Source organism: Grus americana, chromosome Z (genome assembly GCF_028858705.1).
Source record: "Grus americana isolate bGruAme1 chromosome Z, bGruAme1.mat, whole genome shotgun sequence".
NCBI classification, from domain to species: Eukaryota; Metazoa; Chordata; class Aves; order Gruiformes; family Gruidae; genus Grus; species Grus americana.
Genome location: NC_072891.1, coordinates 86,525,334 through 86,596,661, shown reverse-complemented (window position 1 = coordinate 86,596,661; position 71,328 = coordinate 86,525,334). Strand labels below are relative to the sequence as shown.

Genomic DNA, 71,328 nt, shown 5'->3' with positions numbered 1-71,328 from the left:
GCTTTTTTTCCAAACTTTGTTTAAAAAAAAGTTAGTATTTCCCCTCAAGAAAACTGTTTTGATGGAAAAGTTTCAATCAGACCTCCTCTGAGGATAAAATTTCTCTTTAGACATCTAATTCTAGCTTCCAACTAAAAAACTAACACCCCAGCTGAAGAAAATAGTTTGCACCACTAAAAAACCGTGCATAACCCTAACAGATTCAGAGAAACTTTCCTACCTCCTTCTCACTGAGGAAATGCAAAACTGCTGAAGACAGGAATCCACAGGCAGAGAGTAACCCTGACCCTTAGCGCACAAACAAATGTCAAGGAAAAGCACGTCTCCCAGGCAGGAATAATGCTGGTGAAGGAACATGTTTCCCAGGCACTAGAAACCAGTGGTTCCCAAGAACTTCAGCTTTTGTGGTTGTGACTTTTCTCCTCTAGCACATGTTCAAACTGCTTGAGGGTCCTTCCCCTTCCTCATAACTAGAAACATTATTTCAAAATAGACTTTTTTTTTTTTTTTTAAATTAATACTTTTCTAGTACTGCACTTGTACAAGACCAAGACCATCTTGGTCCACAGAAGGTCCACGAGGAACCACATTCTCATCCTCCCTTCACCTTCACTCCTAGAGGAAGATGGACAGGTCAAAGCATCATCTTTAAGGCTTTTGCCAACGTTACACTTCATAGTAATACACTTTAGGCTCTAAACTTGCAGACAGATGCAGACCAATTAATTTCCCAATTCCCTATTAAGTCAGCTAGGTCTGACAGTAAAACACTAAGAAATAAAACTGAGGAGCAGGGGAGAGCAGGAAGTTCTTCAGATAGCTGAAAAACATCCATCAGAGCATCCTGGGTCACAGACCTTTGACTTTATTAGATCATAAAAATATGCAACATACGACAGAGCAAGTAATTAAATACTGTGTTCAAGCTTGATTGAACTTTCCACATCTGTACTAGGGGCCCTTATTCCAGGAAATGAGCATCAGCTGAGTGCTTAATAAAGTACTGTATGAAATTAATCCAGCCATGTCATATTAAAAACCAACCAATACTGTAAAAGACTAGTCAAATACCTAATATTCCAAATGTGTGTTCAGTATATAATTTAGCTGTAACAGAAGTACAGCACAGCTAAGATCATTACCCAGCTGGATGTGATGACTCGCTTTGTCCAGATTATTTTTCCCCATGCAGATTGCTTTATCAAGGCACACAGAAATGCAAAAATGGACAAACACAAGTTTCTGTTGCTAAAAAAATCTTGCTAATTCCTGCTGAAGTCTTGCCACCTGATGCATAAACCTGTTCTTCTACCTCGCGGTCTGCAAGGAGCGGTACAGCCTGCCCACACAGGAAGGACAAACAGCTCTTGGAAACCCCCTGCCAGGCTTTGTGATGGGAAAGTTTTTCCATAAATAAGAGCACTCTAAGTCAAAGACACCTGGGCTTCTAATGCGGTGAAGACAGGTGAGCATCTGCCTCATTTTTGAATAAGGCAGCAGGCACCTCATGCATTAAAGAAAAAATAACATGTTTTGGACTCCGCTTTGCCTGTTAAAACTCAGAAATAAGAGCTGGCTGGCAGGGCTGAGTGTGCAGGCACAACCCACCTCTGAGGCTGTGGTGGTCACTCATGTCTGCAGGTCTGTAGGCCAAGACAAAAAGATGTGCTTAATGTAACCTGGACTCTAAGCATGCTTGATAATCAGTAAAAAAAAAAAAAAAAAAAAAAGGCAACCATATAAAGCAACATTTCAGTTTTATACTGTGGAAGGGCTAGCTGGGAAGAAACAAAAACCTCTTAAAAAAAATGATCAGCTTTTTTATCATGTTTAGAAACTCTGCTCACCAACTGTGTACCTGCCAGTCATCTCAGAAGCAGCAGGACAGGGTTGAACCTGGAGAACATCCCCAGCGATGGTTAACAGAAATTGGTTAGCTCAAAGGAAGACTTTCAGTTGCTGTTTTAATCCCACCCTTTCTTTCCAGCACATATTAAACCTCAGTGCCTAACGAATTACTTGGAGAAAAAGTGCGAGAGAGAAACGAGCAAAAAAAGCTAACAATAATACCTATTTTTTCTCAGAAGCCCACACGGTCTCTGCAGTGCGGGTGTGGAAGCCCCCGGGCAGGTCTCTGGCGTTCCCCTCCCCTCGACGCCCAGGTCCCTCAGCAATGGCAGGCAGGACTAACATCAGCAACCTTTCTTCAGAGATTTTAGATCAAACGTAGGCCTGCAGGAAGTGTTTCAAAGACGTATGCAACACTGAAAAGAGAAGCATAGAGGCCTTTCATTCACAAGGGGCCTTGGGAGGACAAAATTATAGTTTGTGCAGCAGCGAGACTCCTGGAAAAGGGAACTTTGGCCTTCCGGGCCTGGTCCGTGCTGGGAGAAAGCTGCACTGTTCAACATGCTGGCACGGGCAATGGAGAACATCACCACGAGCTGACCCAGGTCTCCCAACGGGAAAGGGGATGACGCTTGTGACCCCCCCACCCCAAGCGGCATGGAGATCAGGAGGCTTCACCACTGACGCTCGTACCCGCCGGGGCTGAGGGCTCCTCCACATGCTTTTAAGCAGGGCTGCTCCTTCAGTCCCACCGCAACGCCTCGGAGGTGCCAGGGTTTCGGACGCCTGCAAACCCTATGTCTCTCCTGTCACGTACGCAGAGTTTTACCGTCCCGACCGCCCTCGTCTCCTCTGCGGTGATGCCCGCAGCTGCCTCCGTTGTCCAAAACCACTTTTCCCCTGGCAGAGGGGTCGGAAGAGGCTGCGTGGAGCAGGGCAGTGGTGAGGGGCTGCTGGTGCCCACAGCAGGAGACCCCCATCTCACCGCCCGCCTGCTCTGCAGCCCAGCAAGAACCAGAGCCAGAAGATGTCACGGGAAGGCTTCATCCCCTTGCACCAGGGTACCTTCTCCATCCAAAGACAGTACTGTATTGATGGGGGGTGGTGAGCTTTTGGTGCAACCTCAGCCCCTCTTCAGCTGATGCAGACACTCTTACTGCCACCAGGATACGCACACAGGTTCAAACACGGGTCTTGGTAACACGGGACAAACCCACCCTTGCCATTTTCAAGCTTTTCGTCAAGATGGCTGACAACACCTACTTTTGTTCTAAAAAACGTTTTTATAACAGTTGTTATGTTGTTTGTTAAGGTTTCGTGTTCATTAAGAGTGCAATCTCACAGGATGCCCACCAGGACCCATAGGTGCTCCTGCCGGTGCCTGTCCTTCTCCCAACTTGGTCACACGCAAAATAAATAAGCAAGCTTTCAGAAAATTTGGCATGAGTGTTTACATTTGGGTTCTGCTAAGAAGCAAAAAAAGGACATAAAAGACTAACAAACATTTTAAGTTAAATCTCTCTAGCTTAAGCCATGGATCCATCTCACTTTGTCCAGCTCTGCCCTCCTGCACCCCCAGCTTTGCTCTTAAAGTCCACATTTCTGTGTTGTCACTCCTCTTCCCAACATCTCCATGTCTCTGCTCCAGCTGCGGCAATGAGCCACCTGCAGCTACTGAAGCCATATAAATTACAGCCTATCCTAAAATCAATAAACACATTAGTCTGAAAAATACATCAGCTCAGCTGCTGCTCTCTGCTGCTGCTCAACCAACCCTCCAGCAATCGAGTGGGAGACACTTAAGTTCTCTTAAAGGAAGGTGCCCTCACCCATGAATCAGAGTCCTAAGAGTGTCAGGGGGAAAAAAAAAAAAAAGACTGAAAAAAGGTCTTTTTATTTCTCAGTGTGAAGTAAAAAGAAAAATAATATGCTTTTAGCTGGTTTCTTGTCTGAATACAGGGAATTACGAAGGTAGAAACACCACCGCAGAGCGATCCACATAAGCTGCCACAAGACAAATGACCACATGACAACAAAGCAACAACTGGATGAATTAAATATGAACCAAAAGAATGACCTTTCAATTAGCCAAGTCAAGTGCTATGCACTGTAATGCTTTCGTATTTACTTCTAGTGTACAAACTGCCCCAAATCCTTCATTTAAAATGTCCCGTAAGGTGTTGGTGAAACACTGACGTTTCTGGGGGATTCCAGCTCCATCACTGCACTGACGCTGCAGATGCCGCACACAGGTAAGCAGGGAACTCACTCATCCTTGATCCTTGGCTGCTGTAAATTCTCAGGCTGGTATTTAGCAGTGACCAAACAGCATCTATCTGCTATATTTTCTCAGCTGGCAAGCCAGCACAGTGAGCTGACACCAGCCCAAGACGAGCCCCACGTTCCACTTGACACGATCAGCAGGAAGCCTGGCTTTGGTCTTTATGATGTGTTGTTCTGCTAGACAATGGGATATGCCCTAACAGCACAATTTGTCTGAAATATCAAAATTTGGTTTGAATAGCTTATGTTGTATTCGGAAGGCAAACGTAAATTCCTCTGGCAACTTCTGCCAGTTTCAGCAATACTGTCAAAAAATAAAATGGGGTGTAAATGAATATAAACAGAAGATCAGTTCATTTGCATAGAGTGTGAAGCATAGCAATTTTTTTTATTATTTATTGTTCTTTCTCTTCTCAGATACATATCATTATTGCCAATTACTGCTCCCATTCCCTCACTGTCTCCCAGAGCTCTCCCACAAACAAGTTAGCTCTCCCCAGCCTGGGGGGATGCAGGACCGCCACGGCTACACCCTGTTTCCACCACGGAAGAGCATTTTCAGAGAATCAATCCTGACACACTTCCCTGTGCTGCAGACATCCAGCTCACACACAGCCCACGAATGGCCCAGTCACAAATTACTACTTAGCTGTGCAAAGATCCTGGGAAAAAACTACCACCACAAACATCTCAGCAAACCCATCACCGTTTGTCTTGCTGAAAGGAATAAAAACACGAATAAATTTGTTTAAGCTTATATTTAGCAATGATTTTTTTTTTTTTCCAGCGTGCTGCTGTCTGGTTGCTCACCAGGCTGCAATACAGCTGCTACTTATCTCCTGTGCACGTCATGGCACAAACTGAATGAGGATTTCTGAAGCGTTTGTTTTAAGAGCCACCACGTATAATGCAATCCAAACCCTCATGAGCAGCTGGAATAAATTAGTCTACACAGCATGTTTTAAAAAGATGATGTGCGAAATGGTTTAAAGCAACACGAGCCTTTAAAAAGCTAATAAAAAGTTTAACGTAGCAAGGAGGCTATCCAAATTAATATTTTACACTTCTTCCAAATGAACCATAAATCATGTGTATCACAAGGGATCAGACTAGCACGAGGGAAATATTTCCGAAAGCCATAGTATGCCATCGAAAGCACAACCAGCCAAGAAGTTTGAGTTTTCTCCTTTTTCTTTCCGTTTCCGTTTCTGTTTGTTTCTGTTTCCCTTTTCCTTTCCCTTTTCCTTTGCCTTTCTTTCAGTAAAAGGCTGAAATCCCATCCCTAGCTCTGTGTCTGTAATCACTGCAGCATGAAGTATGTGCTATGTGAGATTGCCCACTGTTTGGAGACTACTGAAAATCTCTACCCAAACCGGAATTAGTTAAGATTAACTCTCTGTTTCCTGGCTGTTGTTGTTCTAGATTAATCCAATGAGGTTGTTTTAGCAAACCTTTTGCATACATTTTCTTTCTTTTTTCTTCAATTTTGATTTTAAAATCCATTCTAGACCAACATTGCCGATGGATAAGCTCTAAAGTGCTGTTTATCCCTGAAATACAGTTTTCTTGTATGTGTAACTTTTCTGTCCCCCAAAACCTGTCAATTAAACTGGTTTTCTGTGCTATCTGCCCTTCTAAATGCTACTTCTACTCTCAAAGCGCTGCATGTACCAGTACAGACCCCACTCCTTCCAACCGCTACTCACACATTCACAGCTCACTCAACTCACGATGTGCAGAGGAGACACAGCCCATACACACACCTTAGACACCGGCTTGTAAATCAGAGGAGTATGTTGTGGTACATGACATATGTGCTTACATACGTACGGTACATACGTGTGGTACATATGGAGCTTTGCCTTGGCATTTCAAGGGGACGGGAGGGAACGGCGGCGGCGAAGTGCAAAGACTTTTACTGATTGGCAGGTGAGGAGGCACCGTGCCGGAGCAGGAGGCGTTGGCGGAGGGCTGGGAGCAGCAGGGAGTCAGGGATGCTCTACCCTGCATCCCGCCCACCCAGAGCAGCGCACCCAAGCACCGGCTGCATCGCACAGCCCCCTGCCCGGGCTGCATCGCCCGCCCAGCCGCTCTCCCGCTGCCCCTCCTCGGCAAGACAGACATCCCGCAGCACCGGCCCTGCGCTGTGAGCCGGGTAGGGTGGCTGGGCAGCCCTGTCCCTGTCCCCGCACCCCTGCAGCCCTCCCGTGCCTCCAAGCGCCCCAGAGCCGCTGCGCCGGGATGGAGAGATGTGCGAGCCAGTGGCATTGTCACTGATGGAAAAAGTCCTTCGCTCTTGGACTGGGGAGTTTTAGCCACAGGGAAAATTTTAACTATGGAGGTTTGACACGCTGGTTAGATCAGGAGGCCTCACCTTCGTGCATAACCTGACCAACCCTCGGTCACGCTGATCTCTGTCACCTAGCAGAGAAAGACGGAGATGTGTGTGTGGAGTGAACTTACCCCCCTGGGCTGGATCCCACAACGCCATCCCGCACGATAAAGCAGGTCGGAGCTGGGCGGGCTGGGGGAGCTGGCTGGGGACCAGCCCATGCCTGGGCTGAAGGGGTGAAGAAATTGCTTATTTTCTAAGCAGAGCTTACGTCGTGGGAGATGTAGCAGCACGTTTGCAAAATAATCTATCATCCTTCCCAATTTAAAAAAAAAATATTGAAAGTAATTTATTGTATCTTGTGTTTAGAGTGCAAAAACTGTGGGCTATTACCTGTTGGCACAGTGCTAGCTCAATAATCCCTCAGCCCGGAGCTGCTAATACAATAGCCCTCAGCTGTCCCCACCAGCAAGCCGTAACAATTCTCCCATACCTCAAACCAAGCCGGAATAATGTGACACGTTACTGGACCGGTGGCTGGGAAAACGGCCTTTGTCTGCCAGCTCCGCCCTGGATATTTGGGCAACTTTCCTCTGGAAGCCCTTCGCCTCCAGCGCCCGAGTCCGTCCCTGACGGCACCGTGGATTGAAGCACTGTTGTCTTTTCATCTGGCAATCCAGCAGATTGAAACAACAGCCACAAATCGTGCGGGTTTCTCCCATACATGGGATTTAAGCTCTGAAGTCTAATCACGACTGATTAATTGGCAATAATGTTAACCGTTTCACAGCTCGACTTTCATTCCAGAGCCAGCCTGCATTTCTTTGGGCTGGACACACCTGAGTAAATCATGATGCTCCTGTCATTTGAAAAGGTACAAATGCATGTCCACGGCTTTTAGTACAGGTTATAGGGAAAACAAAGAGGAAAGGTTGTAAATGGAGGCATCGGCTGCTCATCCCTGCGCGGAGGGTGGGGAATTCAGATTCAAGACGTGTGGGCATCGTGGGACACGGCGGGTTTGCGTACACGTGGGTTGCTCTTCTCCTGCTCAGAGCCACCGAGCAGAGGAGCTGTGCTCTAACTCACACCAGGAGACACGACATTCCCTACGACGCGTCTCCATTCAGAGGGCAGCTCTATTTGTCACCTCAATGTGCTGTTCAACACCTCTGTTACCTGATGTGTAACCTGGATTTATTTAAAGCATTGAGAAATTATTGCCTTTTAGCTTTCAACACACTAACTGGAATACCACCAGCTGGTCTGTAATTTGCTATCAAAGTAACCTGTAATCTACAGGCCAAAACTAGAAGAAAGATTTGTTCTAATGCTCAGATGTTTTCACACCCAGACAAAGGCTGTGCCTATAAATAGTCAGGCTGGAGTTTTGTTGTGATACAGGTACTGTAAGCTCTACGAAGGAGCATCCACAAAGGAGTGTGGAACCTTTTGCAGATTTCCAAGGAACAGCTATTTTGGCTTCACTCAGCTACGGTTACGCACCGGATCCCGAAAGGAGGACTTTACAGTTGCAAGGTTCATACTTGTGCTTGCATTATTTCCTGTATTTGCAAACAATGCCCATCTCTTTAATTAAACCTATATTTATATTTATTATTAGCATGGGATCACAATGTTCTGAATGCTCCCTACTGCTAATGGAGGGAAGATTTCATAATTCCAAAAAGGATTTAGTTGTTAAAAATGCTAATAAATAGCTAGCTGTTTTGAGAGTCTGAGCATCCAGATGATTGAATTTTCTAGAGAAAGACCACTGTCCTTATTAAAAATATTGCCAAGTTTTGCTGAATCACTCTTACACTTCAGCCTTCTCCTGAAAGAATTCCACTGCAATTAATCTTACAAAGACTAAGCCAAAAGACAGACGTTTCCTACAGCCACGAAACCCGTGCCACATCAATAGAAACCATCTGACACTATTGCAATCCATCAAATGGTGGTGGGCTAGCAAGAATGTGACGTTATCGTCACTGTAACTGCATTCCGGTTGGTATTCCCTGGAAGAGGTGCAGAGGTGATTCCAGGGGTTTGCCTAGAAACTTAGAAGTCAACAGTGTGGTGCCCTGGCAGGTTCCTGAGCTACATGGAGCTCATTAGCAGTTCAGAGGGGGTCATGCCAAGAGATCAGCGGGGACTGCTGGGTGAAGGGCACCCCAGCTGTGGGGAGAAGCTCCATTCAACATCGACGGCGTACCCGGGAGACCCCGGTGCACAGTCGGCACAGTCCCATCCCAGCATGGAGTAAGAACCAATTTTGTCTGCTTGCGAGCTGCTCCCAAAGTGTCTTCTATGTGGTCTCAACCCTATGCAAAGACCCTAGGAAAACCATAAGGACGGCATTCCAAAGCCACGGTCACTCTTTGGCTACAGCCAGCCTTCTGGCAGAATGTCTCGTACAACCTCTGAAACTGGTTGCACCAGATGTTTCACAGGGGATCTTGCACAAGCGATCAGCTGAAAAGATAACCAGTGTCTACCAGCTTTGTGCCAAATGCCTGCTTCTGGGTAGCAATACTAAATTTTGGGATGTTCTCTTCTGTTAACCTAATCCCTATTGATGCAATTGTCAGTGAATAGCTGGACGCAAGCTTGCCAGAGCGTCAGAAAGGGCTTTGGCTCGTAAGTCACTCTGGTTTGGCAAGCGTATTGCACCCAGACTTGGTGCTCTCCACAAGCAATGTAGGACCTACGTGGTGTTGTCTCCACCACGTCTCTTGCCGTAAGCCCCTCATGCAAGTGCAGCTCCCTGAAGCCAGTGTGCCTGCCCAAAGTTTGTGTGTCTGCTCAGGCCAATCTGTATTTTTAGAGTTGCATTATGCTCCCACAGACACTCAGGTTAGTTCTTTCATACACAAAGATCCAGAGGGCTCTGCAAAAGCTCTTATGTTGGACTGCAAATGCATTAAGCCTGGAAGTTCATGTTTTGTGATATGGAGTAAAACACAAGGAAGAGAAAGTGAAGTGACATGACAGGAAAAAATACAAATGTTCAACTTCATTTACTCAATACTGCTTTCATATCAAGTGTTGTAGCTATTGTTCTTAGCTGCTCCTTTCTATGGCTGAGATTTGTCCGTTACCTCAGCACAACCCAAATAAGAGCTTTTGGTAAAAGGGCTGGATGCATTTTTCTGCCCAGCCTCCAGCTGTAAATTTCACCCCTTCTGCCTGTGATTGCATTAGCAATCTTTTACCCATGCAGCCACCCAACTCAGCTTCCTGACCTAAGTGAAACCTAGCACTTTTGGAAAAGCAAGTTTTCAGCAGGGTTGTGGAGCTGGATGACCGGGCAGTCGGGGCATCACTGAGGCACAGGCTGTTCGAGGCGGGGGGGGATCAACACGTCCGCGGCTGAACAAACCACGAGAACTTTGTTTGTGTCTCCCTCGGAGGAACCAGACCTAAGTGGCTAGAGAACAGCTGGTAACTGATAATTCATGTTTCCACCCGCCATGTTTTTCAGGTCAAAATTAATTAGGTATATGTGTATGTATGTATCTGCTCTTGTCATAAACAGCATTAGTAACAGGACGTTGTGCTTTGCAGCTTAACATGCTTCGTCCTTCTGGCTGGGCAGGGGACAGAGCCAATGCTTCCAACTGTCGGAGCCAGGACGGGAAAACCGCACCTCTCCAGTGACAGGACAGCGCTCCGTGAATCCCTGACCCACGCAGAAAGTCACAACAGCGTTTGCACGTCTGTTGTGCACTCAGCAGAAATGCACGGCTCGGCAGGGCTCGTTGCAAGCATGCCTGAAACGTTGGGGCAGCTCTCCTTGCATCCTACCACCATGGAAAAATCAAATCTCAGAAGCTGGCAAGAAGATGTAGCGTTTGGTTGGCAAAGGGTGACTTTTCTCCAGCAATGTGGACATCACCGAGCTGTTTCAGAGCAGTCCAGGCCAGGACAAACCTGGTAGCTGCGTATCCTGGCAGGGCTCGCCCCATGGCAGAATTTCTAGGAGCAGCTGAATGGTATCCAGAAAGGAAAAAATTATAGGGAGATTATGTAGTGCTAGAAGTGATATAATGCTACTCAGAAATAAAACTTGCACCAAACCCCCCCCCAAACTTTAGAAAAGAGCCGTTTCTGGCGTTTGAACCCCTGCCTCCTCTGAAGGATGAGCTGGAAGGAGATTTGTCACACATCTGCTCGCACGGGTGGGACGGTTGAGCAACACGTAAATAGACTGGAGAGTCTGTCTGTTCCACACAGAAAAGCTTCAAATTGAGAAATCAGGCCATGTGTGCCCAGAGGAGACACCGAGAGTGCCAGGAGGATCCCCCCCTGGATTTGGGCTCCCTGCAAGCATTCCCTCGGGCCAGCGCCTGGCAGCGTTTGCGTCCCCTGCACGCCAGGTGCCCTTGAAAGGTGAGGACATTAATTTTATCTTGTCACTGAAGTCTTTGGTCCAGAGAAAGAGCTACAGGGCCCTTCTGGTTAACACCAAGAAGCTAATTAGATTTGCTCCTAACTTAATGAAATCCTGAGCAAAGTCATTAAGGGTTTTGATGACAGTAAGTGACTTAGAAAGATGCTAATGAGATGCCACAGGGACCTACTATGCAACCAAAGCTGCAAGATTTATTCCACAGGTGAACTGGAAATAGAACTCATATATATATATATATATGTGCATGTGTGTGTGTGTGTATATATATATATATAGTGGCACTTAAACGGGAGCCTGCAAGCATGACATTTCTATACAAGGCCCTTCCAAGGAAGTGGTCCAGCATAGTTCTGGGGACTATGTCAGTCCCATAGTCTGACGGAGAGCTTGCCTCAGGATACTAAACAAGGGCTAGCAGATAGGATGACTCAGTGGCAGACCCTTATTAATTTTTCTACTCTGTTCGTTTTGGCAATTCCCCAAGAAATTGCTTTTTAGTCCCTACAGCGCCACAGCAGTGACATCCAGCAGTGTAGGCTGCAGAGTGGCCTAAAAGGGATGTCTGACATCTTCACAGAAAACGGCTCACGCGTTTTCCTTTCTTGGAATTATTTGCAAAAACAAAACCTCAGGCCACTTGTGAACGTAACGGGTCCTTCCCCATGAAACAGCCCTCCCCGTGCCCAGCGCACACACCACCCGGGCAACACACGTCACTCAGGAATGATGTTATTGCCACAAAGTCCCTTTCTGAAGGCTGCCATTTCCTCACGGCCATCTCGCATTATCTGCAGAACTAATTAATCCCAGTGTGGGCTTCACATTGGGTGGCTTTCCAGCCACAAAACTACTCCCAGAAAATATAAGTCACATGTGAAAAGGTTTTCAGGATTAAAGATAAATTAATTATTGTAAGGCACAAGAATACAGTTAATCCTAACTTCTTGTTCTCCTGTGTATCTTTGTAGTAAGGCAGACGTTTTATAGTAATTGTGTTTTTGCATTTACAGAATTACTCTATTTACAGAATTACTCTATTTCCATTAGAGTAATTCAAGACACTGCAAAGGTAGGTAAATCAGTGTTCTGTGCCAAGAAATTATGTTCCTTGCAAGTCACTCCCAGGAGCAAGAACAAATCCCCACTTTTCTCGCTATTACATACTTGTATAATTGTAGCATCTACCAGCTCCTAATCACAAGCCAGTTTTCTTTCCCACTAAGCATCACTGAAATCCTACTCCCAAATTTGGTATTTTTATTTTGTTTGCTTTTGTCATGAAACTAAACTGCCTTTGCCTCTGCTTCAGTCTGAGCCAGAAAGCATATTTTTTCAGTGGGTCAGGGGTGGGAGGAGAAAGGATCAGAGTGAAGAGAGCTGGTTTTATTCTCTTTCGACATGTCCTTACGGTCCCTAAGGATGAAACCTGCATTCCTCTGCAGTTAATGGCAGCTTTTCCAACAGTTTAAGTGGAATCAGAACTTCAGCCCAACAGCAAATGATAGCGATATTGGTATATGGCACCTTTTCCTTTCTTTTGTGTTTTTGAGTGTGGTCATTTATTTATGTTTTATTTATAGAGTACGGTGTAATCAACTGTCTAATGCAGTGGATCACAAGGAGTACCTGATTTTTCCATGAAAACTCATGTCTTCATTTCAAATGCATGACAGAAATTTAAAGACTGGAAACTAATGTGGAAGGCAAACATTCCAAGTCATACTTAACTGTTCGGGATGAATGAATAAGCTTTACACAGCAAATGTAAACCAAAACCAACTGAACATAAATAAGCCGGTTTCAGCAGTTCCAGCCTACGTCTAAATTTAAACTTCCCTTCAACAAAGTAGGAAAAACTCCAAGCTTACAATTAAAAGAAGAAAAAAAAAAAAACCAAAAAACAAACCAAAACAAAAAAACCCAAATCCAACTAGTGTAAAATGCAAGAAAAAAGAAACATTTTAAACAGTACAATGTAAAATAGGGAGGAGTGACTCTCTAACAATTAGCTGATAGTATAAACAATAGCAAAGTGGGATGCACAATTCTAATTGTCAGAATTACGGTAACTGTGGTATTTTGACAAAGCTGAAGGCGTCTGAATGGTGACTGCGACTATTTCTAGCAAATAGGGTAAACGAATGTTATTACTACAGCAGTTAACAGTGCTGTTTTGTAAAGAAACCCCGTGCTGCACGTCCCTATTTCAAGAGCTGTATCTAAACATCTGGGACAATTTTATGTTTAAGAATGGTGCAGGGAAAGAGAAGAAAAAAACCCAAATGTCTTACTGCATACTAAGTTACATATAAATTACAGGTTGCAAGTCTCAAAGAAATTATAGTCAGGAAAAACATGTTTCTAATTGGTTTAATGATTCTCCAGCATAACAGAGGCATATGAGACATGTATTATATTGCAAAGAGGCTGTATTTCTATTTATAGAATAAAATTACAATAAGGACTGAAACTACAATAAGGACTCAACCATATATTTTAGCAAGGAGCCAGTTTAGCAGCTGAACTCTTCCATAAGAAAGCATGTCAAGGGTGGTGTGCTTCAACCTATGCAAAAGTCGTGCAGAGTGAAAAATCCTTCCTATTCCTAATTGTCTATACTTTATTCAAGCAACGAAACAAAAGATGCTTGATATGAAGTATGATAAAAAGTGATATAAAAGAAACTTCAAGCAATCTGGAAGATTTTACTGAGTCTGGAACTTTAAAATAAAGAGAGAAAATTGGAAATCAGGTGTCATTCTCCTAAGGAATAAAGTTTTACTTCTTAGAGTTTGCTATCACAGTCCTGTTTTCCCTGTTTTCGGAAAATTATGCAACTATAGTCCCTTTGCATCTCTAAAGCCAAAAGCAGGGAGAGAAAGCAAAAGTCATGTTTATTTTCTTCTAATAACATTTGCCTTGTACTTGGTTATTTACAGAAAGTATAATCACAAAGAGTTCATTCATGAGAGAAACCAAGAATATTACAGATTACTACTCTTATTTTTAAAGTGAACAGAAACCAAAGTTTAGGTCTGTCCTCTCTACTGCTTTTCACGAAATAACAAGACTGCTTCTGATTTAATTTTATGCCTATTTTTAAGTCTGGAAATACTAGGCAGGATCCAGAGACACTGGGAAGATGATCAGAGCTGTTTGCAAGAGCGCGGATGCGAAGAGGCTGCGGGGTGAGCTCCTCTCCGCTCGGTGGGAATCTCGGCGGCAGGTAGCGTGCCCAATGCCTCTGCACTCCCCCGCCGCCAAGCCTGTGCACTCGTGGACGAGCCCACCCTATTGACGTGGTCTGGGTGAAGCAGAAATACAGTCAAGGAAACACAAAACCAGTATTTGCAGCATTCTCGCCGCTCAGCCTGGAGCAGCGCTATCCCGCTGCTATCCCGGTGCTATCCCTTCTATCTAATATTAAGCAATAACATTGTTAAAAATCACTAGATAATTACAGAGCGCAGGACAGTTTGTGTTCAGCAATTTGTGTTGTTCACTTTTCCTCCCTGTGCAAGTGCTGGCAGCGCCGTACGGACAGACGGCCAGCAGACACCGCACCGGGCTGGTGCTGGCTCTGCGCTGGCTGCTGGACACCTGTGCTGGCTGTCCTACGGAAAGAAAACACAATTTTCCTACAGGGTTTCCAGATTTGGTTTCCCTCAAGTCATCACAGAGACTCTAGGCTTAGTTTTAGTGCGTTTTACCAGGGAGGCAAAGTGGTTTTGGTCCAGTGTGAGGCTTCCTGGGGTTGATGTAGTATCACACAGAGCCACGGGCTAGGGATGAATTCAGCTGAACTGGTGCAAACCTCTAGGACTGGCATACGCCAGTTTAAATTACATTTATTCTGACAGTGATTAATGTACTAAATGAGATGAATTTTCATTACAAACGCACAAGGTTTCTAAACAACAGAGTGTGGCATACGCACTCTTCTTCCCGTTGCAGCTGTGTGGAGTGAGAGCCATCTCCTAGACGGCCGTCTGCTCTGAAGTGATGCTCCAGTCCTCCTCAAACAACACCGCGCCTGAAAAGTGGGGAGGGACACAAAGGACTGACCTCCTTCTCTTTGAGAAACAGGGGAAAATGACCCCAGCTCAAGCAGGACTGAATTCTGGGGAAAACTCATGCTTTCCAGAGAGGAACGGAGGGACAAAAGACAGCGCTTTGCAACTCGCGGTTAACGAGCCAGGCTGAATTCAGGCGTGGGAAACCAATAACAGCTTTGGTTCCAGGCGCTGACCTGCTGATGCTGATGCTACGGCTGCTCAGAGCCCCTGGTGCCACCGGCAGGTCCCTCCACGGCACCCGAGGGGGTCCCACGGGGGCTCCGCATGGGGACGAGACACTCAGACAACAGCATGAAGGGCAACCGGCTCCTGTGACGGTGTCTGAAGCATCTGCCGTGGCTTTGGACCACTTCTTTGACCATGAAGAAAAAACCGTGGCTATTGTACCCAGTAAAAACACCTTAACCCTCTGTACCCCAGCCAGGGGAACAAGTTTCATGCCTTCATCACTGACCAAGACAATGAATGAGACTTGGAGAGAAACAGCATATTAGCATTACGAACACCACATTAATTAAACTAAATTCTCACGGCAAAGAGCAAATACTTGATAGCACTTCTGCCTTAGACGTACATGATTTTAGTTTACTTTTCATCCTGCAAATACTTATGTGTATACTGAACTTTCAGCAGAAATGGTCTTTTGGGATCATGGTTTAAAATATCAAAAACAGAGCAGCACCACCACCAACAAAAAAATCTTACGGGTCTTTCTGTGAACCACTCTGTCATTCTATTAACATCAGTAGTTTCTTCCTACCTCAGCTGTATACAGAATAAATTAGTCCAGTGTTATGCCTTCTATGTAATAATAATAATAATAACTTAGTTAAAAATCATGAAACAATTTCAGAGAAGCATTTGCATTCATCCTTTCGCATCTGAAGTTAGTCCTTAGCAAAAGTACAGCAGAAATGTCAGATTGTCAAGACATGATTTTGTTTGTGCATAACTGATTACAGGAGAAGATAATGTCCTTTGGCCAAGCCTATTACTGATTGCTTCTCCTACTTCTTCATCCAAATCTCAGTTACCTTAGCAACTTCACATTATCCAGGGGAATTTAAAACACACTGCAGCCATGCAACTTCTGCTAAAACAAAGGCATCGTGCCATGCTGCACATGGTGAGTGCTTTTGAGCAGCTACCTCGGCTGCAGTGCATGTCGCAGACAGTTCTTTGCCTACGGTATTTTATTTTTATTTAAGCAGGATAAAGAAAGGATTGTATTTAATGGCAAGAAAGATCACAGGAGTCAAGAATAACCGCAGTAGACATTGTGTAGGGTGTTGGGGGACGAGAAGCTCAACATGAGCCATCAGTGTGCACTGGCAGCCCAGAAAGCCACCCATGTCCTGGGCTGCGTGTCCAGCAGCGTGACCAGCAGGTTGAGGGAGGGGATTCTGCCCCTCTGCTCCGCTCTGCTGAGACCCCCCTGCAGTGCTGCGTCCAGCTCGGGGGTCCCCAGCACAAGAAGGACATGGAGCTGTTGGGGCGAGTGCAGAGGAGGCCACGGAGATGAGGCGAGGGCTGGAGCACCTCTGCTCTGGAGACCTCAGGCTGAGAGAGTTGGGCTGGTTCAGCCTGGAGAAGAGAAGGCTGCGTGGAGACCTTAGAGCCCCTTCCAGTCCCTGCAGGGGCTCCAGGAAAGCTGGAGAGGGGCTGGTGCCAAGGGCAGGGAGTGCCAGGCCAAGGGGAATGGCCTGAAGCTGCAGGAGGGGAGATGGAGATGGGATGTGAGGCAGAAATCCTTCCCTGTGAGGGTGCTGAGGCCCTGGCACAGGGTGCCCAGAGAAGCTGTGGCTGCCCCTGGCTCCCTGGCAGTGTTCAAGGCCAGGTTGGATGGGGCTTTGGGCAAGCTGGGCTAGTGGAGGGTGTCCCTGCCCATGGCAGGGGTGGCACTGGGTGGGCTGGGAGGTCCCTTCACACCCAAACCAGTCTGGGATTCTGGGATTTCCATTTCACAATTCTGCTGAATTTCAGGGAAAAAGTAACAGTCATGACCAGCAGGTTTAAGTTATCACAAAACATTTTTCTGTTCTTGTATATTTTCCACCATCTTTTGAAATCAGAAATCTTGCCTATGCTTTGATATATGTACCAGAGAAATAAATACCATATATATATATACAAACACACACAGGCACAAACACAGCTTTAGAAGTGATGGAAAACACCCATTAGTTTAAAACTGCATAGAGGTTAAATAAAATAATTCTGCTGTCCCGTATGGAGGAATAATGCCTTAATAATCTGTTTGGGCAGTCTGAAAATGATATGCCTCTCAGTCTCACACAGTCAGTGAGCACTAGTAAAAAAAAAATCTACAAACCAGAAATTATGTGAGCCCAACCTTGGCACTATGCAGATGTAGAATTCAGCTGGACAAAGCATTAGGACTGCACAGGAATTACGCATTTGGACCCTATGCGATAGCCATTCTGAGGTTCAGGAGAAGGGACAGGAAGGTTTCGCTTTTTGCTACAGTGATGAACAATTCCATGTAGAACAGGGATTGTATTCCCTGCTGAAACCAGGACAGGGGATTACAGTGATAGCTATAAAAACAGAGACTGTATAATATGTAACTCAGCATGGCTTGTATGATAGATACTGACATTTTATGAATGCAGTTCAAGAACCACATAAGTGGTTAAGTAGATTAAAAAGTCAATACTGCACTGAATTTTAAAGCGACGTTTTTGACATTCTTGTAACTAATTTACTGTTGACAACTACCAAACCCTAAGTACAATCATTTCTTAGGTATACTTAAAGATTTTGTTTCCATTATCTTTGGAAGTATCTTTTTAACCTGTACAATGAGGAAATGGAGATTTTTCACGGCAGATGACAAAATATGCCCACATCATTCACCACTTCTCCACCAGCATGAATTATGACTGCAGCCTCCATTGCTCCATAAACTACAAATGGCTCACAGTGCATTAAAGAAGGAATAAATAATGCAGTTGGCTGCTTTGCATCAGTAATTGGCTGTTTCTCCCCAAACGCTGGCTACTTGATTTTTATTTAGGTACGTTCGTTAGTGGAAGTGCTAGCCATAAGAACTTGAGGGGTCCTGTTTACCCAAGCTGGCCACAGGTTTCAGTGGGTTTGATTCTGCACCACAATAAAAGCATGCAGGACTGAAGCCATCTGAACTTTGACTGTAGTACCATCAATTATCAAGCATAAAAAAAGAAAACCCCAAAACCCCACAAGCTGGGTCACCTGCAAGATCCGACCCTAGTGAACAGGAGCGTGTGGATGTTCTGCCATTGACCTTAGTGAGAGGAAGATCACACCAAACACGTGTAGTTGTGAAAGTCCTTTGCAATTAGTTGCCTTCATCAGGCACCTACCAGCCCGTGCTGTGTCCCCGGTGTTCCGCTCCCTTGCGGCAGTGGTGCTTGAGGGGTGCTGAGCCGCCGTCTGCTCGCCAGCGCGGGGCTCCGGAGGAACTCTTCCCAGAAACGAAGGGTTTCCAAAGCATCGCTATCTCCTTCCTCCCTTCCTGAAGGCAGAGCAAAGCAAGGCTGATTGTTGGCAATGGCATCACGGGAACGACAGCCCAATTCCTACCACCTGTCAGTTAAACCGTGTACCGTAGTAGCACACAAGCTAACACGCCATATGCCTTAAAATTGTTGCTAACGCTTGCTCTTTGATTTTGTGCGTGCGTATAAACGCGCTACAGTGTTGAAAAACTGCAAAGCGTTTTTGCCCATTTCAGTATGGAATGAAATACAGGAAAAGCAGTAGGAGGAATGAAAATAGTCTGCTTGTATCTGACATTTCCCTTTAGCTGTTGTATATTCTACGAGCAGAACTGTGCACCTCCGAACCACATCTGTTTTTTGCCACGTGCACCCCCTGCTTCCCTCCTTTAGGCACACAGGCTGCTCTCACACCTCAATAGGCAACAGATGAATGAGGTCGCTGCCAGGCTACCAAGCTTCTTATTTTACACCTCCTTTCTCCAAGCAGCTCTTCTAGGGCAAAGTAGACTATGGAAAAGAAGAAATCGTATAGAAAACTCGCAGTACAGCTTGCTCCTTTCCTTCACACACTCTCCTTTTCCACTTCAGACAACCCCCCACCCCCTCCCCCAAACCTTAACTAGACTCTGTGTAGAGAAAGTAACTATCAGAAGAAAGCAATAGTTTAAGCTTTTTAAGGCAAAATTAGATTTCTCACCTTGACACTGCAGAATGCTGTTTGAAAAAACTCTAATTATCAGAAGATCTAGAAACTGCACAAATATTAAAGCTCATCAGGGCATGGAATTTGCATTTTAAACAAGTGGGGGAAAAAAAACCTTCTTCCATTTCTACTTGTGCTGGTGGAAGAAAGTATTTCACTTATCATTCGCCATTAAAGCAGTTTGTGTCAACATTTCTTAATTCGCTTTTGCAAGATAAGCTTAAACAATTTACTGTGAAAGAAACCTCTGTCGTTAGCCTAAAGGTGCCCAACTACAAAGCTGCACCAGTTTAAGGAGCTCAGCATGCAATCACACCTTTAATTAAAAAGGTGCAACTTCATACATTGGCAAGACCACAGCTTCTTCCCTATATAGGCAAGCCCTAAAGACCCAAAAATCTGCATCCTGGAGAAGGCAAGGCTGTTGACTCCCATGGGACGGACCCAGGGTTTTCTTCTGGGGGCTCTTTTTGGGAAGAGGGTCTACGAACTCACTTTGTAAAGTCAACCTGGTAAGCAGTCCATTATTTTTTTGCAAGTCTCATATTGTATCGTTGTTCACTTTGATCCCGATAATAGCAGGAGCTGGACCAGATCCTAAGTTAACTGAATGACCAGAAATGTTTCATTTCCTACAAAAGATTATTTACACTCTGCATGTTCTTACATACGAAAACTAACAGCAGAAAAAAAAAAAAATCTGCAATCGGGTCAAATGAGCATAAATTTGGCTTTGCTTTTGCAATTGCTGAAGGTGTTTATTTTTCCACTATAAACCTTTGGCTTGTTTTACTACAGCTCCTAGCTGTGTGTCTTGCAGACGAGGTTCTCTCTGGGTTTTCCTGGGGCTGTTGGCAGGGGAGAGGATCTGCCACCTTCTGATGTGCTTGGAAGCTTACTAAAGGGGAAATGGGTGGAAAAGTCTCGAAGTCAGAGATGAAGCAGACTGCTCTATTCTGGTTTTTGTTCACCTGATATCAGAAAATACAGAGGAAATTATTATATATAGCACACGACACAAAAACCAAACAAACAGGAGGAAAGTAAAAAGCAAAAAACCCTCTAAAGAGCTGAGCAATGGCAGAATGTGCTAAGGGAACAGAGAGCTGAGGAGGAGGAGGATGCTGAATGCACTGGTTTACTAAGAGCATGAACTTGCTTCAAGGTGTTCATGGAAACATTTTTCCTTCTACTTTCTTGTCTTTATTTTTGTACAGACTCTGCATTACCACTTGCTGCATGTGTTATGATCTGGTGAAAACTTCAAGATGCATCAAAGCATTTTGAAGAAACAGAACCCCAGACTGGTTTGGGTGTGCAGGAACCTCCCAGCCCACCCAGTGCCACCCCTGCCACGGGCAGGGACACCCTCCACTAGCCCAGCTTGCCCAAAGCCCCATCCAACCTGGCCTTGAACACTGCCAGGGAGCCAGGGGCAGCCACAGCTTCTCTGGGCACCCTGTGCCAGGGCCTCAGCACCCTCACAGGGAAGGATTTCTGCCTCACATCCCATCTCCATCTCCCCTCCTGCAGCTTCAGGCCATTCCCCTTGGCCTGGCACTCCCTGCCCTTGGCACCAGCCCCTCTCCAGCTTTCCTGGAGCCCCTGCAGGGACTGGAAGGGGCTCAAAGGTCTCCCCGCAGCCTTCTCTTCTCCAGGCTGAACCAGCCCAACTCTCTCAGCCTGAGGTCTCCAGAGCAGAGGTGCTCCAGCCCTCGCAGCATCTCCGTGGCCTCCTCTGCACTCGCTCCAACAGCTCCATGTCCTTCTTGTGCTGGGGACCCCCGAGCTGGACGCAGCACTGCAGGGGGGTCTCAGCAGAGCGGAGCAGAGGGGCAGAATCCCCTCCCTTGACCTGCTGCTCACGAATCACTGACATCAGACATCAAATCACTGATAGCTGCTTTCCATACCCTATTGGTCCTTGAGATATTACTATTCGTATAATAGTCATGTTAAGAAAGATTCACATTCCAGAGAACCAGTCTTGCAAAGAAACATATACAGGCGACCTTGATTGCAACAGAGCACTGCGTAGACACACCTATAGGTATAACACAGGACTTAATGAAGCCTTCTCTAAATAAGAAATGGCACAGTATGGATAGAATTAAGCGTTATATGACCAAGAGATTGTAACCAACTCTCGTTATATATTTTATTTGCTTAATTTGGCCAGGAAACAACCATCACAAAAAAAAGTGAAGCTGAGCAGGTACATAGTGAGAAATGATCTGAAGAAAGGGGGTTGTATGAGGGCGTATATATGTACACATATATACGTGTAGATATACGTATAAGGGTGTATACATACATATGTGTGTGTATATATATCAGAAAGATATTTTGGTCTAGGGCAGTATAGAAGAAAGAGCAACAATTAACAGAGAAAAATAACAAAACTGGTGATGAAAACCGAAACAGTAAATTATCATCTGAGCGTGGCAGCCCGGAGACCAGGCCAGGGCAGATACGGACGTGGTCTTGAGGGTAAAGACAAGGTTTTAATGTGTGACATGAACAATGTGCTTTTGAAGATAACCGTCAACGTATTTCAAATAGCGTGCTTTTAAACCCTAACCCTGTAAAGACGGGACAAGTTTGTTTTTTTTCTGGTGCCAGCTGACTGAGATGAATCGTAGAGCAGGAGTAAGATTGGGTATGGGCAAAATGAAAGTAAAACTATTTTAAGCTGCCTATACAATATTTTCCCTGGATGTAAGTAACTTAAATGGCAACCCACAGTGAGCAGAACTATCAGCCTGTAATTTCGGCCGGCGCTAACCCCGTCGCTCTCCCATGCCGGCTCCTCCCGCAGAGCACACGGAGCCTTTGGGTGCTGCGGGCTTCTCTCTCTTTGGGGAGCTGCGGGGTGGCGGTGGGGGGGGTTCACCAGAGGGATGAGGCTTGCACGGCCCCCCCGGACACCCGCTCTGCTCCTGGCAGGCCCAGCGTAACCCCGCTGCGGGTCGGGCAGCCGCATTCAGCTGCTCCGCCAGGTACGACACAGAGCAGTTTTCTACAGAAAGCGCTCCATTATCCCTCATTCACAGTCAGAATGGCCCGCGTGCTCCCTTTTTTAGGCTAAAAAGAGCGATCGCTAGCCGCAGCGCTGCAGCAGGCGACGCTGGCAAAGCGGCCCCGGGCGTACCAACACCCCGAGCCGGCGGCGTGCCCGAGGCGTGCGGGACCGCGCGTTTCCCAGGCCGGGGCCGGCGCTGCCCGTGCCCAGGTCCCCGTCCGCCGCCTCGGGGGGCGCAGCCAGCGGGGGCCCGTGGGCCGCCCGGGTACCCGGGGGGGGGGGGGGCGCCCCGCTGAGACCCAAGCGCCGTAGTCCCACTGAGGGGCCGCCCGGGTGTGTGTGTGTGTGTGGGGGGGTGGGTGGGTGTCTGTGTCTGTGTGTCCGTGTGTGTGTCCGTGTGTGTCTCTGTGTCTGTGCGCCTCTGTGTGTGTGTCCGCCCCCCCGCCACTCCTGAGGCACCGCCGGCCCTGAGGCGCCGCCCCGCGCTGCCGTTGCCGTTCAGCGTCCCATAGTGACGTCGCGCGCCGTCCCCGCCCCTCACCGGGGCTCCGCCCCGCTGGGCCAATGGGTGCGACGCGGCTGCGCGCGGCGGGGCCGGTGGCGGCGGGATGGCCGTAGCGGCCGGCAGCGGTGGCGGCGGCGGCTGAGGGGCGCGTAAGATGGCGGAGCTGCGGGAAGGGGAGCGGTACGGCGTGTCCTGCGGCAAAGGGGCGCCGAACGTCACGGTGCTGCACGTCAAGCTGACCGAGACCGCGCTGCGGGCGCTGGAGAGCTACCAGAGCTGCAAGGTGAGGGGCGGGGGGCGCGGCCGGCGGCTGGGCTCGGCAGGTTGGCACCGGGCGGGGGGGGGTGCGGGCGGGCGGGCGGGGGTGTTTACCGCGTCCTCGCTGCGCGCATCCCCGGGCAGCCTCGGCCGCCCCCCCCCCCCCCCCGGCCCCCCCCCCCCCACCCGCGGGGTCCCTCCCGCGATCCCCGCGGCGGTGGGTGTGCAGGTGCCGCGGACATCTCCCCCCCCCCCCGCCTCCCGGGGACCCGGTGGGCACGGCTGGGCGCCCACCCGCGCTCCGTGGGCTTCTCTGCACGTAGCCGTCCCGGTGGCAGGCGGCCCGCGGAGGACGGGTGCGAAGCGCCCGGTGAAAGTTGGGGGTTGTTTCACGTTCTCCGCGCTGTGACACTTGGTAAACTTTGGGCAGCGGTTCGGCGTGCCTCTTGGCCGAAATTAATGCGTTTGTCGTCAAACGTTATCGAGGCAAGCGTTCGCCAAGCGTTTGCTGCGCTGTCACGGCGGGTGAAGCAGCCCCGCGAGTGGGCAATGGCAGGGACCGGCCGGGCTGCCGGAGGCTTGGAGGCAGCACACGTCCCCGCCGTCCTTAAAAGTGACTCAGGTATTTGATATTTGCAGTTGCAGCCGCGTTTCGTGGTGCCGGGATCCTTACGGCTAATTTAAAGTCATTAATTCAGGACAAACGAGTTCTGTGCTCTGGAGAAAGGATGCCTTCCCGCAGCCGGTGGGATGCAGGTGGGACACGCTTCTCGGACCAGAGCGCTTCCCTTGTGATGGGAGCCGAGCGTTGAGGAGCCCGACTCCTCACCTTGGGTGTTTCCTGCGGTAGCTGGGAGCAGAGATTCCCAAAAGGTTGCGCGCACGTGGTGGAAGTGCGATACGTGATGTTACAGTTTGAAATCAGACGCTTTTGCCTGTTTGAACACATGACAAGTTGGAAACTGTGCTGACTAATAAAACTGCTTTCTTTACTGCAGGTGAATACGTCTTGGAAGAGGTTTAATTATTTCTAATTTATGAAACGACTTGGGTAAATTATTTACCTGTGGTTTTTTTCCCTAAACTAGGATCAATTTCCAAGCTAATGTAATTTTGCATGAAAAATGAGTAATACATACCTAATCATCGGGATATTGCCAACTGAATAAAGAGCTATTTGTGGTCATTATGATCAAGAAGATAATTGAAATTCTTTTCTCTCTTTCACTATTTTTTCATCTCCCTAACTGTAAAGGAGGATCCAACTCTTCCTGCAGGTCCGCTTTCCATAATCTGGTCTCGCTGGAGTTTGGATGGGCCATTTGGGCAGTGGCAAGTGGGGGAATAATGGAACATAAAAACTTGAAGCTCTGTTATTCTAGCCTCTGGAATTTCTGGGTTTAAAAAGGGTAATCTTTTCAGCTACTTAACCAAATCACACATTTCTGACTCTTGCATTGGCAGGAAAACCTCCTGTGACACTTGTCAGGAAGTGATCCTCGGAGTTGTCTTATTGGAGGTGCTTTTTGGTTTGTGTTATTAATCTTTGACAAGGATATCACCATTGGGGTGCGGACCAAGGGAGGGAGGAGAAACTGTCCCTTTCTGAGGTCTCCATTTTAAATAGGTCCAGCCGTGATCCGCTAGCTCACACGTCTGTGCGGTGCCGGAGGAGGACAGGATTGATGGCTGGTAGCTGGTGATACCTTCCTTCTCTCTAGTTCAATGGTCAGCTGCTTTGCTGACCCACTTCAGTTCTGACTGCGCCACTGAAAAATTTGCAACAAAGGCTTAAAATCAGCATTACCGAGAAGCGGGGATACGGGGAAGGTAACCTACAGCTCTGCCATTGCCTCTGTGCTGGAGATCTTTTCTGCGTAACACAAGTAGTATTTTGAAAAGCTCGTAGAGGTGATAAGTCTGGACAACCCTCCAATGACCTACTTATCCATCACCTGTAGAACCTAGGCAGCATGTAATCAAGCTCTGTATACCTGATTTTTTAACGTTCAAATTTAAACAGTCTGCATAAAGAATGAACCACTCGCTCCTTGTTACCTCCGCTAAGGATTTTCCTAACTGGTGTAACAGTTAAAAAAAACTCTAAAGACTCTGAAACTCTTACATTAAAGACATCCAACTTTGACTCCATATTCAGCAACACAGATCAGATTGTTTCTCTTCATTCAGCAGGCCTGATCTCTGCAGCTTGGTGTAGGTGGGGACAAATCTGATACCTCACTCGCTTTATGCACTCCGTCATCATGGCCTGGGGTAGACTGGATTCAGATGGTGGAGGACGTTCTTCTTGCCTAGATTTTCTTTGACAATATTAAGCAGCATGCTTTAAGATCCTTGGGCATCATCTGTAGCAGTATTAATTTAAAGCATGGCTCATTTTTTAAAAAATCAAGTTCTGTTTAGCAGGGAGTACTACTTTGGCTTTAGTTCAGTTGAGTGCCACATGTTGCCCTCAGAGGCCAGAGTTGCAGAGAGCAGTGAGAAGTGCAGGATGACCGGCCCTGGTGTAGCATCCATGTCCCATAGGCAGGCAGGGTCTCTGGGGTCCTGCCCTAAAGCAAGGCTGAATGATCCCTGCTCGCCTCGGGCAGAGCCGTGCCTGCCGGTGGGACCATGCTGCGGGGCTCAGCAGCTCTGGCACCTTGGTGCTGCTGGACATGGCTTTGCTGGCCACAGTACATCGTCTCCCTCCATCCCTTGCATTGCCCTCTATGACTTTTTTTGAACCAATTTGTTTTGTTGTGAGGTTCTTTTATTTCTCTTTCCACGCTGGTTTAGCACTGGATGGAGAAGCATGAGAGCTAAGGCAGTGGAAGGGCATAGAGAGCACGTGGCCAGGATAAGCGGTGGGAGCAGAACCTCCCTTTTTCAGTGGTAACTAACTGATTAGATTAGCCCAAGTTATAGCATGCAACTCCGCCCTCTGTGCAGAAACTTAGCCCAGCAAAAAACCCCAAAATCACTTTTTTCTGGTTTAGCTGTAAAGTTGGGTTACTATATGATCCTCGGAAGCAGTATAAAGAGAACAGGTTAAAGAGAAATGGAGTCCTTTTACCTTGGTGCACATGGAGTCTCTCATCTGGCTTGGCTACAGCATATAATTTTGCTCTCGGTGGTGGTGGCCTGACCTAATCTGCTGACTGCTCTAAAGCAGATCAGAGAGTGCTGCATTGAGTAGTGTCTGCAGAGCAGTGGGGACAGCGCTGCCTACAACTGATGTGGCTTTTTGCAGGACTGATGTCCATCTACAGTCATGTTTCAGCTGTGCTTCTCCAGGTAAAGGCAGCTGGAGGTGCATATTTTGTTCCACATTCTGTTAAAGCAAAGGTTTTGGCCTGTAAAATCTGAGCTTCTCAAACCAAAGGATAATTGTGACTCTTAGGAATCTGTTTTGCATTTAAGTTTTATTCTTCAGTCATTGGACGTTCCAGCTGCAGAGCTGCTGAGTCAGCATATGAAATGTGATCTCTGCCTGATGTTCCCCCACTCTCAGCAATTGAAATGGAGTCATAGGGCTCTGCCATATTTCATTTACCAGGGTCGGATTTTCCTGTGGCTTGTACCTGCCTCAGGTGGCTGGGGTTTGGGCTGGGGGTTAGGAAACTTGTTTGTTTGAAAAGTTTGGCCTTTTCGGGAGCTCTGGCAGCGTGCTGCTAGGAATGAGGACACGCTTCTGCGCACGGGTGGGGCAGATATCTCAGGTTTTGCTTTTTTGCTTTCGAGGTCAGCTCTAAGGTGGACACCTCGTTAGCCTTTTCAGAGCTGTAGCTTGCACGTCCCCGCAGCTGTGCTGGGTTTCGATTCAGGTACATAATAAGGATGGGCTCTGGCACCTTGCGGTGGGGAGATGCTACCCTAGATGAGCAGCTGGGGGGTTAACAGTGTGGGACTTGGCTGGAGGGGGATCTGAAGGTGATGACACAAGAAGATTGGGAAGGTAAGCCCTAGGACAGAGAACAGCAGACTGGGGTTACCTGGGAGTGATGGAGAAGGCTGGGAGCAAGAATTATTAGGAGCTTCCTAATATTATTATTGTCCCTCCTGGACAATAATAATAATATTAACAATAATATTGTTATTGTGATAATATTATTATTGTCCCTCCTGGCTCCCAGGGAAGGGAATGGAGTGAAGCGAGCTGGCAGTGAGCAAAAGCATGGCTGGAGGGAGTGGAGGGGAACAGACTGAAGATCTTCCTGGGAACAGGATTCTGCAGGAGAGTCTGGTTCCCTTCGGGCACCTCCAGAACCTACAGTGGAGCTGGGAGAGCCCGAGTCACGTCATTCTGCTGTTGGTACCTAAGTGAAAATCTGCCTCTAGCATATTTGCCACCAATATCCAAACTGCAGGGGAGTGATGTTCACTTCTGTGCAAAAGAAGGGATGTGCCTGTGTGACATCTCTGCAGTTTTGCCTCCAAGTTGCCAGTCTAAATATACTGATGGAGAGGTGATGATAAGTTGTGTGTCTATTTTTGTTTGATTTCTTGAAATCTGAGATTGCAGATATCTTAATGTACGATGTAACTGATAATGCAGAGTTAATCGATTTGAGCAATACAAGTATTCATTATAAATGCATTTTCATCAATGGCTGGTAGATTGCAAGCTCTTTTGAACCTGTTTTCTTATGGCAACAAGAAAGGTCTGGATGACATCACTCTGTGTGCTTTTGTGTTGGTGCTAACTTCTGAGTCCAATTTCAAACAAGTCTGTTAGTGGGGGGGAAAAAAAAAATCTTAATCCCTACAGATACTTTGGGGTAGCTGGTTGGTAGCTGTAGTTCTTCCCGTGGTATTGATGCATTACCTTCCTGCAGAATTCCTACCTTGTCTAGCGCACAGGACTGCCCTGGATAAATCAGAGGTCTGGTATGAAGTGACTAAGATGTGTATCCTGTTTCAGATGTCAGGAGGTTGTGGCTGATGAGACACGGGGCTGCAGGAAGGGCAGTTAAACACTGCCCTGGCAGACCCGATGGCTTGATCCTAGCGCCTTGTGCGATCGTAGAGCCTTGCCAGCACCCTGCACGGGTGATCACTACTGGCACAGCTGAGCTGAACGTCCAGGGTGAAATTTTGAGATGGCTTGAACTGATTTGAGGTTTCATGACTCCTGAAGGGGGAAAGTCCTATCCCACTTTTTTCCATTAGAGAAAACTACCCATTTAACTGTTTTTTTGGGAATGTCATCTTCTAGATTAGCGAGTTGAATGCGTTTATGGATGAGACCCACAAGTACTGGAGGAAAGGAGCCAGACCTTCCTCTCTCAGGCACGTGGGCTGTGGAGCAGTTGATGCCCACGCAGCAAGAATACAACTTTGTTTTCCAGTACAGCTCAGTCGATCTATTTGTCAGCTTCCCGAGGAAGGGCAGTCCCACCATCTGAGCCAGCACCTCCACCACTTTCCGTCTCCCAAGGCTGCTCCTGTCTGGCTCCAGGGCCGCAACATCAGTGCTGTGTGGCTCCAGGAGACGGGGCGAGCTGATGAGATGTGCCAGGAGCCCTGTTCCCCTCTGCCTCTGCATGCTGCTGACCTTGTCCCGGTGCCAGGGCTGGCAGTCCAGTTTTGGCACTGGGCAGTCGAGTGCTCCCCTTGAGAGCATCCCTTGTGGAGACTGCTGCTGCTGTGTGCTGGTCCTGGGAACAGCAAAGGGAACCAGGAGCTACAGGTGAGAATGTCAAGTGCCAATGAGCCTCAGTAGTTAAAATCAAAACTTGTATTTTTCACATCTGACACCCAAAACTACCAGGTAACACTTCTTAATCGTCTCTTTTTGTTACTGCTTGTAAAATGGTACTAATGCACACTGATGGTGAATACGAGGATAAATGCACTGGTATTTGTGAAGTATTCTTGGTGTAACGATGAGCACTGCGTCTCCAGGGTTTGTATAGTATTCCAGTTGTGGAGCTGTGTGCTTGGGTTTTTTCAATGTTTTGGGTTTTCCTGCCAGTGTCCAGTAGTGTCCAGATTGTGTGAAGACATTGTATATTTAAAAAAAAAAAAAGCCAGCAAAACAATGTAACTCCAAAAGTAATCAGAATGGATACACCAAAGGATGCTAAATTCCTGTTGTATCTCCATGTCTATGTACCAAAATGGCTCTGCCCCCCGCCCCCGACGTGGTTGTTTCAATATATTAAACATCTGGAGGTCAGAGTTGGTGATCTGAACTTCGTTAAGTGCATCCTGGCTGTCTGCTTCGGTTCCTCGGTCCTTGCAGCCGTTGGGAAGTGTGACGTGACTGATGTGCTCGCTGGAATGTGAACGTAAGGAGGGATCCACCGTGGCAGTGATACGCTATCTGTAGTGATTTAATGGACTTTATCAGTGCAGGTAGTCTTTCCTTCCAAATGCTTTTTCTTCTCCTTGCGAGGAGACCTCTGTAATTCCTCAGCGTAAGTGGTGCTGATACACAGCCATGCTCTGAATTGAAAACCAACCTTTTTGGGTTCAGTGGGTGGCTGGAAGACCCGAGGCAGGGGGGAGAAGCTGCCAGGAGGAGGGGAGGGGGGAATCCTTAGGATGGCATTGCCAGAGAGCACCAGTATTTTGTTTTAGCCTCCTCCTACATAATACATAGCTCTTTTAAAATTATTGAAGCACATGAAAAATTTTATTATACATCACCATCGCTAATGTGCTGATACAAAGGCATCTTCTGCTCACTCTGAGTCAACGTGCATGAAAACAGTAGATAATTAGCTTCATATACAAGGGTGGTGCCTTATAAATATCTGAGTTGTTTGCAGTGTGCCATGTGTGCGCACAGATCTGGAGTCTTGCGAGCAGACGCAGTCCCTGCCCAAAGACTATTGAGCAAAATAGTGGACCTGGAGAAGAAAGCCAGCTAGCTCTTCAGTTTTTGCCCCCCACATTAGAGATTTAACACCTGACTGTCACAGCTCCTCTAGCTATTTTTTTTTTTTTTAACCAGTCCTGCGTAGGAGAACTTACTCCTTATCTTAAATACAATCTTCAGATGCAAATAAAGAGTAATTACTTAAGTGAAGTGTGCCTGGAGCTCTTTGTAGGTTGGTTTTCAGCTGAGTTGGTGCCTGATTATTCATACTAATGTGCAAGTTGTGCCAGCTGTTTTGGGCGCTAACAGTTTTTCCAGGATCACTTCCTCTGATTAACTAGGTGTGACTCTGGAGTTTGTGCCCCGGGTGTGGGATCATAGGGTTTTCAAGTTTACACTGTTCCAGAAACTTTGGACTGAACTGGCCAAACTGGTGAGAGTAGATTGGGAAGAGGGGTCAGCTCACATGTTAGGTGAGAGGTGATGCCGGTCAGATCGGCACTGGAGGAACGATGTGCAGAAATGGGTCTGCCTTAGTGGTGGCTCTTCAGGGCAGAAGCAAGTGCATCTCCAACTTCCCAGGTGTCAGTCCTGGAGCCAGTTTCACTCAACATATTCAGCGATGGCCTGGAGAAGATACTGAGATGTCAAAGCTTGGAGGTGGTACTTGGATTTTTCAGGTGGTTGGAAAGTGATGCTACGGAGCTCCTGAAAGGCCTTTGCCAGTCTGGATTGGTGGCAAAAAAGATGGCATGTGGTTTTCACCATAGGTAAAGTAACATGTAGGGGAAAAATAAGCTCTGCATGACACAAAACTTGGAATGGGTAGTTGCAACTACAGAATGAGAGATCTTGGAGTCGCTCTTTCCAGTCCTTGGAAATCATTTGTTCAGCGTGCTAGCTTTTCTGTCTGGTGATGCAAAGAGCCAGGCACCACCTGGGAGGGCACTGAGGGTGACGGAGGGTGTGTAAGTCTCTTGGGCATATTTTGAGTCCCCTGTGCAATCCTGGTTTGTGAGGGTATGAGGGAGGAGAGCTGTCCTCTGCTCGCTCTCTCCAGCTGTAGCAGCTGCCTTGCAAGGAGAGACCTCAGAGGCTGGGGCTTTCCACTGGGGAGTGAAGGATGCGGGGTGCAGCTCAAGGAATTGTAGGTGACGTGACTGTAGAGCTGGTACTGCCTGTGTCGTGCAGTGCTGGAGCGAGAGGGCAGCTGATGGACCCCGCAGGTAGAAGTAAAGCAGGTGGGTCTGTTCACCTGTTAGACAGCGGACTTCTGCACCTTGCTGTCACAGGAGGCTGGGGCAGCATTGGGGAGTTTGGACAGGGGCTAAACTAATTCATGGACAGCACGTGTGTAAATGCATGCAGGACGGGGCTAATGAGGGATGCATCTGCTAACACTCCTGATGAAGGCGGGTGGTCGGGAAGCGTGAGGAGAATGGGCATGGGGAAGCGGTGGGACCCCTAGTCTCTCGCAGGGAGCTGCTTCTCCAAAAATTCATGCTCTTTGCTGCAAGAAAAGAAAAGCAGGAAAACTGGGTGATCTGAGGGAAGTGGGGCTTGGAGAAGTGCTTCCTGCATCCGTACTGAAGCCTGAGGTCTGTGTGGTGGTTGTTCGGAGCGGTCGGCTCTCCGGACATGGGGGGTGATGGAAGGTTTGGCTGGAGGGCCAAGGCCCCCTGCCCCGCTCCCTGCCACAGCACCCTGCTGCTCCAGACACCTGCCAGAGGGTAGGTGAGACCTGTCTGCTTGATGCCCTGCTAAATTCAGGTATTTTTTAATGGCATTTCCTTGCACTGAAGCAGGGGAGGTAGCTAGTTACAGCAGCACATTTTCTGCAGCTCAAAAACCAGTTTGCGTCAAATTCTGTGAGCAGCTTTAAGAAGGTGATGGCTGCTGCACGATCCAATGCAATCATTGCATCACCTGTCTGGCTCGGTGGTTGGTGAATTGCCTTCAAACATTAATTTCTGTGTGGAGCTTAAACTTCATTCTGGAAAACCTCAGACAAGGGTCAGGATTCATAACTGTGCATCAGATTTTGCGTATGTAACCCATTGCATTTTTAAATGAATTTACTTGTATGTGCTGGTTAAGCAGATAGGTACGGTAGTAATCTCAAACTCTGCTCACTTCTGAAACTTTCTGGCATTAAGTTGGAAGGTTTATGGAGCAGACAAATTTGCATCAAGGCATTTCTGGGCTTAGGGCTGTAGATGATGTTGTCTGCTGCGTAACTTGAGAGAGCGTATAAGCCTCTGATCGTGGAAAAACAAGCATAGTCATTTTTAAAGACCCTGCCACGAATTTGTGCGGGAGCTCCAGCTCTCCAGTGGGATTATTTCTGCCTGAGCCCCGCTCTGGGATTTTGTGGTATCGGTGAAGCTCGCAGGCGGTGCTGAGCACCGGTGAGGCTCGGCTTAGCCGCACACTCCTGCTGCCTGCCTTCCGCCGGCTCCAGCGCTCGCTGGCAGCCACGCGAGCAGCGTCAGCTCATCGCCGAGCCCAGCGCAGGGAGTTTTCTGCTGGGTGAGGGAGATGGATTTTACTGCAGCAGGGTGAGACAAGTGCAAGGGAAGGAGGAGGCACCTGAGCCTGGAGGGAGAGGACGGGGTTGGATCTAACTCGCCTTTCCAATGATGCCAAGTCCTGAATGCTCCTGAATGGCACCTAAATTTTAAGTCCAAACCCACTGCTTTTGCTGGAATAAAGTCTGTATTCATTAGGAATTCATCGTTTGGTGCAACTTGTTTAATGTAAGTGTTTGCAGTGGGTTGGCAAAGTCCCTGTAACACCCTGTGGACATAGCTTAGCAGATTAAGCTAGTCAGCATAGCTGCCCTATGTTTTTGTGTCCAGCAGCATAATTTCAGGATTCAGTAAAGCTGAGCAAAGTCAGCATTGCTGCTAAAATGGGATATTCTTATCAGTGGGCTCCTGCTGGCACTGGTTGTGGTGTTGTTTGGGCTGCATTGAGGAGTGGATCTGACCAGAAGCCAGTTTGTGACAGAGAAAAGTAGTTTCCAACTAGCGAGCTCCTCCATTTTTTTTTTTTTTTCTTCCCTTAACATTTGCAAGCATTCATGGACTGTGGTGTTAGCACAGAAGCAGTGCAGGACACTTCCATCCTCGCAGGTCAGGAACAGGCTGCATTTGGTGCTGTGAAATGATAGAGACAAGGTGCAGGTGACTTTTGTTATTTTTGGCCATGTTGCACATTTCCCTTGGCAGATACCTAGCTGAAGAAGTGAGGATTGTTTGGGGGAGCTCAGAAGATTTTTCGGAGCCAGTTTGATTGTACTGAATCTCTTTATGTCTTTAAGACACGTGCTAGCTGAGGCAATTAGCTTAGGTTAAGAGTGTAAAAGCAGAAGAGGGGTGTTATTCCCTGCCTCCCTGAGGACAGCCGGCTGGCTGCTCTGCTGGGAGCAGCACAAAAGGTGCTGTGGCGGCAGGTTTGGTTTGCAGCGTTGAAGTGCTCCTGGCAGTGCTGGTGCGAGCGTGGGGGTCCGGGTGAAGAGCAGGTTGTCTGTGACAGTGGGGAAGCGATGGGGGCCTGAGCGTGGTCCTAACGAGGAAAGCCATCGTTATCAAGACCTTTTGAGTAGGCAGGTTGCCTGTGTTAATCACGTAGTTCAGGCTGATACCCAGAACGCAAGTACGTGTGAAAATGGTGTGGAATAGTCTGCAGAAACGAAGCCAATCCCGATCCAGAAGCGATTGGGACAGCAGGGCAGTCTGGGAGGGGGAAAGCGTGACGTTTTGGACTCCCACATTTCAGTGGCCTGTTGGGCAGGCGAGGGGTTGTTTGCCCTTTCAGTGCCACCAGACATCCTTGTACGATTGTCAGCGATTTCTCCGACTCCCCGTGGTGTCTTGGTGTCCTTGCCGAGCACGATAAAACACCAGCTCTCGGGCTGCTCGGCGCCGAGCGGAGGAAACCCTGGGCACTGCGAGGAGCCCAGAACTTCTGCTGGAGCCTTGGCTGCTGCACCCCAACGGTGCCTGCATCATGGTACAGGCGCAAGGAGCCTTCCAGTTTGCCGTGGGCGCATCCACCTTTCTCTTTTTGCAGGGAAATACCTTTTGCTGTCACGCGGAGGTTTGTCATTTAATTTACCTTCTACTTATTCTCTTTCTCTCGTAGGATCGTGTCTCTTCTCAACCTTCAATTCAGTTTCAAGGATCCCAAGGGGTGAGTATTTTGTACTCTTGTTATATTGGAAAATACTTTTAAAAAATATAAAATCCTACAGACATCCTCAAGATGTGCTTATTGCCAGATATGTTACATTGTATAATTACTTAGGAGTTGTAGCCGAAAGTGGAAGAGAATCATACTTTAGGTATGCTTCTTTTTTATCTCGCTTTTGTCACCTCTTACCCTAAATTGGAAAGCAATGGGAATAACTTGTAAATCATCAACAGAGCAGAGCAAATTTAATGTTTTAAAAGGGACTTTAAGTGGTTAGTTTCAAGGTGTGAAGCAGCACTGCAGTTTGGGGGAATGGGCTTTTGTATAGTACAGGCAACTGATGGTTCTTGAACCTTTTCTGAAACTCTAATAAAACAGAATATTTAAAATCTTTTGGTGAAGAGTTGAAGGAAAATAGGAGGAAATGTGGCCTCCTGAAGGCCCCGGGTTCTGTTAAGCAATCAATCAGTGGTGCAAATTGCAGAACTGAAGCTGAAGATAGAATTAAATACAGGCTATGATCTCTAAATGGAATGATTTAAGATTTTAGGTTTAACATTTAAACTTTAAGGGATGGCTAAAGACTCACTGTTAGAGACTGAAGCATAGATTGTGCCTTTTATGCTGTTAGCCTTAACTCAGATCCATTAACTGATAGAGTTTTCCTGTAGCTGTGTGCTGCTTGTGTAGAGATAGCCGAGAAGGGATGAGAGGAGGATTGGTAAGGTCTGCGTCAGTTTGGCTGAAGGGTACTCACGCTGTGAATCATATCTGTAACAAAGCTACTTGTGTAGACAAAAGTCTCTTAACACTGCCCTTCTAAGAAAATCCTCTCTCGTTATAGCTTATTCGCAATTTAAACTATAGTGGCAAAAGAATTTCCTTGCTAGAATGAATTCTAGATCTTAGTTAAGATGGTCAGCCAAAACAGTTGTACCAGGAGAGAGTGGCTGGGAGCACAGATCAATTTGAATTCGTGCTGGCATCAAGAGGGAAGTCATACTTGCTAATTTGATTGGGACGTAATCCAGTAAAAGGGACCGGCCAGCCGTGGCACCAGGCACACAAGCGCTGCAAGGGACGGAGCAGGATCCGGGTTCAAAATAAGCTCTGAGAGTATAAATAATTAACCTAGCTGTTGGAGTGAAGCTCTGCAAGTACTATGCTGTGAAAGAAAAATTAACAGCATGCTTTGTCTACCCTGCACTCTCTCTTCCTCTGCAAAAGTTCACGTGCTGCGTTCTCCCACGTTCTCTAGTAGCAGCTTTAAAGCAGTAGCGTGTGAGGTTTGAGATGGTACTGGGCTGGGGGAGACTTTGTTTCTCAGCTGTAAAAAATCTGGGGGTTTTGTCAAAAACTGTCAAAATCTGGGGGTCACGTGACTGCTGAAGAGCCAAACGTTAACTTACAGTGGTGTCAACCACGTTTCTAATAAAAAGCAAATCCAGGTATGTGTTTTTTTTCATTATGAAATTCAACAGTAAGGTCTGCTCCCATGCCCTGTGAGATGGAAACATCTGCAGGCACTTTGCTGCTTGCCGCAGAAGCAATAATCTCTTATGGTACTTTCAAATCTGTCCGAATTAAGGAAATGCAAACTAAAGAATTTATTGCAGGAGATTCCTAGATCCTGAGTCTCTGCAATAGGGACAGAAATTTAAGGTCATTGAGGCAGATAAGTTAAAACAGGACATTTACTGTACATGCAGCAGGAGAGAAATGATTAGCTCATTGTTTCTATATATTGCGTGGCTATGTTCTGAGTGTTCCCAGAGTACAAAAATTGCGTGACCCTTTGAAAGACCTGCCTTCCCCTTCTGGACTGGTTTCCCGTTGGAGGTCTCCGGAGAGGAGAGCACTCGAGGTGTGCTCATCAGTGCCAAGGCGTTGCAGGTTACCTGCAACAGCGAGATGTTTTGTTAAATGCTGCTGAAAACAAATAGCGATTTTTATTTGTCTCTTGAGAGTACTTCCTTTGCAGTTCAGGCAACTGTCTAAGTCCCAGCTGAGGGTAAAATGCTAGCGTTAAAATAAGGTGCTTTTTTTTAAAAAAAAAAAAAAAAATACTCCATCTCTAGTTAGAATCATTGTAGCCCAGTCCTCTATGGATGATGGGAAGGGCTGGAGTGGAGAAATAAAATCAGTTTTCTGGCTTGGGGTGGTCTAGAGTTGTGTTAGATGTGGGAATTGAGAAGAGGAGCCTTACGCTAGACGAGGCAAGGGAGGAGCTTTTATTTCATGTATATGTTTAACAAGAAGCTAAGATTGGTCTCAAAGGGGTTCTGCAGCCAAAAAAAATAAAAAAGGCAAGCTTGATTCAGAGCTGCTCTGAAGAGTTGCTCTGAAAAGTGTTGGAGGTATGTAGATGGTCTCAGAAGGTGCAGTAGCAAATCCAGCGATGCAGGACGACGGTGTGCATTCGGTGTGATGATAAATCCTCTGTGCGTGCCGCATAGTTAGCCTCTAGGTGTTCTTCAGCACAAGAACCACTGAAACCGCACTGGAACAGTTCTTGCAACGCACAGCTAAGGACTCTGTGATTCGGGAATCGGTAAAATATCTGTGATTGTTAAAACAAACTTTTGCACCAGAGCACAAGTCGGCACCTGGGAGGAGAACTTTTCCTCCTGCAACATCTTACTCCCAGTCTGGATGATAACGTCTGCTGGAGATAGCTGAAGGATACTGAGGGACGCAGGAAACGGATCATTGCAGTGATACAGATTAATTGTTAAGAAATACCTTGTAATTAAACATTTTGGACTATACCTAGGCAGCCTGGGGAATGTAGCAGCCATGCTGTGCTAGATACAATAGCCCTGAGAAATGTAAATATTGGCAATTGACTTGTAATGCAGTAGGGATACATTTAAAGGAAAAACCCAAAAGTGTTGGTAGTCCAATGTACTTCTGTGGTAATAATGTTTCCAACAACCGCGCTTTCCCTGCTATGGCTTCCCTCCTGTGTTTTTAACTTTCTCTGCTGTGTCCTGCAACTTGCAAATACATTTCTTATATAGAGACAAAATTTGCGAAGCGTGTGCCGTACCCGCAGCTGGCGACGTCCTCGATCTCCTGCTGCGATGCACGTGCCTCCGGCTGCCGTGGGACCATCCCGCCTTCCTCCGTGAGTGCACAAAACCAGCCGCCGGGTTGGGGGAATTCAGCAGCGTGCTGAACCCTCCGGCTCCCGGTCAGGGACAGTTGTCGCCTGCCTTGCTCTCCGTCCCCGTGCAAACCTCTGGTCCTTGCGCCGGAGGAGGGTGCAGCAGTGTGGGCATCAGGGACGGCGGTTGCAGCTCCCGAGCGAGGAGATTTTCTGCAGCAGGTTGGTGACAAATTCCTGCTGGGTGGCGACGAAGCCAGCATGGTGCCCAGCGCTCAGGTTCCAGTGGGTCAACTGGTGCATAAAGGTGAACTGCATGGATTTGGGGGAGCAAATGTATTGAAATAGGCCAGTGAGGAAAAAAGGAAGGACAAGGGGAGAAGACTGAAACTAAAAGAAAGTCTTCTCCCTTAAGGTTATCAATTTGTCTACAGGTCAGCATAGTCAGTGAAATGTATACATTTGAAGTGTTTTTTGTGTAGTAAAACGTTTAATTTTTTTTGCAAGGTAGCCATGTGTAGTCACATTATGTCTGTAGAAAGGCATCTTAATTTCCATTTTGCAATGGACATTGGCCACTTATGTTCTGTAGCGTAGCTGTAATGGAGGAGGTTTAGTACTTGAAGGAAACAGCATTTTGCTAAAAGACTGCTATTGTTAATACTAAACCAAAAGAAATCAGTGCTGAGTTTTTTCTCATGTTTAAGAGCAGTTTTTTGAAGTTTCAGATGGTCGAGTAGATTTCTGGAGCACTTTTGTCTCCTTGAAGGTGTGGGCTGGACATCTGCATTACTGCAGACAAAGGAGCAAAGTTTTAGGTTTGGGAGCAGGCTTACCTGGGCAGAAGCCATTGTAGCAAAGACCCAGATGATGCTATGGCAAAAATTGTCCCTCTTGGGATTTGTAAAAGTGGAAGTTCCATGAAGCATGTCAGAATGTCCCTGCTGAGCAGAGCAGTGCCCCTCCCCAGTAGCAGGGGTTTGCCTCTTGGCAAATAAAGCGTTGCTTTAAAGAAACTGGGAGTAAACTTCAGCTCAGAAAACAGATTAATTGGAAATGTCTCTCAAAAAAAAATAGTAGGAGGCTAACTTTGAGGGCCCTGCAACTGTTAATTTTTAAATCCTTTAATCCTGTTGTAGAGGTTTATGGCATGAGCTGAGTGCCAATGTAGATGCCTGCATGGGGCAGGAAGCAGATTCCAGCTCAGGCTTGTGAGCTACCAAACTTTAACCTTAAAAGTAAGGCTTTGGGGGAAAACCACTGGTGAGATGGTAAGGTTGGAATGATTCTGAGAAGAGACAAAGGAGAGAGAGAGAACTTGAATGCATCTGCTGAGCAGAGGCACCTAAAAATATGGTGCTTATGCCAACCTGATGATATGATGCTGTAGTGTGGAAGTACAAGAGGAGAGAGTGGGTAGATTTGTTCAGAGATTAAGTGACTCAGACTTGGAGAGCAAAATAAGTCTGGCCTGAATTGACGGTACTATAACAGCACATGGTATCAGTGGGAATTATGGAAAAGAGGAGAAGTGACAAAAAGCTACAAGCCAGAGAAATTGGAGTGAGTCTGCACAGGAGCTTCAGGAGAAAATTATGAAAACTGCTGTTACATTAGAGAGCTAATGCGGATGATAGGCCATAGAGGGTAATGATAGATCAAGAAATCAATTACCAAGTTGAAGGGATTAAAGTTAAGAGTCTGAGTTGTTCTAGTGGATATTCTCTATTACTAAATCCATTAGATGGTAAGAAATTGCAAGCCAGTTTCAGGACATAGAATTTAAAATGGCGTTTTTAAGTAGGCTGCAAAGAGTCAAGAGCACTTGACACTTGTCCTGAAGTGCTCCAGCGTGGCCCATGGTGACACTGGTGCCAGGACAAAGCGCAGCACGCCGCTCCGCACGCACATCCAACCGGTGTGATGGTGCCTGCCTGAGGGACTGGGTTTTGCCAGGAACCCCCCCTGCAGAGGGGTGAGAGCAGGAGCAGGGTACCCCGTGTGCCACAAAGCACACTTCTGTTGACACCCTCATCTGACCGGCTTTCCCCAGGTCGCGCAGCTGCTTGATCCAAGCTTGCCAGGGTTCGACCTTGGTTTAGGTCTTGATTTTTTTTTTTTGTCACTTAAAGGTGAAAGTTCATTTTTATTTGAGAAGACTTAGAAGTGCTCCTGCATCCTTTTGTTTCCAAACAGCTTGCAGTAAGAAAACTTTACCATTTTATCCTAAAGTCTCAAATTGTTTTCTGTATCCTGTGCTAAGACTTTTTTTTAAATTCAAGAGGACGCTGTACCAACTCAGTCCGTCCTTCCTGGGGTTTCCTTTAGCATATCCAAGCTAGCATCTTCATAACTTTCAGTGTGCATAGATCAATAGGTTTGGTACCCTTACTGTCCTGCGCACTGCTCTACTTCCAGACACTTCTCTTTGCTCTCTGGAGCTAAATCTAACTGCAACAAAGCAGCTGTTGGTTTGTGTTTTGGCTAGTGATACTCTAGGAAAGGAGGACCCTTCTGCAAAAGCCATTGCTGTGTGTTTGCTGCAGTGATGCTGTTCATGAAGATGGCCTAGAAGAGAACTTTTCTCTTTTTTTCTTTTTCTCTTTTAAAATTTCTTCTGTACTTTTCTGCAAGGCTAGTTCTCCTCATCTGTGTGAGAATGGGACAGTCAAATGCCCTGGCTGGCCCAGGGGAAGCAGCAGGAACATGCAGGAAGGAACAGCCTCACGTTCACAAGCCCTGGTCCTCATGGGGGACTTCAGTCACCCCGATACCTGTTGGAGGGACAACACAGCAGGCCACAAGCAATCCAGGAGGCTCCTGGAATGCATCGATGATAACTTCCTTCTCCAAGTGACAGAGGAGCCAACGAGGAGAGGTGCCATGCTGGACCTTGTTCTCACCAACAAGGAGGGGGCTGGTAGGGGATGTGAAGCTCAAGGGCAGCCTTGGCTGCAGAGACCATGAAATGGTGGAGTTCAAGATCCCCAGGGCAGTGAGGAGGGCGCACAGCAAGCTCACTGCCCTGGCCTTCAGGAGAGCAGACTTGGGCCTCTTCAGGGGCCTGCTAGGTAGGGTGCCATGGGACAAAGGCCTGGGGGGGAAGAGGGGCCCAAGACAGCTGGCTTGTAGTCAAGGGTCACCTCCTCCAAGCTCAGGAGCGATGCATCCCAACAGAGAGGAAGTCAGGCAAAAACACCAAGAGGCCCCCATGGATGAACAAGGAGCTCCTGGGCAAACTCAAACACAAGAAGGAAGCCTACAGAGGCTGGAAGCAAGGGCAGGTGGCCTGGGAGGAATACAGAGAAACTGTCCGAGCAGCCAGGGATCAGGTTAGGAAAGCCAAAGCCCTGGTAGAATTAAATCTGGCCAGGGACATCAAGGGCAACAAGAAAAGTTTCTATAGAGATGTCAGCGATAAAAGGAAGGAGAGGGAAAATGTGGGCCCTCTCCGGAATGAAACGGGACGCCCTGGTTACCCAGGATATGGAGAAGGCTGAGGTACTCAATGGCTTTTTTGCCTCAGTCTTCGCCCACAAGGGCTCCAGCCACACCGCCCAGGTCACAGAAGGCAAAGGCAGGGATTGGGAGAATGAAGAACCGCCCACTGTAGGAGAAGATCAGGTTTGAGACCCTCTAAGGAACCTGAAGGTGCACAAGTCCCTGGGACCTGATGAGATGCATCCACAGGTCCTGAGGAAAGTGGCGGGTGAAGTGGCTAAGTCACTCTCCACCGCATTTGAGATGTCGTGGCAGCCTGGGGAAGTTCCCACTGACTGGAAAAGGGGAAACATAACCCCCATTTTTAGAAAGGGAGACAAGGAAGACCCAGGGAACTACAGGCCGGTCAGTCTCACCTCTGTGCCTCGCAAGATCATGGAGCAGATCCTCCTGGAGACTATGCTCAGGCCCATGGAAGATAAGGAGGTGATCGGTGACAGTCATCATGGCTTCACTAAGGGCAAATCATGCCTGGTAAATTTGGTGACCTTCTGTGATGGGGTTAGAGCGTTGGTGGAGAAGGGAAGAGTGACTGACATCATCTACCTGGACTTGTGCAAAGCATTTGACACTGTCCCGCACAACATCCTTGTCTCTGAATTGGAGAGACATGGATTTGATGGATGGACCACTCGGTGGATAAGGAATTGGCTGGATGGTCACACTCAAAGAGTTGTGGTCAATGGCTCAATGTCCAAGTGGAGATCAGTGATGAGTGGCGTTCCTCAGGGGTCGGTACTGGGACTGGCTCTGTTCAACATCTTTGTCGGTGCCACGGACAGTGGGATCGAGTGCACCCTCAGCAAGTTTGCTGATGACACCAAGCTGTGTGGTGGGTCGACATGCTGGAGGGAAGGGATGCCATCCAGAGGGACCTGGACAGGCTGGAGAGATGGGCCTGTGAGAACTACATGAAGTTCAACAAGGCCAAGTGCAAGGTCCTGCACGCGGGTCAGCGCAATCCCAAGCACAGCTACAGGCTGGGTGGAGAATGGATGGAGAGCAGCCCTGAGGAGAAGGGCTTGGGGGTATTGATTGTTGAGAAGCTCAACATGAGCCGTCAATGAGTGCTGGCAGCCCAGAAAGCCACCCGTGTCCTGGGCTGCGTGTCCAGCAGCGTGACCAGCAGGTCGAGGGAGGGGATTCTGCCCCTCTGCTCCGCTCTGCTGAGACCCCCCTGCAGTGCTGCGTCCAGCTCGGGGGTCCCCAGCACAAGAAGGACATGGAGCTGTTGGAGCGAGTCCAGAGGAGGCCACGGAGATGCTGCGAGGGCTGGAGCACCTCTGCTCTGGAGACCTCAGGCTGAGAGAGTTGGGCTGGTTCAGCCTGGAGAAGAGAAGGCTGCGGGGAGACCTTCGAGCCCCTTCCAGTCCCTGCAGGGGCTCCAGGAAAGCTGGAGAGGGGCTGGTGCCAAGGGCAGGGAGTGCCAGGCCAAGGGGAATGGCCTGAAGCTGCAGGAGGGGAGATGGAGATGGGATGTGAGGCAGAAATCCTTCCCTGTGAGGGTGCTGAGGCCCTGGCACAGGGTGCCCAGAGAAGCTGTGGCTGCCCCTGGCTCCCTGGCAGTGTTCAAGGCCAGGTTGGATGGGGCTTTGGGCAAGCTGGGCTAGTGGAGGGTGTCCCTGCCCATGGCAGGGGTGGCACTGGGTGGGCTGGGAGGTCCCTTCCAAAAGAGGCCATCCCATGATTCTGGGGGTTGATTAAATTTGTCTTTAACTTCTATGGAAGCATAGCTGACTTTGTTTTCTTTATGGAAGTTAGGAGTAGAGACAGAAAGCAAATTTCCTGCAGCTGCTATCAGTTAAGAATGATCCGCTCAGCTACTCCAGTATTTTCAGTGTCAGTGTAGAAAATAGGCTTTCTGCATCTGCATTAGCCTAGAAAGATGCATTGGACATCAATGATAAGACTTTCTGCATGCTTCTGTTAAAATAATGCAAATTCTGAAGTATAAACAAGCAATTACTGAATTTCCAGAACTAGAAAATAACTCTTCATCAGTGGCTTCTAAGACCAGCTTTCTCACACATCACCGTTGACAAAGTCTATTAATCAGTGGTTTCAGTAAAGACACGGGTTGTTTTTAACTTTTTTTTTTCTTAAACAGGAAAGAAGGAGGGTGATGTTACAGATGGTAAAGCAGTGTGAGAAGGCAGCTGTGAAGTAAAGTGGAGAGGAAATGTAGACGCGAAAGATTTGAAACAAACAGCTCATCACTACCAAGCAGAAAATTTGGTCAAACCTGGTGGGGAAAACCGTTGAATGTCCACCTGTCTATGCCTTAGGTGCACGTGAGCTTGGTTTTTTCTCATTCAGTGCCTGCATTCTCCCGATACTGTTTCCTGGCTGTGCAGGAGAAGCACGTGTGGGTGGTACTGAGAGCATCGAGGGGATGCCAAGGCTTTTAGGCACGCGTGGGTGTTATTTACCGCTTTGTAAATGCTCGTCCATCACAACTTACCTTTGTTATCTTACGAAACAGACTAGTGATATTCTCTGAGTGTTTATCAGATGTGGGCTTAGCTAGATGGCAGCAGCTACAACAGGTATTAAGACCTGAGCTAGGTGTTAGCTGAAACTGCTGTCACTTGCCTGAAGGCTGCTGAGTGGCGAGGCGGCAGTGGGAAGGGCAGCAAGGGCTGCACGTGTTGGGTGGGAAGTACAGGGCACGAGGCTCAGCACAGGGGCCTATGTGGATGCGTCTTCTGGTGGTGGACAGAGTAGTTCATGTGAGGGGCTTCTCGCATAAATGGGAAGGAAGTATGTGCAAGGATCAGTGTGTTTGGGCACATGAGAAGAAAAATGATGCCCTACCTTCCTGTGCTAGTACCTATTCTGGGAAGCGTATAGGCTGCAGACTTGCTAACTCAGACCACTTAAGACGTTTGAAGTTGGGCAATGTTAGGGGAAAGATGCATGGTTCGTTTCATTAGGATGGTGGTTAACCAGGGGGAGAGGTAGTTGTGAACTGTGTTCTCATACATCTGCTTTCAGGGTGTCCTCTTCCCTTGTCTGGACACAACCAGGGTGATTCTTTGGGTAGAGTGTGCAAACATGCGTCTTCAGAGCTTTCTCATCTCCTTTCATTGCACTACTTGGTTGGCTGCTGGCAAGGATAGAGTAGATCTAATGAAGAATTATGGCAAAGACTTCACTATTTCTGGAAGAAGAGTGTAGATCAGCTATAAATAATGGTGGGTGTTTGCTGTTCAGAGATCCCCTCTCTGCTGTAAGAGAATATAGCAAATTCCTTTTCAATGTATTGCATGCAATTTACCAGCCAGGATGCTCTTTATATGTGGAAGGTTGAATAAAAATCAAAAGCAGCTTCTCTGAAACAAACATGCTGACAATGCGCTTGCAGTGCTGCTTTCTGATGCAAACAAAAGTTTATTTTCTGTTATGGATTAATGTGGTTGCTATGTGTACTTTCTTAATAAAGGCTTCTTGACGAACTTCTGCAAGTATCGCTGAAAGAGGAAAAACACAGTCTTTGCCACTTTGCTTATCTTAAGCTGAATGCAGTTTCTTATTTCTGAATAAGCCAAAAATCTTTGAATGGCCTGTTGAACTTTTCAGAACCATATAATATAAATTTGCAGTATAAAACCAGGACTGTTTATTCAAAACAAGAGGCTTACTTGCAGAAGTTGCTGAGTCTAGAAACTACTTCAAAGTGTTATTTTGTCTTGCAAGATACAGAAAGAAATGGCAAATATGTCAACAGCATTAAAACTTGATCTTAAGGGTTTAAGGTGATAGTAGTTTTTGCAAACCTAGGTGTTGTCAGCAAGTTTATCCAGTTCAAGTATTGCTTTCTCTATGTTGCTGAAAATCTGTTAATATCCTAGGAATACTTTCTAGACTGCATATTGCCTAGCAAGAACCCCGTGCTTTAAAAGCGTGCCTCTCTAAGATGTTTACTTGATTTGTCACGGGTTGAGGTCATCTTTGCAAAGAAGCAAGGAGAGAGCCTTGAAATCTCTTCATGTCCAAGCTTGTGGGTGGCATTTGGTAGAGGACAGTGCACCGGGGCTGGGGTTTGCGCTGCACAGCTGGCTGCTGAAGCATTGCGCTTCCCTGGAGCGTGGTGTGCGACGTGGTGGTGGGAATGGGCAAATGTGGTAGAAACCTCCGGCGCGCCGGGAGGCGGATGAAGAGCGGCAGCTCCTGCGTGCAAGTCTCATGTCATCGTCCTGCAGCTCAACCTGCTGGTTCCTGTTGCCGTAGTCACGTTGGTCCACCCCAATATTGCAAAATTACTGTGGGCTTGTGCTGGTTGGATGTTCAGCTGTAACCTGCAGATTGTTTTCTGTACAGCTGCTGCCCTGTGTTGGGTTTTTACTTCAAAATGAGGTACCTTGTACAGCCTCTTTGGAAGGGTATTATACTCCTATTTTCAGGCCTCCATTCCAGTTTTTCAAGACTGCTTTGAATTTTAACTCCATCCTCGTGCATTTTGTCCCTGCCAGCTTTGTATTGCCTGCAGATTCAATAATTATTCTTCATTCCATTTCATAAATGTTTGGGCTTTCACTTTTGAACCATAATATGGGAAATAGGCTTATCTGATTTAATTGCATTTTCTCTAACTTAAAATGCATTTTTTTTCCCCTCAGATCTTGTCCCAAGTTTATTAAACTGTGTTATCTGAGTTATGACAGACTTCAATAAATTTGCTTCTTCGAAGGACAAAGCTTTTGACTGTGTGGATATTCTGAACGGGTCCAAAAAAAGTTCACAAAAATGAAAGGCTTGTGTCAGCTGCATTACAGATTAAATAATAAAACTTTGGAACTGAGGATGAAAGAGTTAAATTTTTATTCTCAGGTTAGTTCCACTGCCACTTTTGAAATCTTCTAGCAGACAAATACTGCCCCACCGTTCTTGCATTCTCTTCATCCAAATTAATAAATGCCTGAGGAATGGTCATCTAGTTCTTCTGAAGTTTGTGAAAAATAGGTCCTAAAAATTTGAGAATGAAAGTAAATTTCTAGACCTTTTCTTTGCTCAGGCAAAGGAACCTGTCGCAATGGTTGCAGTAGCTGGTTTCCTCCTCATCATCAGTGACTTACAGAGTTTATTGGGGCGAGGGGAAGCTTTAAAATGTTCAGTGTTGCCATTTGAGTTTACTCCTGGGTAATCATTGTCGGTGGTAAGCTTCACAGGCATCTGCCTGTGAGGAGGCAGACTTGTTTTTCTCCATATTTTATCAGTGTCTTTTTCAGTATTTGGGAGAAATAAGACTTCACAGAGGAGAGTGGAACAGCAACAAACATGTTTTTAGATGCGCTCTGAGGCTAGCTTCTGTCTTCACGTTATTGCATCAAAGCACATTGAGACCTTCTGTGGTTTAATACCATGGCAATTCTTCCAGAATTTTAAATATAAATATTAGGGTACAGAGTTTCCTAATGTTAAGGTGATTTCATGCATATATATTCTTTAGGCTGATCAACAGAAAATAAAGATTTGCTCAAAATAAGCATTGAGAATGAAGTCCAAGCATACACAGCAGGAGTTACCTGCTCCCTTTAATCGGTTGTATTTCTTGAGGGGCAAGATTAGATTCATCATAGTATATATTTGTTTGTTTTCCAAAAAGTATATCAGGCTAAAAACCATGACGACTTCTGTATTGGATTGAATTCAAATTGTCAAATTCATACATAAACATCTGCTGTATTTATAGTAAAAGGAGTATAATGAAACATTCGATCAGTGGTAGTTAATTTTATAGAACTTGGTTTAACTTTAGTGTCATTTGGGCCCCTGTGGTGGTCTTAAATTGATGGTTACTCAACAGTAACCTTCATAATCATTAAAAGGTAACGTTGCGTGTATAATCCAAGATTATGCATTTAGTAATTTACCCAATTTATTTCCATTCTTATATAAAATGCACAGATTGCTCTTTTAAGTATACTACCACTTTAAGCCTAAATAAAAGAATGTGGTGTTCAGGTGACTTGTCTTTCTACTTCATGTCCAGTCACTGTCCCAAGGTGTTGGTAAGCTCTGCCAGTGCTGATGATTAACATGTAACTGGTAATGGCGTTGTTTTGTAGTAGCACTTGGTGCAAATGACATTGGCGCTTAAGAAGACTACCCAATCTCACAAGCAAAATATTGAGAGAGAGATTTCTAAGAGACTGTTGAATATTGCTTTTATATATCTTTCTTTCAGTTGTATTAAATATTCCATTAAAAATTCAAGCAAATTTCAGAAGAATAGCTTTTTAGATTTACTGCAAGCTAATTTTATCTTCAGAATAAAGTAGCTGGATGGCAGTAGGGGTTTTTTGTGCTTCAGTACTGTTTTGTATAGCAGCACATTGAAAAATGTGCTGATGCCAATAAACATTTTAGTGATTTCTCATATTTACATTTTTAAGCTCCAGCAGAATGCAGCACATTCTGTACTAAATGATTAGTTCAGCCAAGGAAATCAAGTTTTGTTACATCTGACTAAACTTACAAAAAAACTATTTACATTTCACATTTATGCAAATAATTGCATCTAGAGCTCAGTAAAAGAAAGGGTCTTTTAGTGCCTGTTGGAGTTGAAATGTATGTTTTATAGTTTAAGAATTGAAATTTGGGTATTGCTGGGGTTTTTTTCCTTCTTGGAGCTGACTCCTGTGTGTGCTTCATTAGGACTGAATAAATCACAAAGTCAGGGCAGTGTCCCATGTGGTCTGTGCAAATTGCCCTCATCTGTTTTGTTAGCTGAGCTTCAGTCCGTTTGATTATACTCAGGCGCTTGCATTTAAAGTTAAGCACGTGCATATTAATTCCACTAAATGGGAAAGGATGACTTGCTGCTTGAACGCTTTGCTGAATTGGAGGCTGAGCGACCGCAGCTTTTGCAGTGCAGTTACCGCTGTGACAGACACGTAGCCAGCGCTGCTTTCAGAGGGAGAACTGTGCCAAAACAGCCTTTTTAGTGACTGACTGAAATCATAGCAAAACTTTCAAAATACAGTTCTCATTTAAAAATATGGTTCTAGTTAATGGCAAGCAAAGGAGTGTAGATTCAAGTTTTTACATAAACTTTTTTTTTTCCTTTTAGCTTATTAAAATTCCCAAAGTTGATCTGCCAAATGAAGTGCAAACATTTAACTTCTACTTGTCAAATGTTGGCAAAGATAATCCTCAGGGAAGCTTTGACTGTGTCCAGCAAACGAACTCAAGGTAAGTTTTACTTAACGTTTTCTTTCATGGCAAATTTAAGTAGATTCTGTGGCTTTGCGCATATAGCGAAAACCTTTAACAGAAGCATGCTCCTAGTGATGAGCTGCAGTAGAAGATTAATTCCTAGCAATAGCATGATTTCTTGCTAATTATAAATACTTGCTTTTACATAGAATTCTTTTTGGTTTTGCTCTTTAAAAAGTAACCTTTTGAGTACTTTCTCACCTCTTAGTGCTATTTTTAAAAACGTTTGGAGTTCAGCATCATCCCAGCTAGACCAGATCCATTCTACAACCATATGTAAATATGATTATGGCTGGCAGCATGCTAGCATGCTGGCCCTGATGGATAGTTGTCTTATTTTAAGAACCACATAAATCAGTGACCTTATCCATAATTGCATGACCATGGTGTTTCAGAACCCAAACGTAATACAGCAGCGCCTTGTCCGGGTCCTTTGAGTCAAAGTGAACACTGTTAATGTCTACCGAAAAGGCAAGAAAATACCGTGCTTTTACCTTAAGTTTGCTTCAGCCTCTAGAATATTACATTCAGCCTGGTATTGATACAGTCCAGTGGTGCTGAATAACTGTTTGTCCCATGTCATTAACTAGGACATTGCAGGCAGGGTTTGTGTGTTGATCTGGGAAGCTGATAGCAAACACACCAACACATGTCCAAAAGGTGCTGCTCAGGTACTCGGTCACAGGAGAGCTTCTGCCCTCAATTTCAAAACAGAGATTTGTGTAGACAGCGTGTTTTGGGAGCAATAAGAAAGTGAGCTAATTTAACAGCTCTTTGCCTAACAGGACATCTCTCGGCATCTTCATCCACTCTTTCTCCCCTTGCGTTAGGTTTCTTCTGCTACAATACAGCCTTTCAGTGGGCTCGCTTACCTGGTGGGAATGGTAAAACACCGGATGGTTTAGTTGCAGACCTGGGGGAGCCTGGGGCAGCGTGGGTTTTGGGCGTTTGGTTTTTCGGTTGTGGTTTTTTGTTTTTTGTTTTTTTTTTTTAAATTAAACTCTATCTGAAAGGGGCCAAAGAGCTGCCGAGGCTGGCACAAAGCAAGCGGCAGGACTGCATGCCGGGGGTGAGAGGTCCTGCTGCCTGGCTTGCCTCTCCCGAGCATCTCTGAGAGCACCTTCTCCTTTGGGAAGGAGCACCTTCTGTTACATTAAACTGGATTAATTCTATAAGTAAAATTAAATTTAAGCTGCTTTAGCTCTGAATAATTCTGAATAACGTGCCTACGTAGTTTTAATGTCATTTTACTAATCTGCTTCAAAATCTAATTCAGACTAGCTTTTGCAAGGTCCTTTGTAGCCAGCTCTCGGTTTGTGCAAAGTGCCTGCAAAGTTAGTGCAAAACTACGCACAGAGTCATTTAAAAAAAAATAAAACCAGAAAGGACCTCTGCATGATATCCACTCTAATTTTGTTGCTCAGGGCAGGCCTAGCTCCAAACCTGGCTCAGATTTTGAAAATGCCCAGCCCGAGGAGGGGGATTACGTGGCGTCTCGGTCAGTGCTCGGCTGCTGCCCCGGTGAAAAAGCATGTAGAAGCAGCACCGTTCAAGGAAATGGGCAATGGTGAAAGCTGGGCTTTAGATGGCAAGGAGGACCTTTTTTCTGTTGTTAGTGCGCTGATTTCGGAGCAAGGAATCAATGCATAGCTCTAGGCTATGGAGAAAACTGTAGCTGTATCATCTTTAAATACCGTTCAGTGGCTTGGTCCAGCTTTGTGACTTTCAGCTGCCGTATGGTAAGTTGAAATGTGAGGTTCTTGACTGTTCTTCTTGGAGCATTGCTGGGGAATTTTATGGTGGTTAAAGAGTTTCAGGTTAGCTGCAGCCGGTGCCCCGTCTCTGGTCAGAGCTGTCGCAGCGGCGGGTGCCGCGCAGCGTGCTTGGTAGGAGCGGTGATAGGGCGCTGTTCGCCGAGGTGCCCTCCCGGCTGGACTGACCATGGCAGGCCGGGCCCCTCCAGAAACGCCTCCTGAAGCCCAACGTCCGCCCTGACGCTGTCAAGGAGACCTGGCAGTCCTTCCCCTTGTGCGGGGTTTGCTCCAAGTACCTCTTGTGAACGTGAATCCTCAGAGAAGCGCAAGAACTCCTCAGCGCTGGCAAATGCATGGAGCGGGTGACAAGGAGGGCAGACATCTTTGAAAGCAAGATGGGGGATGTGGGGGCCCAGGCCCTGGGACGGAGGCTAGGTGTCCTCCCTGGGGCCGCCATGGGCCACCTCAGGCAGAGGAGAGCAGAGCAGAGCTGGGGTAAATGCTCCGGGGCAGGAGCTGCCCACCATTAGTGTGCCAGGGTAGCTGCCCGAGTTGTCCCTGCCCCTGTCATTGCAGCAGTTGTCAGGACAGCCACCAGCACTGCCCTGAGTGCACCTCTCAAATGCAGTTATGTGAGGAAATGTAACTATACCGACAGGTAACACTGAAGCGATTTGGATGTGTAGGGACAATTTCAAATATATTTACGCCCTAGCTAGCTGTCAGAACTGGAAAACATATTTCTTCACCTGTTAAGACAGGTTTTAAAGTTCCTGATACAACCATACTTCTAAACCTGAACTAGTGCTTGGGCTCAATCTTTTTCAATGTTTTTATAGTTCTGGAGCCTCACAACTCAATTGCCTGGGATTTATACAGAATAAAATTACAGTATGTGCAACAAGTGATTCCTATCAGACGACCAGAGAGCGCATGACCCAGGCAGAAGAGGAGTCGCGCAATCGAAGTGCAAAGGTTATTAAACCTGGTGGACCATTTTTAGGTATGGTTGTATTTCATTTTCTACTAGATGTCTGTAAGTTTTCAAGTTCAGTAATTCATCTTTTCAGCATATTCCTGGGAAAGGTGGTGTGTTAGGTGGTCTCTGGTGTAGGTACCTTGCCCTCACAGATTTGCAGTCACCTGTTGCTGCATTGAGACGTTTTTTCCCCCAGAAAGCCTGCCAGTCCTTCCTTGTTCCCGTATTGCTTGACTGGTTGAAATTTTGACCACTGAGGTGTGGGTTTTTACTGCTCCATGCATTTAAATTCTCTGGTTTAGTAGCTAATACTTTGTTCTTGTAACAGCACTTTTGAGTACCTAAATACTGTGCTAAACCATTAACCTTAACTTGCCATCTAAAAAAATTAACATTGAGGAAGACTCATATACAAATTCATAAGCTTAGTATGAAAAACTTTGCTTTTCACACTTGCTAATGCTGATCAAATTTTATTTATTTTATGTCTTGGTCATTAATAAGAAACTGTTACCAAAAGACCATTTTTTTAAAAATAAAATAAAAGTAAGGTAATGTTGGCATTTTCCCGTGGATTTCATCATTTTCCACAAACCAAAAAGCGTTGGGGTGGTGTCATTAATTATCAAACCGTTCTGAGTACCGTTTCCCCGAGGAGCCCGGATCCGACTGCAGACAGACGGGAGGCGAGCACCCGCCTTATAGGCACTTGGTGGTACGGGCAGCGGCTGTCCTGCCTGCAGCAGCCAGCTGACCCAGGAGCATCCACCCCTGTTACGTAAAACTGTCTCTCTCCTGGCTTCCGCTGCAGTCCTCCGCCAGCACGGACAGTGATGGTGCAACGCTTGCTCTGCCTCAGCTTACTGCAGAGCACTTTAAAACAGCATCGTCGCGGCTTTTTGGAGATACAAAACTACCTGTGTGTGGCCTTGATGCTGAGGGAGCTGGGCACGGGTTAATACCAGGGCATGGAGTTGGGGCTGCTTCCCATGTATCATTTAAACTGCTCGCCACCTTCGTCTATTTCTAAACTTCTTGTTGGGGAAGTTTTGTTTTATGTGTGAATGATCTGCGTGACTCTTGTTAGCTGTTTAGATAGAAGTTAAGTGAGGAGTTGAAGAAACGGGGTCTGAAGACTGGCAGTAGGACAATTGTGGTGTTTAGGGGTATTTTTGTTTCTGACTGGCATTGACTAAGCTCAGGTAGGACAGGTCTAGCTGCTGGTAGGGCACGGGGTGACTTTGCAACATGCTTCATGGGGTACAAATTAGGAACCGGGGCTGTTAATCATGTTAGTGCTTGGTAATGTTTTCAGTTAATTTTTTTTAAGTGATTCGGAGACATGACTTCAGGAGGTGTTTTGTTTGAATGCTGCTTATTCTAGCCGCTGTGTGAGGGGTTTGTGTATCTACATTGAATTTAACTTGTCAAAACGTTTGTAATGTGTTCAGTAAACAACTGGCAAGTTCAAACTGTTCTAAAAATGTAACCATGTGTGTTTGCACTATCAGGTTTGTTCTTGAAAACCAGAAGGGCAAAGTCCAGGGAACATGCAGGGTGGAAAGGTTATACAGGTTTGGCCTCCACTGCAAAATGGAAGCAAATTTTTGCTATTCCTGCAGATGAGCAGTCCATAAGCACAGCTCAGTCTCTGTCTGTCTGATAAAGAGAGCAAGCTCCAGATTTTCTCATCGATACTCATTAAGTCTCCCTCATGTACTAAACACGAGTTGTTGGCTTCAGAAAAATGCCTGGTTTCTGTCACATCCTCTGTTGGATTGCAAACAATATTTATTACAATTATTTTCTGCAATATACTAATAAATCTTTTCGTTTTCTGCCCGATAGCAAAAAAAAATGTAAAACACAGAGTAGAGAAGTTTGGGTATTTTTCTGGAAAACTGAGATTCAGGTTGGGTGGCGTTATTTTTGCGTTCTGGATGCATTGCTTGCAAACACAGTTGCATTGTTCCTCCAGTTGAGAAACGCATCTTTTTATAGAGTTGGATCCAAAATGCTGTGCAGGCCATGTTTTAAAACATCTCTGGCCTTGGTCCCAAGAACTGTGTATTTTTGGTGTATTGTTTCTGACAAACTTGGGCTCATTTAGTAAAAGGGGAACATTTCAGTTTAAAATGTGGTCTAACTTACAGTAACTCAAGTTATTAACACCAAGTGTTCATATTTTCTTTAAGCAGTTAATTATGTAGACTCGGACTGCATAGCCGTTAACGTGGAATCTTTTAATTATATGGAAAACCTTTACATCACACTTTACAGTACTCTTCTAAAAAAATGCCTGATTTTGGGTATTCTGTGCTTGAGCTTACAAACTGGGAAAATAATAAAAGCACCATCTATATAAATAATAGGTAAAGTCTTCCTACCAGTATCACTCATTTACCAACTTTTTTAATATTGAATATTTTTTTGTTAATGCTGAGTTCGATGTATCTTTACTGTCTGTATATTTTCATAGATCTTGAAGTGCTAACTCAATACAGTTTTTAGCATTTATCTGGCTTAGTAGATTATTTTTAAATCAACTTTCTTGTCTTCTCCCAACCTTCCATCTCTCTTTCCTCTCTCATCTCTTTTCCCCCTTTTTCTTCTCTCTCCTCTCCTGTCCTCTCTTCTTTTCCCCTTTCTTTAGGAAAAAGAGTACCGGTCAGAAGACCACCACAAAGCATTCCAGATGCTGTGCCCGAGAGGAAGAGATCGACACCCATGAACCCTGCAAACACGATTCGGAGAACTCACACACACAATGCTGTTTCTCAGCGACCATACAGGGACAGGGTGATCCACTTACTGGCGCTGAAGAGTTACAAGAAACCAGAGTTACTTGCTCGCTTGCAAAGAGATGGTGTCAACCAAAAGGACAAGAATTCCCTTGGAATTATCCTTCAGCAGGTGAGATCATGGGGTTTGTGCCAGCATTTTTCCCCCGTTGCTATTCTTTTAATCATAATTTTGAGGTGTTACTCGTGTATTTAAATTAGAAAATAATAAACAACCTACGTAATTCTCCTTATTCAAGGTTTTCAATCAACTTTATACAGATGCCCCAAACTGCAAGTCAACATAAGGAAAGCAAGATAAAAAAAATTGGGGGAGTGTTTTTGTTTTGTTAGAATGGCAGGCAATAATTAACTATTTCTAGCTTTATTATTCCTAATGTCTTATTTGTTTCTCCTCTCTTTTACGTGGACTGCTTAATTGAGGGAAACTGACCATGCGTTCTCTCGGCTGTGTGAAATAGTCTGTCATCGTACTTCGTATTTCTTGTGACAAGTTTATGAGGAGAGAGGTTTGGTAGTTGCATAGGTTTGTCGTGGTTAGTATTTCATTTGAATGTGCTTAGTGGCTTGTAAGTGGTATGTAGCTTTTCCAGTGCTCCTTTAATTCCACTTGCATTTCTTTATCATACCCATCAAAATTACTGGTAAGCCTGTAATGTTGTATAGGTGAAACTTTTAAACTGTGTGTTCAAGAGTGGCACTTACTAATTTTCTACTAAAACCGTTCAGAAGAGTCTTCTTAAAATACCGTAAGATCCCTATTTTTTAAATACTCCCTGTACTCACAGACTGTGGCTGAATTATGCATGTATTAATATGTAAAGTAGGAATATTTTCTATATATCTAGGAAAAGGTGTTTTGGAAACTATTAAAGTGAGCAAAATTCAACATTTATATAGCTGTGTTTGATCCTGCACCGAATTTTAAAAACTCGTTGTTTGAATATGTTAAGTATCGTGGCTGTGTTTGCCCAGTGCAATGGTAGGTTTTTTACCCTGAAGTTACACAAATTTAATGAGAGCCATATTCTTACATAGAAATTGAAGTAGTCAATTTATACTTTAAGCAGATTACAAAATTCCAAAAGGTCAGCACCCTAAAGGATAAAAGGTGCAAAATTTTTCTCCTGTCCCATTATGCTTGACAGTGTTTAAGGAGACTATCTGGGAGTCCGTGTCCCGTATGTGGTGTGAACTACCTCAGGGTACTGGTTTGCATTCAGAAATGGTTGCATTAGCAGCACTACACCTTGAAAAGCCTTGCTCACGTTTTTCTTAGCTTCATAATGACGTTTTTTGGTACAAATCTAAAATCGGCAGCCTGAACTGGCTAAGATCTAATATGCACAGATTTGCTTCTCTTGGAATACAGCTCTAATTCTGTTTTTAGGAAGGCAATTACTGTTCCTAGGTATCTTTGTTACTTTTAATTTTTTTTAAGCTGGGGACAGGCAGATTTGCAAACACAAACGAATTAGTGGTATTTATTTTTCCTCCAAAACATGATGGATAGGCAAAGCTGCAAAAACTGGTGGTGATGTGTTTGATGAGTTATTCAGCATTTTGTATCAGGCAAATTGAGAGAGACCGGTTTTCTTTGAGGTGTTCTCTGAAACTCTGAACAGATGTCAGGTGATGAAGTCTAAACCGGCATTTTAGGTGTCAACGATGTCAAGTTTCTACTAGCTCACTTCAAGTTTTTAAGTATACTTTGTATCTTTCTTAAGAAAAATATAAACCTTTTATCTTAAAGGTATACAACGTGTACACACCCTTCTCATGACAATGGTTGCTGTAGCAAACCCTGTGTCTGCCAAATGAAGAGTGCACCTGGGCCTGTACATCTCTCCTTAGCCATTTTAGCACTAAATCTTGTTTCCAAAATATCACTTGTTAAGATATAAGTACCGTTACTTTTTTCCCAATCGGTAAAATTTTGATATGGCTTAAAACTAACAGGTTAGATGAATAATTCATCTTTGTACTAAAAGACATTTAGTGCCAGTTAGGTTACCGTGTTCAGTAGAAAGCTGTACTTTCTTGTGGCTCAGGCACTTGAGAAAGAAAAGCAATTCTGTTTGTCAAGACAAATGACGACATACTGTGGTCATTAATGTGATGATGGAAAGCATGCATTGTTCCAGGCACAGTCTGTGCTCTGCCATTGTAGCGTAGCTGCATAAAACAAGAACAGCAGGTGTCCTCCTGAAGTTGAACAAATCTGAATTTGTATGTGGAGGTAGTGTTATTCAGTTCTTAAAAAAGAAAAATAAATAAAAAACTAGGCCTCTCAACGTATTTCATGCAGTGAATATTTAAAGTTTTGGTGTAGTTTGCCATGATTCTCAATGTTGTATTAAAGACAGGAAACCAGATACATGGTCCAGAGAGAGGCTTTCATAGAGTACGTTTCATACGTGCTTGCAGCAGTTCAGGATTTCCTTGCATCCCAAATTTCTACATCCCAGGTTGACCACATTTTTTAAAATTGGTGGTCATTACACGAGAGCTACTTTGATCTTTGATCTAAAAAACCTGGAAAACTGGAGTAGTTCATTTTCAGCTTTGATTTATCTTTGCAGTACCAATCTTATGTCTGTAGTTTGCATTTAGGTATAATGAACATTTATTTTCTTAACTGTCTGCCTGTAGGTAGCCAACCTGAATCCAAAGGATAATTCTTACACTCTGAAGGATTATATATTTAAAGACATTCAAAAAGATTGGCCTGGATACAATGAAATAGATAAACAGTCATTGGAATTAATACTTTCTAGGTAAGTTCAGTCTCTAGGGGAAGGAAAATAGCCATTTAAAAACTTTCTGGGAAATGAATGTCTGTCTTCCCTATAATGAAAGAGCTATGACATAGACATTTTTGCCTTGTAACCTGAAATGTTGGGTCATCCTTACAGAAAATTAAATTCATCTCAGAATGCCACCAGCACCAGTCATTTGGAATCTTCTGTAACTTCTAATGATGATGGTCCGTCAACTTCTTCTCAGGTATTTTGTAATTTTTTAACATTATTTATAAAGTATTAAGATTTATCACACTTTGTATTGGTGTAAAAGCTGTGATGTGAAGCACTTATACTGTCTTTAACACATGAAAAACTGAAGCATGTATTTCCAGTTGGATTATTACACCTTTTTTAAAGATGGTTGCTCTGTCAAAGACTGCAAAAAACTTACGGTCGCATAGCTTAAGGGCTGCTATATTTAGTGTTCTGTATTTCAGAATGTTTACTAAAATATTCAGAAAAATAAACACCACCTGTCTACAGAGTATTTTGAAAATACACCTAGATCTCTGACAGAGACTACCCCATGTTTGAACAGCCAACGTGTTGGCCTAAATCATAATTGTCCATTGGTAGCACATTGACCTTGCAGAAGCTTAAACTCACCTGTAGGGTTTAAACTGGCCTGCTGAACGTCTTGGTTACCCATTATTGTTACACAACCCTGTACTTTCTGGTTAAATACTTAAACTGTTTTCTGTGGCCACATAACTTGTTTATCTTGGCGTGTAGGAAGGTCTTATAGAGACAAGATAGGTATATATTCTTGTTACATGGTTGCACGTGTTCGAGGCTCTTTGTGATACATGCGTAAGATACACACAAACATGCTTGTGCTACTGTTTAAATATAAAGCTTAGGAAAATCCAGAATAAGGACAAATTACAGTAGTGTCTGCTGGGAGGAATTTTTTTTTTTTTCCTGTAGGCATTGTTTAAGCATCCATTTTGATTCAGGATAGTCCAGATGTGAAAAGGCAGGTCTCAATCAGCAGGTAGTATGTCTGCCTTCCCCCAGCCTTTTCAGACTTAAAATGCATATCTCCTGTTTTCCTATCAATACAAGAGGGCAATCCAAACCCTTTTAGAAGAAGCTGGGGAAACTCTGCATTACTTTAAGGAAAAGCTTGAGACTTTCTGTGACTACAGCTGCCCTTCCATAAATGCAGTTGAAATCTGAAGAACACGAGAGCTTGTGCACGTACAGCACTAAGCTGGGAGTATGCAAAGTCTTTCACCAGTGAGAGGTGAAATGGAGGTGCGAGGGCACATGTCTGTTTTTCCCTAACTTTCTTCCAGTCAGAGCATGAAATGGGGCAGGTCCCAGGGACCTCTTTACACCTGCCTGCATACACACAGAATCTGGATTTATTTCAACAGGGTGGTGCAGAGCCATGCCTGGCATCCCGGTCCAAGTGGCCGTTGTATGTCAACGTGAGCAACGTATGCTTGCTAGAGAAGACGATGTGAACTAGTGTTTCAGCTGGAGAACAGCTGGAACGACAACTGTAGCAAAACTGGGAGTTTTACATATTCTTACCATCTTTGCACTTCACACACTCTGATATCATAAGATTAGAAACTGAGAATGAAATAAACCATGTATTTAGCTGCAGTACTTCCTTGTTTGACAGCTATTTTTAGATAAGAAAGATGTGTTTTCAACAATTCAATGTTCAAAAAGTCTCCTTTCTGAATGACAGCAAAACTTAATTCTGATGATTTAAATTATTATTATTATAATTGTTATTATTACAGAAACGACTTTTGAATTCCGATTTTATCGATCCTCTGATGAACAAAAAGCAGAGGATATCTCACCTGAACAGTCGAGCCCAGCTATCGTACGGTTGCTACTTGCCTGCCTCCGTCGAGAAAGCCACTGCTGCCCCTCCGCCGCCTCCCCCACCTCCGCCCCCGGCAGCCGCCACTACTTCTGCTCCTTTGCTGCTGCCTCCCACACTCCTTCCCACTTCTACCCCTCCTCAAGCTGTCAGCTCCACCTCATCCAACACCCCTGAGAGGCGGGGGACACAAGACATGTCAATGGACAGCTTCAGTCAAAATAGCAGTGGCGTCTATCAGGACCAGCAAAAAAAACATACCTCTCAGACTCTTTTCAGAATCCCAGCGCCTCCCAAGTCCGCAGGCGAGAAGCGTACGGTGTTGCAGCAAAGGTCCAAGAAGGTACAAGAGTATAAGGGGAAAGACGAAAGCAAAGTGCAAGACACTACAAGTGCAAGCAGGGAGGAGAAAGACCTTAAAAAAGAAGAACCTGCCAAGCTGAAAAAATCCTCTGGTATGGATTCTGATGAAGGTATTAATACGCTGCTTTTCCTAACTATTATATGGGTAACCCTGGTGAAAAGGGACCAGTAAAACCAGGGACTGGAAATGCAAATGGTCTGGTTTTTGACTTACTATATATAAAGTGCCTTGCCATTATCCCTACACTTCATGGTCATGAAGAATCAATACTTTTTTTTTCTGCCATTGCTTTACATTGTAACTGTTAGTTTTAAAAAAAATAAAAAAACCCAACAAAAAACAGAAACTGTTCTGCTGGAACCTTACCTAAAATTAGGTTCATTTTTAAGAAATCTCATTCTGTAGTACAAAAATTATTAGAACAAAGAAATCTTAAATGGATTACTGTTGGGCAGAAACTGCTTAAAAGGAAGAGCTAGGGACTGGAAAAACACAAGGAATGGATTTGTTTTGTGTGCTTGATTTCCAGTAAACTGACAGTTCACTGAAACTTACTCCACTTTTTCCATCAGCAAATTTTAAAGTCTGCATGCTGAAAATAAAAATCTGTCACATACTTATTGAATACTAGTTTACTGAAACACATAGGTCAGACATAAATTTATTTCATTGTATATCAGAATGTAAGGTTCATCAAACTCAGCCTTTTCATGGTAAGTCTAAAACCTCCATAAACTGGCATGTGGTCTACTAGAGTTTTGATTGGAACTGTGTTGTGAGCTCCTCTCCATCTTGGCTGCAGAATTTATTACTTCAAAAGATGTAGAAATGGTACGTGCTTAAAATGGCATTGAAAAGCTAAACAGAAACACACAAACAATACTTGATTTCTTAACACACACAGACAAAAAAAACAAGGCAGAGTTAAATCTGTGTGTTTTCTAATTTCCGAGTTTTGACTAGCAAATTTGAAGTTGGGTTTAGCCCTTTCCTGTCACAGCCTGGAGGCATCTTTGGGGTATGCATGGTGCCTCTTGGAAGTGGTGTGCTTGTAGATTAGGGTGCTTTGAGATGGTCTTTTCAGTTTCACCCCAGACATACTACATAGTGCCCACGTGGCTTGGGATGCCTTTGATAATATTCGTGCTTGAATTTACAAACATGTGAGCATTTTTCTACAGAAGCCAGTAACAAAATTCCGAACAGGTAGGGAAGGAGAAATCTGTACTACATTTCAAGCTGAATTTTTGGAAATCAAATGCTCACAGCAGAACTGTTCACATAAGTTGCATTGTACAAACTATGACTGTGAATATTACTGTTTGCATTTCTCTCACATTTTGTTCCCACTTTTACACTTCTTTTTATATTCCTGCTATACCACGTAATAATTTTAATATTAAAAGCAAAAGAATCAAGTAGAGCATCGCATGATAGCTCTTTTCTTTCCCCCTGACTTAAAGCTCAGACAGCTTAGAGATTGGCAAGAACGGCTGAGCTTTAGCAGAAATACTGTGTTTAAACAGTAGCCATGTAAGATAATAACGAATATAAAGGATTGTGTGTTTTTTAAGGTTGCCACAAAACCCTAAATGAAAAGCAGAGAGAGATTACCAAGATACTGAGTGTTCCTTCCTGCTCCAGCTAACTTTTACTTACAGTAAAAGTTTTGTTATTTATCAAAAAGATAGGAGGCTCTTAAAATATTACTTTGAAAAGAGGGATTAGAGATTAAGTATAATGCGTTTTCATAATGCTGTTTAAAAGAGCAATTTACAAGCGCAAATAACTTTCAAACCCAGCACTGCCACCTTAATGAGGAGCAAGTCTTTGTTGCAGGTTATTGAAGCCTGAATGCCAGTAACCCATATACAATGGTATTGACTTTCCCGATTAGAAGAGTGCTGCAATTAAATTTGGATATCCGTAATTGACAGGGAAGGAGGAATAAAAACATGGCATGAAAAGAACTTTCTACTCTGTTTCTCGCTGGAACATGGATGTTGAGATATATAGATAGATAGAGATATACATATATCAAGCTGTCTTCTATTGTGCAGCTGCATCTGTTGCTGCATAACTTGAATTGCTGGGCAGATGCCACATCATGACTTCAAATGAGGAAAGCTGACCTCGGGTTAATACTGCAGTAGCACAGAACCTGTAGAATAAAGTAGCCATGCCCGCTTTCTAAACCCCGGTACTGCCTACTGTGGAGAAGATCATGTGAGCCCTATTATTAACTTAGAATAAGCTCTATAATAAAACTCCAAAGGATTTTTTGCAAGCCCATAAGGTTGGTATTGTTTGGCTATATTAAAAATCTGTTTATGGCAAGTGTCAAAATTCTGCTTTCCCATAGGAGTTAAAGAAACTTGCTCTGCCTCCATAGATGGTCCTTCATCTAGCGAACAACCAGACTACTTCAAGTGAGTAAAGTAACGATTAGGAGTCTCTTGCTACCCATTGAAGCAGTTGAAAAATCACTTATAAAAACTCCGTTTAGCTACAAAATTGAAAATGTACCAAAATGTAATTTTAGAATAATGACAAGTTCCTTTAAGTCACCCAGCTGCTTTATATGAGTACCTGCAAGTTTTAAACTCTGAGGTTGTTGCTTAATTATTGAGGGGAAAAGAAGTGTTAAAAAGAATTTTTAATATACTTTAGAAGACTTAAAATATTTAATTTCATTCTTCAAGAACACAATAAAAAAGGAATGTGAACACGCACCATTTTCTTTTTAGAGGCGAGGCAATACAGGAGGAAAGCTGAATGCTAAAATACTGAATATGTAAATTTTGAACATCTTTCCTGTGTTTTTCACTGCTTAGTGCATCTTAGCTGGAAAGGTGGGGAGGGAAGATAGCAGACTTTAAAGTCCAGCATTACAAAGCTTGTACATGAGCTAACAGGAGTTAACCATCAAAGTTATTTCCAAAGCTTTGATGTAAAATGGCCACTAACTAACTTGAAGCTACAGCAAAATATCCAATTTCACCATAGAGCTGCAGACCAAAGAGCTAGAGAATAACCTCACTTCAGGTTTTAAATTTTAGCTGCTTATTTTTGGCTACAAAGCATGATAAAAATGCATTAAAGTTGCCTGTGAAATGTTACATATCTACAATGACTGACATATTGCAGTCTATAAAATTACAGAAGGACTTCGCAGTAAGTTTAATTTTAGCTCCTTAAGTTGTCACACATCAGATTAACATTCCCCAAAATTACAATTTACCTGCTATATAAAAAAGTTTTTACCCCATGACAAGTATCAAAGAACTTGATTTAAAATGACATAGCTCTAATAACAGATTCATTTTAATATTCTAAATACTTTTTTAGAATATTAAAACTTTTATCAGGAGGATTTTTTTCCTACTGTGGTAAAACAAAGAAATAGCTTCTGCAAATGCCCAGTGTCTGGGCTTTTTCCCCACTGTTCTATTGGTGGACTTTTTTAAAAAATGTGGAAGTTGAAGGAGGCTGCAGTGGAATAACTGGAAAAACTTGGCCAGTGCAACCTGAATTTCTAATAAAATGCTTTTTTTTGTGGGGAGATGGGCACAGTGGGGAGCAATCTAAAGCTCTTTCCTCAGTTGGAAGGATGAGTTTGAGATTTTGAGGGGCCTTCAATGCTCAGAGCTGAAATGAGCAGCGTGGTAGGTAAAGCCAGGATGACCCTGACGCTTCCTAGCAGTGTGATTGCGCAGTGTCAGCTAATATTAGAGTAATCTAATACTAGAGTTGGATGCCAACAGCCATTGCTAGAAGTTAAAAAAACAAACCAACCAAACAAAAAAAAATAGCCTTCATGCAAGATTTCTGATTGGGAGTAAAAACTTTAATGAAGAAATCTCTGTGAAAGGAGCAACCTCTGGAACAATCTCCCAGCTAATCTACTGGCCATGATGTCCTGGAAGAAATTAGATTGCACTGTTTCAGACATCTGCCAGATCATTACAGAAAGATTGAGACCCGACAGCACCTGCAATTTGATCTAGTCTAAATGACTTTGATAGTTTATTCCAGTTTCTCTTCCAATCTCTAAGTGCTACATATTTCATGAGTATAATCACAGCTTTAGCATAAAGATACTTTCCATCTTAATATAAAGATTGAGAGTAAAGAAACTCAAGCTTTTAAAGCAAAGTTTCAGCGAAAGCTAGAAAAAACAAAACAGATTCACATTTCTCCCTACTTACACCCTCATGTTGTTTTCCCTCTCCACAAACTTACATTGCAAGTGCTTTGTCGGGCTCTTGTCCTGTGCTGGGACTCTTGCCGTGGGATGTAACTGTGCATAAGCCAGTACTCCGCACTATCACTTCACAGGTATCTCCCAAAATGTTGAAGGGCAGCTGTACTTTTCTTGTAAAAGCCATCTAACACTCTGATCGGGCGCATCTGGCCTGGGATACATCACTGACAGAAGTTGTTGTCTGTGTTGGTACAGATTTTCAACTTGTTAAATTTTTACTGCTCGTTAAAATGAATCTGAGGGTGGTTTGAAGGATTCATTGCCATGTGGAGGTGTCTGTGTCATCCAAAGAGAACCTGGTCTTTAGCCCAGGAGGATTGGAAGTATTGGTGTGAGGGCAGTGGGAAATGGTATCTATTACCTGCATTGCAACTTCATCTCGGATTTCTATGATGAGCCTGCTAAATCTGCTCACGTTGATTTGAGGGAGAGGGGAAGTGAATAAAGTTTCAATCACATCAGTGGCTTTAAGCAGTTACGGGTTTTGCCCTCCTTAGGAGGTGATGTGATGGGTGAGTTGGGTTTTTTTGTTGTTTCAGACTTCTTTGCAGTTTGTTTTTGTTGCTATATTCCAAGTGCCTTAGTTGAATGCACAACAACAGAACTGGTGTTCACTAAAATAATCAAATTTTATCGTTAACTATGCTTTGCTGTTAGGCACAAATATAGCCAAAAACCTAACTGCATCCAACTCCACAAATGCAGTCCCTTCCAAAAATGTAATGAAAATGAATTTTCAAAAGTAAATATAACTTAAGCTGTCCCTTCATAGAAAGAGATTGTAATCTAGCAGTTTCTCTTCTCTCACTGAAGCTGATGTTTATTGTTCCTTCTATATTTGAATGATTGCTAATCTTTTCTAAGCATGCTACACTTTTTTTGTGCAGATTCTGAATAAAACCTCTAAAAAGTAAAATATTAGCAAATAACTGTCACAAAAATGTGGTAGATTTCTATAATTAGCTAAATACATTCTCTTGGAGCACCTGTGCTTACATGTAGAAGTCAGTCACATAGCTAACTGACTTAAAGCTTGAGTATTTATGCTTGATATTCACTATGTCCTTGGTGTAAAATTGCACATGTGCTTGTTTTTTCCATTAGAAAATACGTAGCTATAGTCTCATACGAGCAACGCCAGAGTTACAAGAATGACTTCTATGCCGAGTATGATGAATACAGGAACTTGCATGCTCGGATAGAGAATACCACCAGAAAATTTGTGAAGCTTGATGCACAACGCAAGCTTCTTTCTCCAGGGTCCAAAGAATATCAGGTAAAGAAGGATAAAACTGTGAAGATTGTGCTTCATCTCCCTCTTACCCCTTCCAAAAGTCCACGTTTTCAGCACGGGCAGACTCTTCAGTATATTTATCTATTAAATTATATTGACGTGATTTTAAAAGACTTGCCAGGTTCAACGTCTGAGACCAAGTAACTGGTCACATAGCTGGACTTGCCAGACTGGCTCAGGCTTTGACCACCCCAGCATCCTCCGAGGTGAGGGGCTGCTGTTACACAGATGGAGCAAAAGATGGGAAGTGCGTGGAAACCAGCAGCTGTAATCCCAAAGCTTTCCTGACCCCGTATTTCTTATGGTTTTATACACTTAACCAAACCTACAGCCCCAACTTACTCATCTTCCAGGTGGCTGATCCTAGCAATGGTTTTAGCAGGGAAGGGTGTTAAAAACCTGATATTCTGGCTTTGCAGCCTGGAATTCTCCGTTTTGGACATACAAATTCCACATGTTCAGTATCAGAATTCTTTAATTCTGTGTGCACGCTGAGGACTTTTGGTTGGCTTTTATTTAGTTTTTGGTCAGATTGAAAATGTGTTTGTGAACAGAAGGAGTATTTTAAAAAATCTGTGGTACTGCTCAGTCAGACAAAGGGAAACCTTTCAGAATTTGCATACATGCTCAGACACTGTGTGGGCTACCTCTGATTTTGGTAGCTTGACAAAACCCTGCAAAAAGTTGTTCAGCCCTCAAACCCCCACTTGTTTGAGCTGTTTGTGAACGCACAGCAGCACGAGCATGTTCTCAAAGGGAATCTTCAAACACATGCTGCTTTTGTGGGCTATTTACAGTTTTGATTGCAGATCTTGGGTCATATGGGGTGTTAGGGGTTTATTTTTGTAATGCAGGAGAGTGGTGTGGCTCATGGATAAGAAAATATCTTGAATAAAACTAAGTGTATTTTTAGTGTTTTACATAAACTTGGATTTTCTGGTAGTAGTGAAATGTTCTTCATATTGTCTTCATGTTTTTTTTTTCCTGAAGATGCTTCATGAGGAAGTCTTAGAAGAGTATCGAAAAGTAAAACAGGTATGTGTAACACTGGATTTGTGGGAAGTGGTAATCACTGACACTGGCTCAAGGCTATTTTTAAGCAAAGGGCATAAAATGTTAAACTCTGCAGAAATGTTTTCATGTCCTAATTTTCTTTTTATTTTATCTTTACAGTCTACCCCCAATTACTATGAAGAGAAGTATAGATGCGAGTATCTCCACAACAAGCTGTCTCACATTAAGAGACTCATAGGGGAATATGACGAACAGCAAGCAGAGTCATTGCACTAGTCTTCTGCTTTTACCAGGACATGTGAATGAACTGAAGTTTATTTATTTAAAACTTTAGATTAGTTGCTCTAAGATTCTAAAAATTAGTATCAAACTTTTGCATTACAGAAGTTTCAGTATTAGCAGACTTAAGTACTTTTGTTGTTGTTAATGTTGCTTATATGTGTATTTGAAGCTGCTTCTTCTGGTCCCTTCTTTTCTTCAAGACTTATGTTTGTCCATTGAAATAATTTTATCAGTAGATGCTGGGGATACGGTACCTCTACCGAGAAGTTGTGCACATTTTAAGAAAATATTGTAGCAAATTGAAATGCTTTTGGATAAATATAAGGCTGTTTTCTGACCTTTCTTGTTAATGTAAACTCTTTGCCTTAAATGGTAGAAGGTTTAGAAATTTGCACAGAAAAAAAAAAAAAATCACATTGTTTTGGAGGGTTAAAGAGGGATGTATAAGTGCTGTATACAGCCCATTTTGTTACAACAGAAACTCACCCTTGCAACTTAAACCCCCATTGCAGTGGTTGCCTTAAGGTGTTTGCTTGTGTTTATTTAGTGTAGTTAAATTATTAGCTACACTGCTTCCCACTTTGCTAAAGCACCTGGGAAGCACTATGTGGCCTACTCGTGTCTGGAAGTGTGTGCTTGTAATGTGTGTGTGCAAGAACGTGTGGGTGTGAACATGTGTAATGGGGAAAAAAAAAAAAAGCTGCTACTCTTAAGTAGGCCAAACGCTCAGGTTAAAACAACTGATGAGTGTTGCTGTAGGTTTTTCCTATAAAATTGCTACTTCTATTGTGGAAGATGAGCATTTCCATTTCAACAGTTCGTCAGCTTTAATAATATTGGGGAAATTGATACTTTACAAAAATGAAGCAGATATATAGTTTTCAGGCAAGATTATAAAATTAAACATGTAGGCTACCTATTTATATACTACTATAAAGTATTTTTTGAAGAGAGATATGCAAAGAAGCTATTGCCTACATGAAATATATATTTAAAGATTTTTGTCCTGGGTGCCAGGAATATAACAAAGAACAGATGTATTTAACTTTAAATACTGTGATCACTAAACAGCACAAACTTTCATTTCATGCAGTTTTTTGGTTTATTTTGATGTAAACCATTGCTTGCTTTATCATGTGAAAACACAGGTTATTTGGTCAAAATTGAGCAAAATCTTTGTGTGTCTTACTGTGTTCGTCTTTTCAAAATGCTGCCAATTGAAAAGGGAAGCATTATGTTTACAGATCTGATTGTGGAATTTTTGCCAAAACGTTGGTAGTATCACTAATAGACTTTATCTCCAGCATCAAAAATAACTGTTGTGTATCAGTGTAAACCAGAAAATGTTTGACTGCCAGAAAACATGCATTCAGGTAAATGGGAGCAATTGAATTTTTGCCTTAAATTTGTGGGTTCAAAGGCGTTAGATCCGTGAAGATGGAATAGCAAGCAAGGTGCATCCGTTTCCCGCTGCATGACAGCGTTATTTGTATTACCTACTTGAGACCAAGTTGACTTTGGGTCCCTTGGGAACAGTACAGTTGTTTTCAGCTCCACATTTCAAATGGCAAAATGAAGAGAAGCCACCTTGCTTCCCATTAAGAGCTCCATTCATCTGGGTTTAACGCCTGAATTCGGTCCTGAGCATACACAGGCAGTCCTGCCCAGGTACAAACGCGGGGCGGGGGCTGTTAAATTCACTGCCGTTCTGCCACAGCTGCACTGGGTTGTTAGCTATCAACCTAGAAACGAAGTGGCTGTTAAAATAACATGAAGTTCTTGATGTTGGGACCCATTTCAGTAGTTCAGTGCTCTTTATCTAAACTGCGTGCCTGGATCTGACGTTAACTGCCATTACGGGACACACAATGCTGCTACAACTGTCTCGATGTGTTGCGATCATTTGTAGTGCTACCACTGTAGAGCTGAGACGCGGTGCAGTTGATTGGGTTTTTTTACCCCACTTTTTACCATTGACCTGTATTTGTGCGCATCTTCTGGTTTACAGGCTGTGTATGTATTGCAGCTGGAGGTTAGTGCTACTTCAGAGGTCCAGCGCTGCATGTCATCATCAGACCTGACAAACTACTGTAAAGGCCTTAATTGAAGGTTTTGTCCATTTGCATTGAGCATTTCTGAAGCCTTGCGAGTACACCCAACAGCCTATGTGTTGCAAAATAGTGCTGTAAATTTACATATCTCTTGTTTCCCTGGAGTTGACATTCCAGTTCAGCAGAAGTTGAGAGCCCGCTGAAGTGGGGCCTCTCTCCGTATTATTGCCTTTCCTGTAAAACTGGCCTGCTCGCTCAGAAACAAACGTTGCCCGTGGTGGCATCTGGGCTGGGGTTACACTACTACAAATATGAAGCAAATGATTGATGTAGAGAAGGGGCAGCCACACACGTCTCCTTCCTGGAAACTGTGAATCTCACTACAGTTTATAAAAAAAAAAAATTAAAAATACATGGTTGAAAGGGAGGCAGTAGCCCTTTGCAGTTGGCTGAAAAAAACATAGGTTAGGAGGATTGGTTTTCAATCTTGCTGGGGTTTGAGGGAGAGAAACTGTGCCCAAAGTAAATATTTTTTTTTAATTGTAGATACGCTCTAAACTATCACTTGAAGCAGCTCACTTGACTGCTTTTAATTCTTCAGTTCACCTTGTGTGTTATCAAAAAAATATAATATTCAAATCTTTTTGAAGTGTTTTGTAAAACATGTAGACAAGTGTTGGAGGCAAGTTACTTCAACAGGTTTTAAACAGAAATTGAGTTAAAGTGTTGATATTGTAACTTTGCTCATTTGTTAGCTTTTTTAAAATAGTAATGGTACAACCAGTCTTTCTAGATATGTAATGTTGATTCATGCAAAGACCTATGGCTACTCTAAAGTATAGTTCTTTCCGTAAGTTTACTATCATTTGTTTCTGTACCTGATGGGGGAGGGATGTGGCCAGCAATTCCATAACCACCTTTTGGGGAGGATATGAACTTGATCAAGGGAGGACAATATTTGGGAACATGAAGGCTTAAAACGGGGCTGTGAATCCCCCTTTCTGACTTTGAGAGTATTTTACAACTTTTTCAATTGTTTCCATAAAAACTGTATTAAGACTCTGTACGTGAAACATCCTGGGGCGTTTTGTTAATGAACACTTGAGCCATTGTTGCCCCCTCTGTTCTACATCAATTTAAGTTCAATAAAATGTTAACTTTGCAATCCTGAGGCTTGGGTCTTTCCTTGTCCGGGGCGCGGGGCCCCTCTGCGGTGGGGCGGCACAAGGAGCGTTGCTGCGGGACTGCTGCCGTACCGCGGAGCACGGGGCGAGTTCTGATGTGCAAGGGGGCACGTCGGTGCTGCATCACCCGCTGTAACGTCCTGCTGCTCATTTACCCAGCGTGCAAGAGTGCTGCTGCCAAGTGTGGATAGAGAAATGGAAGGTGTGCGTTAAAGCAGCGTCAGTGAACAGGACGTGACTTGTTCCAGCCTGTTTGAGCGTGCTGCTTCAGCTAGAGCTGACAGCAAGCATCTGTAGGTGTTTTCCCTACAGGTTGTCCTCCGTTTGTAACGACTCTCCCCCTTTTTACCCCAGATTTGATATCCTACCTCTTCCACTTCCCTTTCCTACGCTGGCAGGTGACCCGTGTTCCTTGTCTGACGGTGCTGGGACCGATCTCTACCCTGAACGAGCGAAATGTTCACACGCCAAATTGTGGTTGTTTTTCCCACTCTTCCACGTTTAGGACTCCTGTCTCTGCTTCTTCGCTGCCAAGCGCAGGGCATGGTCCTGGCACGGCACCTCACTATCCTGCCAAATTCAGTGTCTGGGGCACAGGGTTTTCCCTGCCGATAGCTGCAGCACTGCACAGGGGAGGGAGCAGCAGCACGGTCTCAGATCTGGCTGCAGCGCCAGGGATTTTTCTGCAGAAATTGCTTATCTGTTGCTGTCTTGGTGCAAGATGGTGGCATCGCTCTCAACAGTTAATTGTTGGTTATAAATATCAAACTGATGGATGGATAAAGGTTTTACAAGCAGTTATCCTCACTCTGGTTGACATTTCACTGTGCCCGTAAACTGTTTTAGAATGTGTGATTTCCACCCACTAAACAGGCCCATGGATTTCCAGCTGTCATTTCAATCCAGATCCCTGAAAACCAAACAAAAACCAAAACAACACTTCCTCAAACAGAAAAAAAAAAAAAAAAGCCACTCTTTTTAAAACCCTAAAAAATTAACATTCCAGTAAGTTAAGTTGCCTGAAGTGTGGGAAGCTGCTGTTATATCCCTGTTAAAAATAAATTTTTAAGTACTAGGCTACTGGTTTCCACAAGAAAATACATTCTGCACCTGAGGGTTAGCCTGCATTTGCACAGCAGGTCGGTGCTATGAGAGCTGTAGCCATCAGTCGGCTCTGCACAGCTTGGGTCTACCTCTTCCAAGTGCTCCTCTGGCATATATCTTTCTATACAGTTTGCTATTTCAGCACTAGTCCCGAAGCAAGTTTACCTTTTCCTGAAAGCTATAGGCAAAAGCTTAACGTTCGAACAGGTATAGAGTTAGTCGTATTTTTTGTTTGGGCAAAGCCTTGTGCAGAAGGATTCGTGGCGCAGGGCTGGGAGCAGCGCGAGGGTCGGAGCGTGGCCGGTAGCCCAGCTCCGTGCTGGTCACGCGCCCGGGGCCGAGGTCTCTGCTCCTGGTTCTTAACGGGCCCCGCTGGGCGCTGCCGCCCCATGTACGGGTGGGCTCGCATCGTCTCCTAAGGTGCCGAAGGCATCTCCATGAGCTTCCTCTACAGCCTGGTTGAAAATGCACTGTTAAGAAAATGTGAAATCATTCTCTGGGTATCACCCTGCAAGATACATCTGTGATCAAGAGCTTAATGGGGGGGGGGGGTTAATGATTAAACTTTTCAAGCTTCCAAAGGGTGCCGATGCACGGTAGTAGCTGGGGAACAGAGCAGGAACATCCCTGAAGGCCAGGAGGCTGCTCGAGACCCTTGGGAGTGGGAAGGAGGTGACAGGGGCTGGCAGCCCCTCACAGCTGACCAGTTCTTCAATAGCCGCTTGCCTTGCCAGAGTGGTGGGACTGGCTACGGCTGTTGCAAGAGGCCAGCAAGGAGAAGCGGTCCAGAGTTGCTTCCTCAAGTAGCACGCTTTCCAAGCCGGTTTTGGAGCTACAGGCAGGTTGCAGGACCCCCTGTCCCCTACCCTGGGAGAGCCGTCAGGCCGCGTGTGTTGCACACACAGAGGGCAGCAGAACCTGGATTTTCTGGCGGGTTGGTAAACGCAGCCTCCGCCAGCTCTGGTTCTGCACCGGCTGCCTCTGCTCACTGCTTGAAAAATAGTTACCATGTCACAGACACAGCTAGAGGGTAAGTCAGTCACTGATAAGATTCTCGGTGTAGGTAAAAGCAGATAGCAGCACGTACGTAAATAAAAAGATACCGTGGGCTTTACAAATTATCATGTACGAACTTGAGCTTCCCTGCCTTTCACAGTGAATGGGGCTGTCGTGGTCCAAACTTGTCCAGCTTATTTTCATGTTAACAGAGCGTGGCCGGGCGTTTGAAAGAAGTGATGTAGGTGTTGATTACGAACTTACTGCCCATAGCCAGCCCCCCCAGTCTTCATCCTGAGCAAAGAACAGTGAGAACTTCGTGTGTTTGTTTTCACCTTGAAGCTCCCAGGTAAATTTCCAGATCACGTGGAAAATGTTTCAGGTTAAGAAACACCCACCCTTCTCCCCGCCAACCACAAAAGTCAAAATCAGGGCTGGCTCTCCTCCAGCCGAGTCTACCTCCCTGGCCCACAAAGGACTTGGCCCATGGCCAGCGCAAGATGAAGATGGATGCAGAGATGTCCTTGTGGGGCTCAGCCCTTGCCCTTAGCTCCCCTGGCCGGGTGCTCTGCAGATCACAGCCCTACTGCTGCCCCTCCCTGCTGAAGGCTCTGTCCCTCTCAAAGCGTCCTCGTGAGTGCACAGCTCCAATTTTGCTTAGAGAAAGGTACCAAAGCTCACGTACGCGTTGCACACTTCCTCGGCCTGTGCTCGGTCCAAGCCCTTGCCGATGCCCTGGGTGCGCTCAGCCCAGCAGCCTCCCGGATGCTCAGCAGGGATGGGGTGAGAGGAACTGACCCTC

The 71,328-nt window shown here is 44.9% G+C and overlaps 1 protein-coding gene across 9 annotated transcripts; it reads left to right on the top strand.

The window, feature by feature from the left end:
* The first annotated feature begins 22,768 nt into the window (after positions 1–22,768).
* On the top strand, positions 22,769–68,401 carry ELL2 (elongation factor for RNA polymerase II 2). 9 transcript variants are annotated; one of them, XM_054809921.1, is made up of 13 exons: positions 22,888–22,972; positions 33,920–33,967; positions 45,194–45,404; positions 47,647–47,768; positions 50,386–50,549; positions 53,179–53,438; positions 55,979–56,103; positions 56,242–56,332; positions 57,888–58,446; positions 60,700–60,766; positions 63,706–63,877; positions 64,886–64,930; positions 65,069–68,401. In XM_054809921.1, exons 3-13 carry the CDS (start codon positions 45,321–45,323, stop codon positions 65,183–65,185), a joined length of 1,806 nt encoding a protein of 601 aa, XP_054665896.1. In that variant the 5' UTR covers positions 22,888–22,972; positions 33,920–33,967; positions 45,194–45,320; the 3' UTR covers positions 65,186–68,401. The 9 variants fall into 9 exon arrangements, with proteins under 9 accessions (XP_054665893.1, XP_054665894.1, XP_054665895.1 ...); XM_054809918.1 differs by lacking the exon at positions 45,194–45,404 and having other exon boundaries at positions 22,769–22,972; XM_054809919.1 differs by lacking the exon at positions 45,194–45,404 and having other exon boundaries at positions 22,775–22,972; positions 57,888–58,428.
* Positions 68,402–71,328: the final 2,927 nt, after the last annotated feature.

Coding starts and splice junctions, on each gene's coding strand:
- ELL2 (XM_054809918.1), top strand. CDS start 22,844: ATGGCGGAGCTGCGGGAAGGGGAGCGGTACGGCGTGTCCTGCGGCAAA. Junction 47,769..50,385: donor GTCCAGCAAACGAACTCAAG/GTAAGTTTTACT, acceptor ATGTTTTTATAG/TTCTGGAGCCTCACAACTCA. Junction 60,767..63,705: donor GAACAACCAGACTACTTCAA/GTGAGTAAAGTA, acceptor TTTTTCCATTAG/AAAATACGTAGCTATAGTCT.